At 50.2% G+C, this 71,115-nt stretch overlaps 1 protein-coding gene across 2 annotated transcripts; it reads left to right on the top strand.

Annotated features, from left to right (window-relative positions):
* Window positions 1-10,562: 10,562 nt before the first annotated feature.
* On the top strand, window positions 10,563-53,169 carry SCARA3 (scavenger receptor class A member 3). 2 transcript variants are annotated; one of them, XM_002709303.5, is made up of 6 exons: window positions 10,563-10,906; window positions 30,003-30,101; window positions 31,282-31,401; window positions 37,188-37,286; window positions 38,202-39,245; window positions 51,450-53,169. In XM_002709303.5, exons 1-6 carry the CDS (start codon window positions 10,900-10,902, stop codon window positions 51,899-51,901), a joined length of 1,821 nt encoding a protein of 606 aa, XP_002709349.3. In that variant the 5' UTR covers window positions 10,563-10,899; the 3' UTR covers window positions 51,902-53,169. The 2 variants fall into 2 exon arrangements, with proteins under 2 accessions (XP_002709349.3, XP_069924371.1); XM_070068270.1 differs by lacking the exons at window positions 10,563-10,906; window positions 30,003-30,101 and having other exon boundaries at window positions 31,281-31,401; window positions 37,012-37,286.
* The last annotated feature ends 17,946 nt before the right edge of the window (window positions 53,170-71,115 follow it).

Raw genomic sequence — 71,115 nt, 5'->3', positions numbered from 1 at the left:
ATATAATTAGGTACTGATTCATATCGTCAATTTGAAACCCCTTGAGGATTTCCCCACCTGCAAACATCCATATTTTATAGCATCACCCACTGGTAAAGATTGGTACTGCAACAGTGTGAAAAAAGTGGAAACAATGCAGTCTCAGGGAAGAATTAGGGAGAAAACAGCAGAGAAAACTGTACACAAATTGGAGGCACACAGTGGACCCATGTGGAGGGCGAGGATGCATACAACTTAGGACCCTAGCAGCCAAGAGCCTCCACACCAGCATTGTAGAGTGAGGTGAGATCAGACTGCAGCAGCGCAAGCCATGAGCAAAAAGGACAGGAAGAACATAGAAGGAATCTGGCTTGGAACCCCACAGGGGATAGTGTACCTGCCAAAGCAGAGGAGAAAAAGCAAAGTCGGGGAAATGTTTTCTCTCTCCCCAATCACCCTGCAAAGGCGTCCTGTAACAAGCTGACAGAGAGCAGGGGCAATTTTGGTCATACATAACACCTGCACCAGCTCATGTCTCAGCCCATCAACCAGCCAAGTGGAGACTCTTAAGTCTGGTGAGGAGAACAGACAGGGGACTGAGTGCTCATGACTGTGGGAGGCTTGTGTGCCAGGACAGTGAAAACACTGCAGCTGCATGGGAGGACTCAGGGTGTGGCTAGGACATTGGGCAGTCCCTGTGGGATATTCCACATGCTCAGGGGCTTCCTGGTTACCTGCTGAGGGACATTGCTGGGGAATCTGAGCTTACACTGAGGACTGCACAGATCCTTTGTGTGGTCCTTGTGGCAGAGCAGAGAATAATATATTCACTGGGGCTAACACCCAGAAACTGGTTTACTTTGAGGAGAGGAGCTCAGCAGAGTCTACACCAACAGACAAGAAAAACCTCCCCTCTGACTGGAAAAAAAAAAGGAGATTTACTACACCAAACCTGAATGTGTCACCTTAGACACACCCTCTACCCTGGAGCACTGCATGAGCTCCCTGGCCACACCCACCACACACCTCTAGGTATTCCCTGAAAGCAGACACTCCACTAATCCACTCAGACATAGTCCAAAGATACAAGATGCCACAATGAAAAAAAGAAGAAACCAATGAGTATCTCCACAAATGCTGAAAAAACAAAACCCACCAATTCAAGAAACAATAAGGAAGATAGAATGACGCCCCCAAAAGAACACAATACTTCAATACTATATTGTGAAGATGATGAAGTTAAAGAAATGCTAGAAATGGAATTCAAAAAATTGATCATAGGATTACTTAGAAGTAATCAGAAGCAAATACATGAACTAATGAAATCCACACATGACATGAAAGAAATTACAAAATTACAAAATTAGGATCTTAAAGAGAAGTCAAAATGGTATACAGAAGAATCCAATAGAACAAATAAAAAATACAATGGAAAGCCTTAACAACAGAATTGGTGAAGCAGTAGAAAGAATATCCAACTTAGAAGACAAAGCACAGGAATTTATACAGTCAGACCAAACATAAGAAGAAGAAATTAGAAAACTAAAAAACACTATTGGGAATATACAGGATACTATCAAACATCCCAACATATGGGTTCTATGAGTTCCTGAAGGCGTGGAAAGAGAGAAAGGATTGGAAGGCCTTTTTAGTGAAATAATAACAGAAAATTTCCCCAATTTGGAGAATGAAAGGGACATCCAAATACAGGAAGCATATAGAACTCTTAATAGACATGACCAGAAAACATCTTCACCACAACACATTGTAGTCAAACTCACCACAGTAAAACATAAAGAAAAGATTCTAAAATGTGCATGAGAGAAATACCAAATTACTCTCAGAGGCTCTCCAATTTGACTCATCAGAAACCTTACAGGCTAGGAGAGAATGGCAAGATATATTCCAAAAATCCTAAGAGAAAAAAAAAAAAACTGTCAACCCAGAATACTATGTCCTGAAAAGCTCTCATTTATGAACAAAGGTAAAATAAAGACCTTCCATAACAAATAGAAATTGAAAGAAAATGCTTAAGGATATGCTGCACACAGAAACAAAGAAACATAGCACTATGAAAGAAGGTAAAGGAAAGAAATCTCCAAGTAATAGTACAAAGGAAGTCCAAAGTAAAAAATTGAAATATTTATGGAAAAATGGCAGGGCAAAGTCAATACTTATCAATAGTCACCTTGAAGGCAAATGCCTTAACTCTCCAGTTAAAAAATACAGACTGGCTGAATGGATTAAAAAAACAAAACTAATTTATTTCCTGCCTACAAGCAACACATCTCACTAACAAAGATGCACACAGACTGAAAGTGAAAGGATAGAAAAAGATATTCCATGCTAATAGAAACCAAAAAAGAGCTGGTGTGGCCATCCTAATTTCAGACAAAATAGACTTTAACACAAAAACTGTTAAAAGAAACAAAGAAAAGGACTATGTAGTGATTAAGGGATCAATTCAACAGGAAGATATAACTATAATAAACGTATATGCACCTAATTACAGGGCACCTGGTTATTTAAAAGAAATGTTAAGGGATCTAAAGGGAGACATAGACTCAAATACAATAGTAATGGGGGATTTCAATACCCCACTTTGAGCAATGGACAGATTAACCATCAGAAAATCAGCAAGGAAACAGCAGTTAACTGACACTATAGACCAAATGTACCTAACAGATATCTACGGAACTTTTCATCCTACAGTTCCAGAATACACATTCTTCTCACCAGTGCATAGAACTTTCTCTAGGATTGACCACATGTTAGGCCATAAAGCAGTCTCAGCAAATTCAAAAAAATCAGAATCGTACCATGCATCTTCTAAGACCACAGTGCAATGAAGCAGGAAATCAGAAATTCAGAAATCTCTAGAATATATACAAACACATGGAGACTGAACAATAGAAGAAACGAAAAGAGAAATGAAAAAAAATTCTGGAAGCAATGAAGATGACAACACAACATATCAAAACTTATGGGATACAGCAAAAGCAGTGTTAAGAGGAAAGTTTATAGCAATTGGTGCCTACATCAAGAAATTGGAAAGGTACCAAATAAATGAGCTATTAATGCATCTCAAGGATCTATAAAAACAACAGCAAACCAAACCCAAAACTAGTAAGAGAAAAGAAGTAATTAAAATTAGAGAAAAAACAACAAAATTGAAAAAAAAATACAAAAGATCAGCAGAACAAAGAGCTGTTTTTTGAAAAAATAAACAAAATTGACACACCATTGGCCCAAATAACCAAATAAAGGAGAGAGAAGACCCAAATCTATAAAATTAGAGATGAAAAAGGATATGTAACAACAGACACCACAGAAATAAAAAGAATCATCAGAAATTACTACAAAGAGCTCTGTGCCAACACACTAGGAAACCTAGAAGAGATGAATAGATTCCTAGACACATACAACCTATCTAAATTGAGCCATGAAGACATAGAAAACCTAAACAGATCCATTACCAAGATAGAAATTGAATCGGCAACAAAGTAAAGCCCAGGACTGGATGTCTTCACCACTGAATTCTACCAGACATTTAAAAATGAACTAACTCTAATTCTTCTCAAGTTATTCAAGACAATTGAAAGGAAGGGAATCCTCCCAAATTCTTTCTGTGAAGCCTGCATCTCACCTTAATTCCTATACTTGGAAAAGATGGAACAGAGAAAGAGAACTACAGACCAATTTTCCTGATGAACATAGACTCAAAAATCCTCAACAAAATTCTGACCAATCGAATCCAACAACACATCAGAAAGATCATTCCCCTGGACCAAGTGGCATTTATCCCTGGTATGCAAGGATGGTTCAACATTCGCAAATCAATCAATGTGATACATCATATTAACAAATTGCAGCACAAAAATCATGTGATTATTTCAATAGGTGCAGAGAAAGCATAAATGCAGCACCCTTTCATGATGAAAACTCTTAGCAAACTGGATATAGAAGGAACATTCCTCAACACAATCAAGTTAATTTATGACAAACCCACAGCCAGCGTCCTATTGAGTGAGGAAAAGTTGGAAAGCATTCCCACTAAGATCCAGAACCAGAAAGGATGCCCACTTTTGCCATTGTTATTCAATATAGTCCTAGAAGTTTTAACCAGAGCCATTAGACAAAAAAAGAAAGCAAAGGGATTCAATTTGGGAAGAAGGAAGTCAAACTATCTGTATTTGCAGATGACATGATACAGGGGATCCAAAAGACTCCACCAAGAGACTATTGGAATTCATTGAAGAGTTTAGTAAAGCAGCAGGCTATAAAGTCAATACACAAAAATCAACAGCCTTTGTATATACAGACAATGCCACAGCTGAGAAAGAACTTCTAAGATTAATCCGATTCACAATAGCTACAAAAAAATCAAATACATTGAAATAAATTTAACCAACTATGTCAAAGATCTCTACAACGAGAATTACAAAGCATTAAAGAAAGAAATAGAAGATACCAAAAAAAAAAAAATGGAAAAATCTTCCATGTTAATGGATTGGAAGAATCAGTATCATCAAAATGTCCATTTTTCCAAAAGCAATTTACAGATTCAATGTGATACCAATTAAAATACCAGACATTCTTCTCAGATCTAGAAAAAATTCTGCTGAAATTCATATAGAAACACAGAAGACCTTGAATAGTTAAAGCAATCTTACACAACAAAAACAAAGCTGGAGGTATCACAATATTAGATTTCAAGACATACTACAAGGCAGTTATAATCAAAACAGTTTGGTATTGGTACAAAGACAGATGAATAGACTAATGGAACAGAATAGAATCACTAGAAATCAATCCAAGCATCTAAAACCAACTTATATTTGACCAAGAAGCAAAAACCAATCCCTGGAGCAAGGACAGTCTCTTCAACAAATGGCGCTGGGAAAACTGGATTTCCAAATGCAGGAGTATTAAGCAGGACCCCTAGCTTATACCTTACACAAAAATTCATTCGAAATGGATTAAAGACCTACATCTATGACCTGATACCATCAAATTACTAGAGAACATTTGGGAAACCCTGCAAGACATTGGCACAGGAAAAGAGTTCTTGGGAAAGACCCCAGAGGCACAGGCAATTAAAGCCAAATTATCAAATGGGATTACATCAAATTGAGAAACTTTTGTACTGCGAAAGAAACAGGAAAGTGAAGAGCCAACTGACAGAATGGAGAAATTATTTGCAAACAATGCAACTGATAAAGGATTAATAGCCAGAATATATAAAGAGATCAAAAAATTCCACAACAACAAAATAAACAACCCAGTGAAGAAATAGGTAAAGGACTTAAACAGACATTTTTCAAAACAGGAAATCCAAATGGCCAATAGACACATGAAAAAATGCTTAGGGAAATGCAAATCAAAACCACAATGAGATTTCACCTTATCCCCTTTAGAATGGCTTTCATACAGAAATCAACAAACAACAAATGCTGGTGAAGATGTGGGGCAAAAGGTAAACTAATCCACTGTTGGTGGGAATGTAAACTGGTAAAACCACTGTGGAGATCAATTTGGAGATACCTCAGAAATCTGAATATAGACCTACCATATGACCCAGCCATCCCACTCCTGGGAATTTACCCAAGGGAAATGAAATCAGTAAATAAGAGAGTTATCTGTACCCCCACATTTATTGTAGCTCAATTTACAAAAGCCAAGATATGGAATCAACCTAAATGTCCATCAATTGAAGACTGGATAAAGAAATTATAGGATATGTGCTCTATGGAATAATACACAGCGGTAAAAAAAGAAAATGAAATCCAGTCATTTGCAGCAACAACATGAATCTAGAAAACATCATACTTAATGAAATAAGCTAGTCCCAAAGGGACAAATACCATTTGTTTTGCCTGATCTGTGATAAATAATAGAACACCTAAAAGGACATCTGTAGAAGTGAAATTGACACTTTGAGAAGCAATGACTTGAGCAGCCCTTGTCTTGACTGTCAAGGAACTTTTTTTTTTCTTAATGGAGAATAGGACTGGGAATGTGAGAGGGAGGAAGAAGTGGGCTGGGAGTCAGGGTGGGAGGGAGGGTACGATGGGAAGAATCACTATATCCCTAAAGTTGTACATATGACATTTGTATTCATTAAATAAAAGGTTTCTTTGGGGAAATAAAAAAAGAGTGGTATTGCAAGTAACCTCTCAACTGTTGCTAATACTCAAAAATGCCAGTATTGATAACTGCAAAAATGTGAGTCAAGAAATCATTAGACATGAGAGAAAGCTTTGGGTAATTTCTAGAAGTAAGCAACAAAAGGCAGGAGACTTTAGAATTATGACAATATCACACAGTTCCTAAAATGGGTTAAAAATGACCAACTTAACACTTCTTTGGACAAGAATGTTGAGAATTGAGAATATTTCTGGATTCCCCCCACCCAGGGTTTGTATTTCTTATTTTAAATTAAAATCATTAGTAGAATGTGATTTGGGTTTTCACATGGCCAACTTTGCTGGAACACTGTTATGAAATATCATGGATTGGCCCTATGTGTCCTCTCAAAAGTATTTTGCTCTTTATCTCCCAAAGGAATGATTATTTGGGAGAAACCAACATAGCAACACTGCATGGAGCATGAATCCATGGCCTTAGGGAGCTCATTGAGGAGAAAAAGGTGAAAATTGCCAGAAAGGTTTCGATTAGGGAGTTGCTTAATGCCTGTTGGGGTTCACCAGCATCCTCACTCCTCTCTTTCTTCATGGTGGCCCAGCTAAGAGATATTTCCTAACCTCTCGCCCATTAGTTGGAGTCATGTGACTAACTTCTGGTCAATACAACATGCATGATAGCCATCATCCTTATCGTATGGTCCCCTGATCTGTTTCCCTTCCACAACAACGTTGTTGAAGATAGGAACATCACAGGACGGGAGGGACCTAGATTCCTGAGTCAACACTTGTAAGAGAGCCACCCAATCTGCGATGGATTGTGATGTGAATGAGAAACAGACAATTATTGTGCTGTCATTAAAATCTTGCTGTTATTTGTTAAAGCAAGTACTATATGCTCCAGGAATTGGTGCCTTGAAATGGGATGCTGCTATAAAAAAAAAAAAAAAAGGCCAGTATGTAAATACTGCATATCTGGAGATGAGGACCTGGATATTAAGAGACTGAAAAGATGGAAATTGATGCTATGCAGTGGCAAAATACTTGGTTAACTGGGCACCATGGTAACTACTACTGAACTGGCACACTGGGGCATTTGTTAGAATCAAAGTGAGGGCCGGCGCTTTGGCGCAGCAGGTTAACGCCCTGGCTTGAAGTGCCGGCATCCCATATGGCCGCCAGTTCTAGTTCCGGCTGCTCCTCTTCCAATCCAGCTCTCTGCTATGGCCCGGGAAAGCAGTAGAAGATGGCCCAAATACTTGGGCAAATGCACCCGCATGGGAGACCCAGAAGAAGCTCCTGGCTCCTGGCTTCAGATCAGCGCAGCTCTGGCCATTGTGGCCATCTGGGGAGTGAACCAGTGGATTGGAAAACCTCTCGCTCTCTCTCTCTACCTCTCTCTGTGACTCTGCCTTTCAAGTAAATAAAATAAATCTTAAAAAAAAAAAAAAGAAGCAAAGTGGTAATGTGTGTGTTCTCTTTAATTGCCCATATCTGGCCAAGCAACACAAGGAAGACATGAGCTTGGGAGAAGTGGCTGGTTTGCAAAGAGAAATAGTAGGGAACAGGGAGAACCCAGAAATTTAATCCTGAAAGAGAGGAAAGCACCAGCTGCCTCAAAGAGCAGGGAGTAGACTGGAGAGCTTTGCAGCAGTAAAGGCCCATTCAGACCAACCCTTGGTGAACTGACCACGGTGAGGGTATGGCCTGGTCTTGCAGCTTCAAGGCAGTCAGCCTCCCTCAGAGAGAGAGAGGCACAGGGGAAGGGGAACACGGAAGTCAGGCAGGTTTGGGGAAATCTCTGGACGTGGTCACAGGACCCGTGAACCTGACTGGGAGCAAATAGAAAAGACTGCTGAAAATCGGAAGGACTTTAACTGCCAAAGAAACCACGCAGGCCCAGATTTTTATCTTGTACCTGATGGCCAGAACTGAGAGCAGCCTTGCTCCGGGATCAAATGAGCAGTGAGAGTTGAGCAGCCCTCAGGAATGGCCCACTCCACAGCATCTACTTCAGATGTCTCAAATAGGCTAGAAGGTAGGAAGAACCTTCCAGAGGGCATAGCTTATAGTACAATGGGCAAGAAAGCTCTTCCAGAGATATTAATCAGAGCCTGAGCAAAGAATCCCCCCTATCCCAGAGTCCGCGGTCTTTACAACACCTGAGGGCGCTCCGCTTTTCTGTAGGCTACACTAGTCTTTCCTTCTTCGCATTCATGGATGGACATTTTTATTATGATCCTCTCATCCACACGCCTCTGTTTTACCTGGGAACCACAGGGGGAGCTGATGGAAAAGCCTGAGACTCACTCAGAGACCCTGGACTTGGAGCTCAAGGCACTGACTGCTAACTCCACCTTCCTATTAACGCACACCCTGGGAGACAGCCAGCTAACGGCTCCAGTACATAGGTCCCTGCCACCAAGGTGACAGATCTGGACAACGCTGCAACCAGATAGCGTTTTGCTGCTAGCTCTGCATGATCAGGGCAACACCCAGGACACAAACCTGGAGACCCACAGAGGCAGGCGTTGGGAATGGTACCCCTCACACCAGGGCTCTGCCCTCTCCCCACCAGCCAAAGAAAGCGTGAGCAAAACCAAGGGGCATTTTCTGTTCTTTCTATCAACAAATGTCTGTATGATCACCAGCGTCTGTGGAGTTCCGTGGCTGAGCACACAAGCCATGAGTTGGGCCTGCTCAGGTTCAGAGCCCCAGCTCTCCTCTTGCTGTGAGGCATCTTCCGTGCCTCAGTTTCCTTGTCTGAAAAACAGGACCATAATGGCGCTCACCGCGCAGGGCTGCTGTGAGGATTAAACAGGCAGAGTGGACAGTGAGAGAGAGAGAGAGACAGAGAGAAAGGTCTTCCTTTGCCGTTGGTTCACCCTCTAATGGCCGCCGCGGCTAGCGCGCTGCGGCCGGCGCACCGCGCTGATCCGATGGCAGGAGCCAGGTGCTTCTCCTGGTCTCCCATGGGGTGCAGGGCCCAAGCACTTGGGCCATCCTCCACTGCACTCCCTGGCCACAGCAGAGAGCTGCTCTGCTGGAAGAGGGGCAACCGGGACAGAATCCGGCGCCCCGACCGGGACTAGAACCCAGTGTGCCGGCGCCGCAAGGCGGAGGATTAGCCTTGTGAGCCGCGGCGCCGGCCACAGGTTGTCTTTTGATGTACATACTCGTTGCCGTTTACAAGCACCTTTCCTGAGCCACAGTGCTGGGAGACTCGGAATCCAGATACAAGGTCTCAGAGCACTGTGACCATGACCAGGCAGCAAAGGTCCTCCCTGAACCTCAGCCTCCTCAGCCGTAGAATGGGCAGAGCATCCGCGCTCGCTCCCTCAAGTTTGCTGCGGGTTTTGCCGAGATGCGGGGAGAATGTCAACTTGACCTGGCAAAGCAGGGCAGGCTACAGAGGCCTGAGCACCGGCCTTTGTGGTCTGCAGGGATTTGGGGATCATCCTGGGGCGGTCTTTTTCTGCTCCGGGTTTAGGAGAAAATTCCCCCCCCCCCCCCAGCGGGTTGGATCGAATCTACCTTGCTTCAGCGTGACATGATATGGTTGTGGGCCGTGGGTGCCAGAGTCAGAGCTGATGCAGCCACGCAAAAAGGCCTGGCTGGGCGGGCCCACCCGTGGTCCCCTCGGCCCCTGCACCTTCTGGTCCCGAGACTCATCCCTCCCTGGTGCTGTTGCTGGTTAACGGTTGGCCTTGCTCACCAGAGGAGCCTGTGACGGGCCGTCCACACTTCCCAGAGCAGAGGGCAGCGCCTGGCACCTGTGGTGCTCAGGGCAAGTTCAGCGCCCGAGGAAGGGCGCTACAGACGGGCTCATGGTGAGAAGCTCGCTCCTTGCGTTTGGACGCAATACTCAGGCACTGTGCACACCAGAGCCCCGCCACCGAATCAGGAGCCCCCCTCCCCCAGGCCTGGAGACGAAAGCCGCACACTAAGTCGCTGGGGGCAGCCACAGGGTGACAATTACCCCGCTCCGCCCACCTGAAGACTTGCGAGGAATTTTCAGGGCTAAAATGAAAAGAAGTTCCCTGGCAAAGCTGGGCTGTAGGAGCTGGACCTAAAACCTAGGAATCCTGCCTTCTTCCCACCCCCTGGACTCCACGGGTGGGTGAGAAAAACGTGCATGGCTGAAATCAAGGTCCGCGCTGCCTGCCTAAACCAGCAGGGGTATCCGATAGTGAGAACCCTGCCCCCCAACCGTGAGCCCCCACCGCAAGGCGGCCCCAGGCGGTGTCGGCCTGGAGGATGCGGGCGGGACCAGGTTCGAGGCCAGACGCTGGGCGCTGGGGTCCCGGGGGGCGGGGGCGGCGAGGCGGACGGGCCGGCCTCGGCACAAAGCGGCCCAGCCGCGGCAGTTTTGAAAATACTAAGGAAGTTGATCTGGGCCGGGGCCCAAGAAGTGACGAGGAGGGCGGGAGGGAGAGGGAGAGGGAGGACGCGCGGGGCGTGGGGCGGCAGCACAGCTCGCGGGGCTCCAGCGAGAAGCGCGCGGCGGCGGGATGCGCGCCCTGGGCGGGGGCGGCGCGCGGCGCTAGGCGCCCGGCGGGGCGTCCCCAGCCTGCGACCCCGCGGGACCCTCCCCCGGGCCCGCCGCCTCGGCAGCACGCAGGCGGGAGCATGACTCCAGGCCCGAGCCCCTGTGCCGCGGGCGCCGCGTAGGAGCGGCCATCGCGTGCCCTGGGACGACCCGCGGCTTTGCCGGCTCCCCCGCAGCTCCAGCCGCCGCCTGCAGCGGGGCCCTGCCGAGGCCCGGCCAGAAGGGACCATGAAAGGTAAGTGGCGCGCAGCGGGTCCGGGAGCAGTCGGCGGGGAAACACCGGCACCAGGAGCCAGGGCGCCGGGGGGTGGAGGGGCGCCTTTCCTCCAGCAGGCGGGGCCGAGAGGAGGGAGGGCGCCTCCGGGAAGGCACCCCGAGGCCGTCTCGCACGCAGCACGTTGGATCTTCCTGAGGAAGGTACTGGGAGGAGCAGGCGGGGAGCCCGCAGTTCCGAGGAGGGGGACGGAGGGAGGACGGCGAACGCAGGCGCCGCTGCCAGTGCTCTTCCCACCCGGCATGGCTCCTGCCCTCAAAAACAGCCCTCAAGTCCCGGAAGGTTCCCGCTAGTGCAGAAAGTTGTCACAGGCCACAGAGAACTTACCCCGGAAGTTCCCGAAGCCCCTTCCCCAAGAGAGCCCTGAGCCTCAGCCCTGACCGTACCCTTCCGACCTTTGACCCTTGCCTGCCCTGCCCTTTGACCTCCTTGGGGCAAAGCCGCTGGGGGACTAAGCCATTGCGAGAAGACAGGACTAGGCATGGTCCCGAGTAGCTGCTCCTGGCCTGGCTCTCTTGAGGACAGGGCGAGGGGGGGCCTGGTCCTCAAACTTCCTTTGAGGCTAGGGGAGCCGCCGGCTTTGGAGGCAAGCTATGGGACAGGGAGACTTTGGAGTTCTTAATGGTGTCTCCGGTGCCTTTCACACTTTCACACGGAAGGCTGTGGCCCCAGCTGTGCCACCTCCACCACCTCATGCAGTTACTGAACGGGGAAATGGAACAGGACCCTTGGATCATCTGCATGGCTTTAACCGTGCCCTCAGAGCGATGCGGGTGGAGGGCAGGGGCCCAGAGCTCACAAGCCTGCTTCTGCCAGAGCTGATCTTTGCCTCTTGGACGGAAGAGTTCAAAGACGCATTTGGAGACAGGGCTCTGCTGACAAACCAGTGGCGCACTGAGCCCCCGCCTGTGTGTGTGGCTGAGCAAACAGGTAGGGTGGGCTTCACGAGTGTGCGGCCACACTTGGTTTCATGTCCTACCTTCAAATTCTTAATGACTGTCTCAAAAGGGACTCGCACACCCCCATGTCCATTGTACACCGAGCCCCACAAATTGCGAGGGTGTCCTGTGTACAGGGGGAGCGACTTGCTGCAGATGTGCAGCCAGTCAGGGGACTCGAGTCCCAGGCTCCTGGCTCCCCGTCCAGGAAACACCCTGCCTCTCCACTGCATCCTTCCCTCTGGCCTCTGCGCCTTTGGCCTGAGCCTCCTGATGGCCTGACCATGTCTTGAACTGCTTGGGGATGAGCCAGGCAAGTTATGATCAACCCCAGTGAGTTCCCTTGGCAGGCAGAGAGGGGCCTCGCCCACTGAGCACTGTCTTCCAGCTGCCACATCTATGGGGCTCTGCCCTCCCTGGTCAGAGAGGGCTGGGGCACGCATTCCAAGGAGCCTCCAGAAAGCATTCAGCCCACGTCTTACCCCGGGCTTCAGCCCACACTGCCCCTGTGCCTGATGATGAGGGTATGATGCGGCACATTCTCACAGCGGTTTGGTTCCACCAACATTCCAGACCAACAGTGCAAGAGAAAGGCAGGCGGGACCGAAATCCTGCGAAATGGAGGAGTGAAGAGCGGGCATGCATGAATATTTGGGAGGTGGGCCTGCCGACACATGCCGCTGGGTTCCAGGGGCCTTGTGGGCTGCTGGAGTGGGGCCTGGGGGCTCCCAGAAAGAAGCCCCAGCCCTGCCTCTCCCCCGCTTCCCCTGCTCTGAACAGCACCCTTGCCATGAGCAGGGCAGAATTCCTGCTACCTCTATGGCAGCGCCCACGAACTTGTCCCTCAGTGTCCAGAAACCCTCAGGTATCTCTCGGAACAACGCAGGGAGCCACGGGCGCAGGCCAGGACTGGTTCTCAGCCCACCTCCCTCCCCGGCCACCACCTCCACCTAGGAAGGGAACAGCAAGGCAGACAGCAAATATTTGGCCTTTGGGATCTGTGGAGTGTGAAGAACCAGGCATTTTCTCACCCGAGTGGAAAAAGTCAAGAGCCCCGCAGAGCAGGGCGGCTGCCGCTTCCAGAGGGGGGGAAGCTGGCCTCTGTGCTCCTCTGGAGAGCCCCCACCCTGATCTTCAGATTACACCCCCTGGCACGGGATCCTCAGCCTCTGCTCAAAGCAAACACAGTGATGTGATGTTTGCTCCGGGAGAAACGTTGGTGGCGATGGCACTTAAACATGCTTGCTGAGCGGCTCAGCTTCCCCCCACCCCCGCCATGGCCAGGCGCCAGAGCCCACTCTGCCAGCTGAGCTGTTTCTACCCCGAGGCCTCTCCAGCCCAAGCCGCATCCAGCTGGGCCTCCCAGGCAGCTGTGTCCTTTGATGCAAGCTGACACCTGGCTCGTCTCACCTGTGATCCTAAGGGGCCCGCAGCTGCCACCAGGGCATTGCATTGCTGATGGGCCCTCCTCAGAGCTCCCCACTGGCTTGTTGGAGTGAGCCACAAACACCTGTGTCACTGTTGCCACCCCCCCCCCACCCCCAGTGGGAGGAGCTCTCGCAGATGCTCGGGAAGCAGCCTGGTGCCTGTGATGATGACTGCCTGAAGACGCACAGACGCGGGCTCTCCTCTGCCCCTGGGGAGGATGTACCCCTCCTGTACCACCTGGGCAAAGTGTGGGCAGGGAGAGGAGGGGGTTGGGAAGATTCAGCCATGTGATGCCGGGAGACGTCCACCTCACAGCGTGGCTGGTTCTGTCCATGCATGAGAGGGCAGGCAAGGTCCCCCAGACCTTGGGGCACAGGAGGGAGCCTGGGCTAGAAGAAAAGGAACTGATGTGGCAAAGGTAAATAGAGTCACCAATCAGCCAGTCCCGGGGCACCAGGGGCTTAGATGTTGGAGGTTGGCTCCATGCCCTCAGGCACACACATCCCCATAAAACAGTCACCTGGCAGTCTCCATGGAGGACAGGCAGCTGTTCTGGGTGTTAGAATTGGCAGGCAGGACAGCACCACTCATCTGTACACCACTCATGTCTGGTCATGTTGCAGTTAGTGTGTTTGTTGGAGCACAAGAGGCCCAAGGACAGGCCCAGCCCTGTCACAGAGCAGCTTTATCATGCTGTCCTTTCTCTCAGGGGCTTACCCCTTTCTAAAACACTTAAAATTCATGCCCAAATCATTTAGACGAAACTAAAAGTCGTCAAGTGTCATGGAAGAGGCCCCCAGGGAGTCGCCATGGTGGCACAGCGGGTTAAGCTGTGGCGCCTGCGACGCCAGCATACCATATGAGCAGCAGTTCAGTTCTGGCTGCTCCCTTTCCAGTCCAGCTTCCTACTAATGCACCTGGGAAACCAATGGAAAACAGCCCAAATGTTTGGGCCCCTGGCCACCCACGTGGGAGACCTGGATGGAGTTCCTGGTTTCCACCTGGCCCAGTCCCAGCCGTTGCAGTCAATTGGAGAGTGAATCAGTCTCTCTCTCTCTCTCTAACTGTGCCTTTCAAATAAATAAAATAAACCTTTGAAAGAAGGAAGGAAGAAAGGGAGGGAAAGAGGAAGGAGGGAAGGAGAAAGAGAGAGAGAGAAAGTCCCCAGGAGGGAGTTCAGGGGTTGCTTGGTTTTGTTCCTGGCACTCTTTCTTTGCTGCTCCTCTTAATGAATCTTTCAGCTGTTGGGTCCTGGGTTCTTTCTGGGCACCCGTCTCAAAGACTGGACACATGGGAAGAGTCGGATGGTGCCAGGTTTATTTCTCTAAGCTCCCAACACAAACTTCCGCAAGTGTCTTCAGCATCTCTAGATGGAGACAGGCAGACATCTGCTTCCTGGTTCAGATGAGATAGCTGTACCTCCACTTGGATCTAAGTGAACAACTGGTTATTCTGGGATATTGTGCCACAGTGTGCTGTCAGCTATTATGTGTGGAGCACCTGCTTTTGAGCAGGAATCATCTAGCTGAAAGGGAAGCAAAGATGCTTCCTGCCCTAACGGCAGAGACAAGACATGCAGACCTAAGAAGCAAACTGAATCGTCAGGGTAGATGATGCAAAAGCACAAATGAATGGCAGGTGCACTGGAGTCCCCAGGGAGAAATAGAGCAGCTCAGAAAGGCTTCAGGGAAGAATTGATCATGTCAAGGCAGGCCGGAAGAGGTGATGGCAAAAGCTGGACATTAGGTCCTCGGGATGCTGTGTTTAGTGGTGGTGGATGGAGAGATTTGCTGAGATCCACCAGGAAGCAGGGGCCAGCCCAGCCGTGAGTGCCAAGTTAAGGACTTCCGATTGTGCTTGTTGACACTAAAGAGCCAATAGACAGCGTTTTCCAGAAGGGTGTGCCGGGAGAAGGCCTGTTTGCCACTTCTCCCTTGAGGCATTCTCTTGTGGCTTCAGCCCACATTGGGAAATCTCTAGTTTTAGAGTGGCAGGAAGAAAATGAGCTTGTGAAGGAGCCAAGAGAAGTGAGCAGGGACACAGGCAGAAAACCAGGACAGCCGTGTCACGGAAATTGAGAGGAGCGAGTTCCGAGTTCCGAGTTCTGAGCCGGAGGAAGCCATGCGCAGTGTTGTTGATCACCAGAGGTAGCAGAGGTAGCTGATGAGGCGGCCGGGCTACACCCGGCAAGGGGCAGGTGTAAATGCCAAGGAGCAGGAGGCCTGGGGCAGAGGAGTTTCAGAAAACAAGGATTAGGTAGAGTGAGAAACTGGTGGGGCAGGAAGGGGTTTTCAAGGCGGGTGTGGCCTGGGAGAGGGACAGAGGAGAGGTGGTAGGAGTGTGGGGATGGAGGTGATGGCAGTGGGAGACTTGCATTGGCAAGAAAGAAGGTTCTCTGTTGGGACCTGAAGGGAGGGAGAAATAATGGATATAGACGTAGACTTGCATTGCATCCTGTATTTGATTTTTTAAAGTAGTCAAGCTATTTAGTTAGTTAGTTAGTTTGAAAGGTAGAGAGATAGAGACGGAGAGAGGCAGATCTTCTATCCACTGGTTCACTCCCCAACTGCCTGCAATTGCCAGAGCTGGACCAAGCTGAAACCAGGAGCCCAATCCGAGTTTCTTGTGTGGGCGCCAAGGACCCAAGTACTTGAGCCATCACCCACTGCCTCCCAGGATGCACCTTAGGAGGAAGCTGGAAATGAGAGCAGAGTCAGGACTTGGACTCAGTACTCTGATGTGGAACACCGCCGTCCCAACTTATAGCTTAACAGCTGCACCAAATGCCCACCTACGTTTGACTTTTGTATGACACAAACTCATTATTTTATTGCTATTTTTTAAAGATTTATTTACTTATTTGAAAGGCAGAGTTAGAGAGACGCAGAGGCAGAGAGAGAGAGGTCTTCCATGTACTGGTTCACTCCCCAAATGGCCACAATGGCCAGAGCTGGGCAGATCTGAAGCCAGGAGCCTGGGGCTTCTTCCAGGTCTCCCACATGGGTGCAGGGTACCAAGGACTTGGGCCATCTTCCTCTGCTTTCCCAGGCCATAGCAGAGAGCTGGAAGTAGAGCAGCCAGGGCTCGAACCGGCACCCATATTGAATGCCAGCACTGCAGGCAGAGGCTTTACCCACTATGCCATGGTGCCAGCTCTGTCATAGGTTTTTTTTTTTTTTTTTTTTGGACAGGCAGAGTGGACAGTGAGAGAGAGAGAGAGAGAGAAAGGTCTTCCTTTTGCCGTTGGTTCACCCTCCAATGGCCGCCGCGGCCGGCGCGCTGCGGCCGGCGCACCGCGCTGATCTGATGGCAGGAGCCTGGAGCCAGGTGCTTTTCCTGGTCTCCCATGGGTGCAGGGCCCAAGCACCTGGGCCATCCTCCACTGCACTCCGTGGCCACAGCAGAGAGCTGGCCTGGAAGAGGGGCAACCGGGACAGAATCCGGCGCCCCGACCAGGACTAGAACCTGGTGTGCCGGCGCCGCTAGGCGGAGGATTAGCCTATTGAGCCGCGGCGCCGGCCTGTCATAGGTATTTTTAAAACTCAGTAATAGGACATAGATATCCTTCCCCCAGGCAATTAATGTAGATCTACATTATTTTTTAAATGGTCGCAAAACTTCCTTTAGTATGATTCTATTATTTATTTGACCAATCCCTTGTTGATGGGCCTGTAGGCTCTTTTTCCTCCAGTTTATCATAACATGAAGTGATCTTTACATGCACATCTTTGCTTGGTTGTATAATTGTCCCCTTTCAGAAGGTCCTAGCAAGGGGATTGCTGAGTCAAAGAGCGCATTCATTCGAAGCATTGATACAGAGCATCAAGCTGCGGCAAATGCATGAGAGCGCCTCACCACCCGCTCCCCTACACACACCTACAGTGGGTGTGCAGTGTAGGCATCTTGAGGGAGCTAGCAGAGGATCTGTAACTGGAGCTAATAGTTTTTATCTTGTCAGAAAAGAAAGGGGAGAGGTGAACTCATCTTTGGAGGATGGGGTGGGTTGGAAGGAGGAGGAACACGAGGACCTGGATGGCTGGACTTTGTTGGAGCCAAATCCACACCATACCCTGATGTGCTCTCGTTGTGCCGGGTTTGCCTGGCCCAGTGCTTCGCAAGCACAATGAGGACTGAATGAGGTGCCCTGGCTGGGAGACAGTTCCAGGCTCCAGGGGCTGAAACTGACCCTAAGGGCAAGGCTGGTCTCGAAGGTCAGGGCGTGCGTGATGAGCCTCGTGATGGAGAACATGTAGAGGTTTACTGCAGTGGGAGTAGGAAGAGCAGTGAGAGGGGATGCAAAGAAAGGAGCTTGAGATCGCGCAGACAGAACATTCATGAGCTTTAACCTCTGAAGGGTGGGCAGCCTGAGCTGTGGTCAACATGGAAATGAGAGCTGTAGATTCCAGGGAACCCCAAGTTGCAGCATAAATGTTGGCTCCATTCAAGTTGATGGCAGGAAGCAGACTGAAGAAATAATCCAAAGCAGGTGATGTTTCCAGAGCAGTGTTCCCCAAAGCAAGGATATTCTGAATACCAATTCCATGGTGGGGGGAGTATTATGGGGGCAGGAAGTTTTGTGGTCAAATTTGAGAAATGCAGAATTAAACACAGATTTAAATGAGAATTTTTTTGCAAGACTTTTCTAAATGTTCACTCTGCTAATCATTTTCCCAGCTTCCTTGACCAAAGAATCTTTTCCCACAAAAAATACTTTGGAACTAGTGTCCTGTAGGACAAGACATATTTTGAAAAAATGGATTTCTTGAAAGTTGGAAATGGATCCTTAGAGTGACAGGCATAGGGATTTGGCCACACAGGACAGCAATAATTGAGGTAGGATAGAAAAATACTCCCAATGACATAATTCTTACTACCATAGATCAAGCCTGTACTACCATCATGTGCCTGTACTTTTTTTTTTAAGATTTATTTTATTTTATTTATTTATTTTTTATTATTTGACAGATAGAGTTAGAAAGTGAGAGAGACAGAGATAAAGATCTTCCTTCTGTTGGTTAAAGATTTATTTTATTTATCTGAAAGAGTTAGAGAGGTAGAGCCAGAGAGAGAGTGAGGTCTTTCTTTCCACTGGTTCATTCCACAAATGACTGCAACAGCCAGAGCTAAGCTGATCTGAAGCCAGGAGCCAGGAGCTTCTTCCGGTTCTCCCATGTGGGTGCAGGGGCCCAAGGACTTGGGCCATCTTCTACTGCTTTCCCAGACCATAGCAGAGAGCTGGATTGGAAGAGGAGCAGCCGGGTCTCGAACCAGCGCCCATATGGGATGCCAGCACTGCAGGCTGGGGCTTTAACCCGCTGTGCCACAGTGCCAGTCCTGTGCCTGTACTTTTCATACATCATCTCTGCATTGTCACAGCAGCTCTGTGGAGTGGGTCCATCCCCCTATTTAATACGTAAGGAGAAGCAGCTCAGAGACAGGAAGGGAAGCACCCATGCGATGCAAATGATGAAAAGCAGAGAATGTGGGGTTCGAAGGACCAGAGGTGACAACAGGGATAGACAAAACTGGTGACCCGCATGTCTCCCACTGCACTGGATTTGTTGGGGTCCCAAGGAGTGGCGAAGGTGCTGCATAGAGTGGGAAACCAGTGGGTATGTGATGGGGGCAATCTGCTGTATTAAGTGAACAGCCCGGGAGCTGCTCTCATCTAGACATCACCGTCCTTTAAAGGGGATATTTAGAAATGAGATGGGCGTCTGGGGTTGTCACCATGACTGCCAATTGCTCTTGGCAGTCGTGGGCAAGGCCAGAACCCTAAATGTCTGCACAGAGTGGGTAAATCCCATCTCGGGAAGAATTGTGCCCCTCCAAAATGCCAACAGGGAAGATCTGAGAGCCAGAAAAGAAGGGAAGCCATTTAGGAGAAGTTTAGGATGAAGGGGAGATTTACCCACAACTTCTGTAGTGACCAAGAAGGCAACAGAATGTAGCAGAGGGCGAATTCAGATGCAGGCAGCAGGATAGGGGGAGAGAAAGCACCTGTCCCAGGGTAGCAGATGTGGATTTCAGGGATGAAGGAGCTTAAGGATGGGGACCGGAAGCAGGGCAAGTGCTGGGGGGGCCAAGGAGACAGATAATGAGAACTTGGGGAGCAGGACAATCGGAGCAGAAAGGACCAGATTCTTTGGAGCTGAGCGGGGGCCCCGGAGACGAACAGTTTCCCACCAAATCCGAACAAACCCACAGAGGAAGGCTGTGGAGAGGGGGCAGCGGCAGGAGGGTTCTAATGAAAACAGCTTTTGCAACTTTAATTACAGCATTCTCCTACCTTCAACTATAGCTGTTCTGCGACTTTAAATATAGCATTGGCTTCTGTGAAAACTCTGAAATCACTCTTTTTCCTGACCCAATTGGCTGTTTTGAAAACCCACTCTGTGAACTCCACCAAAGATAAATCATCAAAATATGTTCCTTGAAGTGCCCAAAGAAAGACCTTTTATTCAGTTCCTCGAATCTCTCCCCCTTGCTGACTCGCGTGGAAGAATGCAGTCCCAGGAAGGCAAAAGAGTGAATCAGTTTCACATGTTTGGTCAACCAAAAGAAAGCCAGCATGGGTGACCACAGTCGAGTTAGCGATTGGTTGACAGGTCTCGGCTGTTTTCCACCCCCAGGGGGAGAAATGAACTGAGCTCAACCCCAGTGGAGTCAGCAACCACACACAGCCATGTGCCAAGACATGCACCTTCAATCAAACTTCTCCGTGCCCATGCGGGAGCAGGGGGTTAGGAAAAGAGGGGGGTTTTCCTGCTCTCGTGGCCGTCCTTGTGATGTTTGAGTTGGATATTAGGACCTGGGGTGACAGCAACACAGCCCCTTTCAGCTCTCCAGTGGCTGCCACTGTTTTATGGGTCTGGGCTCGCAGCGCTGGCCTTCAAAGGCTGTTTGGTTTTTCTTGTTCTAAGCACACCGCCCGTGATTGGGTAGTGAGCACTGGAGCCTGGCTGTGCCTTCATTATGTAATCCAAGGGCAGGGACCAGGATGTTCCCTGGTGACAACGTTGGTGCCTCGGGAACAGGGGAGGCAGCAGCTGGCTCGCAGAGCCTTAGATGCTGGCCCTTCCCATGGTTCCCAGAGCAGCTTTGCTGTCCCAAATGTGCTCCCAGGAAGGCTTTCCTGAAGCGTCTTTGGTGCAGGCATTGATTTACCATCTCCAGTGTCCTTTCTCAAGCCTGCGCCATCCTGTGCTGTCTCCTGGAATCAGCAAAATGAAAAAGGAAGGAGAAGAGGAGGAGGAAGAAGAGAGAAATAGGTTGTCTTCTATTTTCTTACAAAACAGCCTCTCTTCCCATACGCATGGCCTATGGTGACACGGCAATTTCTCCAGACTCCCAGCACCTCAGCATGTCACACTCAGGGCCTCCTCGATTTTCAGCATGTCAAAATCCTGAATTTCATGGATTTTTATGCATGACACACCCAAGAACCATAGCCTTATCTTAGAGGGCCAGAGAAAACAAATGGGATCCTAAGGCAATCAACAGGACACCAATGGGAAAAAGTAAAAATTCCCCCTACCCCACACCCAAACAAGAGCCCTTTTAGTTTAGGAGAGGAATAACATTCCCTCCCACCACCTTTTTTAAGATTTATTTTATTTATTTGAAATAAAATAGAGTTACAGAGAGAGAGCTGGTTCACTCCCCAAATGGTCACAATTGCCAGGCTTGGATCAGGCCAAGAGCCTGGGTCTCCCACATGGATGGCAGGGGCACAAAGACCTAGGCCATCCTCCTCTGCTTTCCCAGGCTCATTAGCAGGAAGCGGGATTGGAAATGGCACAGCTGGGACTCCAACGCTGATATGGGATGCAGGCATTGCAGGCAACAGCTTAACCATCTATAGTACCATGATGCCAACCCTACCCCTTGTTCTAGTGCTGAGAAGGGGAGGGGAAGTAGAGCCTTAATCTTCCTTCCTCCCCTCCCCTCGCTACACGCACACACTCCCTGTCTCCCTCCAGTTCATTCCTTTGCAGTTCAAACCTCAGGGCTCTGTATGTTACCATGGTCTCTGCTTTTTCAAGCGTTTGCAACCTCCATGCTTCAGTACCCCCAACACTCCCTCACCATGGAGTACTCTAAGAATAAACTAAACTTAAACCATATATTAGTCATTCATCTTCACTTTTTTAATAAAAGCAAGCTCATGATTAGAACAGCAGAGGGTAACAGTTAACTGAACACACAGGCCTTCTCAGGGGCCAGTATGCTGTCTCATGCGGGAGGGAGGCTGCAGGTTTCCCAAGCTGTAAACAGACGGCATTCTGGGTGGTAAGATGGCCCCAGCTCAGTGGCCTTTCAGAACTGAGCATGTGCCACTGCGCAGACCTTGTGTGCATATTTGGGACTGGCTTCGGATTCCTGGACATTTAGGAGCTGCTAAGCAGCTGGTTGGTCACTTATTGTCTCCCAGCCTCTAACGTGACCGAGGTGGACTCCGACTTAGACATTCCCATCCCACGCTGTCAGTCTGTGGTTTCCTGTCTCTGAACATACTTCTGAAAGCCGGTGCACCCAACACTGAGTAAGATGGCTCCAGAAGCCCGGGGAGATGGGAAGAGGAAGACGATTCTCTTATCTCTGCTGACCGGCTCGGCCCAGTACAAAGGGAGGAGCAGAGATTCCTGTCTGATCAAGCATCCTACAGTCAATGAGTGCTCAGCCAAGCCTTTCTCATTCTTGTGTCTGCTTCTGCTCTCACCGGAACTATCCACTGTAATGCAATTATAATGAGCCCGTGCTTGCAAAGGATTTGGCTTAAAGAGCCTCGGAAGTGATTTACGTCCGGTAAAGTCAACGAGGCTGCAGCGGTGAGTGGCTGCAGCGTTCCGGACATAGGTAAATCAGGGGCCCCCATGGCTGGGCGCCCCTCCAGAAAGCAGGAAAGCCAAGGGATTAGGCCGAGAAGCCCTCTTTGGGGTTCGTGGAGAGCTCGGAGTTATGGAGCTGAGATGTCAGTGAAGGGAAAGTGGCCAAATGCTCGTGATTTGCGTGAACTCCGAATCTGGAGAGCTGAGATCTGCTCTGGCAGCTGTCATGTCCCTCCCCACGGGGCCACCCCGAGCAGTACCGGAAAACGCCATGATTAATTCCCACTTGCTAAGGATTGCCAGGTGAGGGGGCTCCCGAGGCGAGCAAGGTTATGATAAAGCTGACAGGGTGTTTGCTGAAGGCCGGTGTCAGCCTTGCTTGATTTAAGTCATCCCGAGTGCCTGCGAAGGCTATAAACAGGGAAGTGATGAAATTGGCTCTGGAGCCAGAACAGGGAGGAGGCCGGTCATGAGGGAGGGCAGAGGAGCACCGTGCAGAGGTGGGAAGGAAGACGGAACGGGGCCAGGGAGGCGGCCGCTGCGCGGAGTGGAAGGAATACCTCCCCGAGGGGCTCCGAGGCCGCAGTGCGGCGGCATCCGCGGCCAACCGCTTGCAGAGCGCTTCTGGCCGTGCTCACTGGGGGGGCGAGAGGCTGTGGTTGGTTGGATGAGGTTTTGGTCGGAGGAGCTCAGAAAGCAGGAAGGAATTCTGGTCTGCTTTGCCTGAGGCATTTACTTATGGGAAAGAGATCGTAATCCTGGCGACTGCCAGGCAAAGCCATCCTTGTAAACTGTTGGCAGATGGATGGTGCAGAGCAGCTGAGTGGCAAAACAGAGCTGAAAGGCTGATTTCTTAGGACACAGTTAGAGATCAGCAGTGCCCTCCTCATCGTACTTCGTGTCCTTCCATCCTTCCTTCTTCCACTTCCCCCAGCCCCCTCCAAAGCACTTGACCAAACATGTGCACACACACACACACACACACATACAGGCACCATCAGAAAGAGGCTACCTGAATCTGCTACAGTGGAACGAAAACTAATTTAGGAAGCTTTGCCTCTAGCTGGCCCTTTGACTTTAGCCAGGCTGTAAACCTCAGCACACACACGTACACACAACCACATGCACACACAGCTTGGTTTCCTCACCTGTCACTCATCTCTCTGCTGGGCTAGTTGTAGGAATCCCACGGAAAAATAGGTGTCGAGTGCTTTCAAAGTGCTAAAGCCCAGCTCGCCACCTCCCCACCAAGTAACTCCAAATCTCTGGCAGTAGGGCACTGATCCTGTTCTCTTGAAAAATCCCTACATGACTCCAGGCCTAGAACCACCACCAGAAAGCAGAATACAAAGCCATTCATAGATGCATTAGAAATTGCATTTGTTGGGCCCTTCTGTGTGCTTGGGGCTTTGGAGAAAGCAAACAACAAGACAAGTACAGTCCCTGCCGGCAGAACTTAAACACCAGGGGAGAGAGCTGTTGCACTGCCTCCTACAAAGGGAGACCACAGAGCAGGTGGAAGTACACATGACAGGGAACCCACTCGAGGCTGGAGCTCCAGGTAGACTCAGCTGAGGAAGTGACGTTGAAGCCCTGTAGGCTGAGCAGAGGGCAGCGATGGCGGCATCTATAGTTTGAGGTCACTGGTGCTTCTCTGCTGAGTGCGTTCAAGGCGGCCTGGGCTTTCCAGGTGCTCCTTGCTGACTCTGCATCCTGGCTGTCAGGTTGATCCCAGTGGCCATGGCCCGAGCGTTTGGGAAATGAGGTCTCAGCGATAACAGGCCTAGGATGCTCCTCAGGCTCCTTCTCAGTGCTGTTCGACTCTGTTTCTACCATGACCTTGTAGCTGCAGGGGCAGGATTTCTCAGCACTTTGTAGAACCTTTGCTTCTTACTTTGAAGTGGTCATAGGTATGGTAGAAAAGATTTCCGGGGACTGGCACTGTGGTGTAGTGGGTAAAGCCATCACCTGCAGTGCTGGCACCCCATATGGGTGCCTGTTCAAGTCCCAGCTGCTCCATTTCCCATCCAGCTCTCTGCTATGGCCTGGGAAAGCAACAGAAGATGGCCCAAGTCCTTGGGCCCCTGCACCTGTGTGGGAGACCTGGAAGAAGCTCCTGGCTCCTGGCTCCTGGCTCCTGGCCCAGATCAGCCCAGCTCCAGCCGTTGCAACCATTTGGGGAGTGAACCAGCAGATAGAAGACTTTCTCCCTCTCTCTCCCTCTCTCTGCCTCTGTGTAACTCTGTCTTTCAAACAAATAAATAAATCTTTAAAAAAAAAAAAAAAGAAAAGAGTTCCAAGTTTAGATCTTGACTTCACCACTTACATTTTCTGTGCTGGTAAGCAATGTTCTTAACTTCTCTGAACCTTGGTCTTTTTGTCCATGAAAGTGATGCTTTCGCCTGTAAGGTCTACACGGTTGTCATGAAGACTGTCTTGAGGCAAGACCCAGGACTTCATCTCATTAAGACAAAATGGAGAAAAGCAAAACTTGGAACTTCTACTTCTGGCATTATGGACTTAAAACTTTCTCCAGCTTAAAAAAATTCATGGGGCAGGGATGGTGGCACAGCTGGTTAAGTTGATGCTTGCAACTCCAGGCTAGTTCCAGTTCCAGTTCTGGCTACTCCACTTCCCAATCCAGCCCCCTTCTAATGCACCTTGGAAATCAGCGGTCAATGGTCCAAGTGCTTTCATTTTGCCGCCTACATGGGAGATCCCAATGGAGTTCTGGGCTTCTGGATTCATTCTGGCCTAGACCCAGCCATTGTAGCCATTTGGGGAATATACCAACGAAAGGAAGATTCTCTCTCTGTCTCTCTCTCTCTCTTTCTCTCTCTCATTCTCACTCATGCCCCCCCCCCCATCACTCCACCTTTAAAATAAATAAATAAATAAATATTGTAGAAATATTCTGGGGGTGATAAAACTTAGGTAGTAGATGAACTGCAAACTTAGTGCTAAAAGCCTAGCTAAATTTGAAAGCAGACAGGGGCAATCCTCAAATGATACAAGCAAAACAAATTCAAGTTAGATGTTGAAACAAAACAGGTTAACAAGTACAGAAGCTGGGAATCAGGAGCGGAGGGTCATGGGTACACGAGGACATGGGCAGGAGACACAGCCATGCGTGGCAGGAGAGAAGGGGGAAAGCTGGACCAAAGACCTGTAGCGAAAAGCCCAGACCCAAGAAGAGACCTCTCCCAGCTGCTGTTACACGGCACACCTCTGGAAGGTCCCAGTCCTTTCAGGTTGGCCAGGGTCGTGCCATGTGTGTCAATAAAGCTTTTACCTCTCACCTGAGTGAGTCTGCTCTTTGAAAAAAAGGAGATGAAGGGGTCACAGTAGATTAAGGGGGAAAAAATCTACCTGCCAGAAAGCTGACAAGGAAATCTGCTATGTCCAGAGACACCAGGCCAGAGAAAAGGCTGTGCTGGGTGAGGACAGGCCGGCCCCACATGGTCCGCAGTCCTGGCGTCCAGTTTGTATACTACGTGCACATGTGGGCAGTCCATCTAAGAAACCAAGCTGCAGCTCTGGATTGGTAACTCCTGTAGCAATGGCAGAAGTCAAGGAAAGAGCCTCTGGTAGAAATCTGGAGCACAGATGCCCTCAGGATTCGTCTGCAAGACATGTGAAGAAAGGTTATGTTCTTAGAAAAAACTCTTGCGGAAAAAGAAAAATCAACAGCTCAACTGAAAAATGGGCAAAGGCTACAGAGATGATTCATGGAAAGGCAGGGCTTGCAGGCCCCTGAAATGCTCAGTCTTACTAATAATTTTTAAATGTGCAAAAAAAAAAAAAAAAAAGGCAGTCTGTTGACTTAAAGTCCAAAACTTCTGTTTTTAAGACAAGAATCATTGATAAATCAGTGTATATGTTTTGTGGGTACAAGTGTCATTTGTATATCCTCTCTAAATGGTAACTTACTTGTTAAATCATTAAAGTGTTCTTATAATCTAATCCAGTAAATGCACTGTTGGGAAATTGCCTTGAGCAAATCTTGGGTGCGTAGCATTGTATATAAACAGATTTTCACGCAGTACTGTACACACACGCATACACATGCGTATGCACATACATACACATTCAGAATTTTTTTTTTTTTTGACAGGCTGAGTGGACAGTGAGAGAGAAAGAGACAGAGAGAAAGGTCTTCCTTTGCCGTTGGTTCACCCTCCAATGGCCGCCGCGGCCGGCGCCCTGCGGCCTGCACACCGCGCTGATCCGATGGCAGGAGCCAGGTACTTATCCTGGTCTCCCATGGGGTGCAGGGCCCAAGCACTTGGGCCATCCTCCACTGCACTCCCTGGCCACAGCAGAGAGCTGGCCTGGAAGAGGGGCAACCGGGACAGAATCCGGCGCCCCGACCGGGACTAGAACCCGGTGTGCCGACGCCGCAAGGCGGAGGATTAGCCTGTTGAGCCGCGGCACTGGCCCACATTCAGAATTTTTTCTGAAGCATTTATGTATGAGTTATATACATCATAGTCTTTTATCTGTAAATGCTTATAGAAACATAATCAAAATATAGTTATGAACTCCATGAATTTACTTTAGTACTTAATCTACTGTTCATAATGCACATTTGTCAGCTGACCAGGTAATACCTTCTATAGAGTTCCTTTCCCTCCAGTGCACGGGTAAGCACTGCATCTGGTGGTTCTGTCTCTCTCCTGTTTTGTTGTCTTTGATGACCCTCTTTAACAAAATGCTCTTCACTTTGCGTTTTCTTCCTGTTTCCTCATGACTATATTGGGAGCATGTGTTCTTGGCCAGCACATTATATGGGCAATGGTAGGTGCTTCTCACAGTGCCCATTTGTCCCTCCAAGGTGATGGTCATTTTGACCACCAGTCAGGGTGTTTCCTGATTTCCCCAGTGTATATTAAAACTTCAAAAAGTTCGTAGGAAAGTACAGTTAAAAGATATGTTGCCGGCGCCGTGGCTCAATAGGCTAATCCTCCACCTTGCGGCGCCGGCACACCGGGTTCTAGTCCCGGTTGGGGCGCCGGATTCTGTCCCGGTTGCCCCTCTTCCAGGCCAGCTCTCTGCTGTGGCCAGGGAGTGCAGTGGAGGATGGCCCAGGTGCTTGGGCCCTGCACCCCATGGGAGACCAGGAAAAGCACCTGGCTCCTGGCTCCTGCCAGGATCAGCGCGGTGCGCCGGCTGCAGCGGCGGCCATTGGAGGGTGAACCAACGGCAAAGGAAGACCTTTCTCTCTCTGTCTCTCTCTCTCACTGTCCACTCTGCCTGTCAAAAAAAAAAAAAAGATATGTTTATTTCAGTGAATTTTTTTAAAATCCATGGGTAGCTTTTTCATAACTTTCATAGCTTCTTCTGTGAACTCTTTGTAGACCCCTTGTATGCATGGGTTTTAAAGTATTTTGTACCCCAGTCCGCCCTTCTCTTATTACATTTTGCATTGATCGTGTGAAGTCCCCTGATATCATTACTGGCTTTTACTACTTCCTTTTCCACCACAGAGGAGTCTGAGGAGATACTCTGAGAACCTGCATGCATTCTGCTGCACATCAAAACAACCCTAACGTCGGCACCCGCTGACAGTTCTTGCCTGATCCAGTCTTTACTGTCATGGTTGCAAAATGCAGATTTTTCAACTTCAGCACCACTCTAATGAGCTCCCTTTGCTTTCTTCCTATTTAATCTGTCTGCCTGTCAATCTCTCCTTGTCATGGGCTCATGAATTCCTGATTTTTTTTAAAGATTTATTTATTTATTTATTTGACAGATAGAGTTAGACAGTGAGAGAGAGAGACAGAGAGAAAGGTCTTCCCTCCGTTGGTTCACTCCCCTAATGGCCGCTACGGCCGGAGCTACGCCGATCCGAAGCCAAGAGCCAGGTGCTTCTTCCTGGTCTCCCATGTGGGTGCAGGGTCCAAGCGCTTGGGCCATCCTCCACTGCACTCCTGGGCCACAGCAGAGAGCTGGACTGGAAGAGGAGCAACCGGGACTAGAACCCTGCGCCCATATGGGATTCCGGCTCCACAGGCAGAGGATTAGCCAAGTGAGCCACAGCACCGGCCTATGAATATCTGATTTTTCAGTGACTTGTCATAGCAGCATTATACCTGATTGAGCATTCAGATTGGCCCAGATGTCACCAGTGGAGGTGTCTGCAAACTGATTTCTCTATCCTTGTGATATGCCTGTTTCATTTTTGTTTGTTTTGTGCTTCCTTGCTTGCTGTATTAACAAGATGTTCCACGTTCTTCTGTCTACCCTGTCCCTACCCTAGAGTCATCCATTTCTCCAAGGGGTCCTGGTTCTGTTTTTAGTGGAAAATGAAAGCAATGAAGCAGTAGAGATCATGATCTGAGTGGCTAGAGGTCCTCAGTGCTGTTGTATTATCTTTGTTTACTGGACCTGTCAGCAAACAAATACAAATACAAATATACACATGCTGATATACATGCAAATATACAAATATACACATGCTGATATACATGCAAATATACAAATATACAAATATACACATGCTGATATACATGCAAACATGATTATTTTAAGAATCTTGAGTTCATATCTTCTCTTTTCTGTTTTTATTTTATTGTTGAGTAGGCTAATAGGCAAATCTTTTCCTTTAATTGCCTCTGGATTTGGAGGCAAAGCTTAGAAAATCCCCTCAACAGACACTCCCCTAAGAGTTAGGTCCCATCATCAGTTTGCACCCCCACTTCCCAGAACAAAAGCCCTGGTTCCCTCATTCCAGACCATCTCATATTTCTCAAACACCCCTGGAGGGATTTGGCTCATTCTTCCTCATGGTTCATATAAGGCCAGATCTTACCAGAAGGAGGGGGGTGTGGTGTCTGGGGAGCAAGAGCAGTCTTTTGAACGAGAGAATAGATCATTTAGATTTTATTTAGAGGCCGCATGATCTCAGGGAACAACCACTGAATCAGCTTTAGACCTGTGCTTCTCCCTTGGCGTGTTTTTTTTTTTTTTTTTTTTTTTTTTTATCTTTTTGACAGGCAGAGTGGACAGTGAGAGAGAGAGACAGAGAGAAAGGTCTTCCTTTGCCGTTGGTTCACCCCACAATGGCCGCAGCGGCTGGCGTGCTGCGGCCGGCACACCGCGCTGCTCCAAAGGCAGGAGCCAGGTACTTATCCTGGTCTCCCATGCGGGTGCAGGGCCCAAGCACTTGGGCCATCCTCCACTGCACTCCCGGGCCACAGCAGAGAGCTGGCCTGGAAGAGGGGCAACCGGGACAGAATCTGGCGCCCCGACCGGGACTAGAACCCAGTGTGCCAGTGCCGCAAGGCGGAGGATTAGCCTATTGAGCCATGGCGCCGGCCTCCCTTGGCCTTTTGACACCCTGGCAGGTCCTGGGAGAGGCGATGGGAGACAGGGGTCTGTGCACATCCTGTGTGCTTCCCCTAGCTCCTACTTCCTTATCTCCATGGCCTCCCAGCTGTGCTGGACACAGAGTCTTGGTGCAGACTGTGCTGGGCCAGACCCAGCCTTGTGCCTGGAGAGGAGGGAGTCTCCTTCGGATCCCAAGGAAATGGAGGATTGGAGCCAAGTCAGGCAGCCCCAGAGGTCAGAGCAAGGCACAGATCACTTAGGTCACTGAGCTAAGTACCTTCCAGCTTGTGGGAGACAGAGATCCCCTTCCCTGATAAGTGGGACATCCCAGTTCCTCCAGCACCTGATTCCGACCTCCATCCCCCTTTACTCAATGTACAGTCAGGTCACCTGGAGCTCAGGTGGTCTCGCTTGCACGCCGTGGTGGGTGAGGGTTTGGGATGGAGGAACTGATACCCAAGGGGCAGCTGGAGAGGGACATGGCTGGCTCAGGGTCTCAGCCTGGATCTGACAGCACTGACTCCCTCACAGTGAGATCGGCGGGTGGCGACGGAGATGCGTTGTGTGTCACCGAAGAGGAACTGGCAGGTGAAGACGAGGACATGCCATCCTTCCCCTGCACCCAGGAGGGTAAGGGCCCTGGGCACTGCCCCTGGTTTCCAATCTGGCCTGAGAGCTCCCTGCTCCTCTCCCAAACTCATGAGAGAATGTCTCTATGGCTTCAAAATCTGGCTCTCCTTTCTCTACTGTTTCCTTGAAGGCAAAGGGCAGAGGTGCATGGCCCGCCCTCGGCTATACCGTAGACACCATGTCCAAGTTTGACACAAGCCCATCTGTCTCCAGGGCTCCTCCTGAGACCTTCCAGTGTCCTCTGCCCTGTCCCCCAGCCAGGTCCCCTGTCTCCAGGGCCATTTCCTTCCAGCTGGCCCAGACTGTCCCTTGAAGTGTAGCCCATGCACCTGAACTGCTGCTTGGAGTAGGGCTTTCAGTATAGATTACAATGGTTGTTTTCAATCTTGGCCATACGTAACCACCCAGTGGTGCCTGAGACCAGCCTCAGAAATTCCGGCTGCTTTTGGTCTGGAAGCCAGGCATCTGGATTTTTAAATTCTCCTGGTGCTCATAACATTCAGCTGAAATCGAGTTCCCATTAGAAAAATTCCATAGTCAGGCCATCATTGCATTGCCCTTGGGCGTTGGTCACCTGCCCGGGTTTCCAACAACAGCTGGCTCCCTTCTTCCTTCCTACCACTGGACCAGCTGGTGCACCAAAATCATTGACTTGCCTTCCAGAACTGCTTATCCTCCGCGTGGCTGGGAACTGCTGACCAATCTTCTGGTTCCCCGGGGATGTAGGCGGGACTTTTCAGTTTTCAAACTGAGACAGTCTTTGTGAACCTGATGGACTCACCATGACTGGAGAGTTTCAGTGCTAAAACCTGGACAGCTCCTGGGCAAGCTGGGACCAACTGGTCACCCAGTGGTGCAGAAAGGCTGGCCGCCCATGCTGCTGATCACGGAGGGAAGAGGTGTCCCCTGCCCCTGGCCCTGGGCTGAATGGTGGTAGTGATAGGGAGTGACATTGAAGACGCTGACTCTGCCTCTCCCCTCCCTGCTCTATGTCTCTATAGGACATAGAGAAAGTTGATAAGCTAGGAAAAGAATGACGGTGGAGAACAATCCCTCCTGAGCCTGGTTTGAGATGTGATGAGGGAGGTCAGAGCAGGAGTGCAGCTTTGGCCCTTCAGCTCCAGCCTCCCCCTCCCGCAAGCCGTGACCTAAACTACTGCCCTCTCCTGTCCCGCCACAGGCCAGCCCCGGCTCCGCTGCAGCCGCTGCCAGAAGAACCTGTCCCTGCACACATCGGTGCGGATCCTTTACCTCTTCCTGGCCCTGCTCCTTGTGGCCGTGGCTGTGCTGGCCTCTCTGGGTGAGTCCAGGGCCTGCCCATCCTGGATTTCAGGGAAGTGTCTGCTCAGGGCTTTGGCAGAAAAAAAAAAACTCCCCTGCAAAGATCAGCACTTGGTATCTGTAGCCCAAGGCCCAGAACCAGCATCCTCTGGCTAAGGAATCTCACTACCTAATCAAAACTCCTAATTTCTGATGCAGAAAGAGCGGTGTGGCTTTGAGCAAGACACTCTCCCATCCAGGCTCCTTGTTTTCCTAGAGGTGAAAGATATGGAACTAGATTTGCTGTTCTTGGTTTTAGCTCCAAGTTGGAATCACCTGAGACCTTTCAAAAGTGTAAAAAATATTTGGCCGGCGCCGCGGCTCACTAGGCTAATCCTCCGCCTAGCGGCACCAGCACACCGGGTTCTAGTCCCTGTTGGGACGCCGGATTCTGTCCCGGTTGCCCCTCTTCCAGGCCAGCCCTCTGCTGTGGCCCGGGAGTGCAGTGGAGGATGGCCCAGGTGCTTGGGCCCTGCACCCGCATGGGAGACCAGGAAAAGCACCTGGCTCCTGCCTTTGGAGCAGCGCAGTGCGCCGGCCGCAGCGCGCCAGCCGCGGCGGCCATTGGAGGGTGAACCAAGGCAAAGGAAGACCTTTCTCTCTGTCTCTCTCTCTCTCACTGTCCACTCTGCCTGTCAAAAAAAAAAAAAAAGTGTAAAAAATATTGACACTGGGGCCTCACCCTGCATAATTAAATTAACATAAGTATCTTTCAGGTGGTTTTGTTGACCATCGCTGTTGAGATCACTCGATGAGGGGTCTTCTAAGCTCCTTCGATGGTCTATTTGAGAGGTGGTTTTTTTTTTTTTTTTTTTTAACAGGCAGAGTGGACAGTGAGAGAGAGAGACAGAGAGAAAGGTCTTCCTTTTGCCGTTGGTTCACCCTCCAATGGCTGCTGCGGCCGGCGCACTGCGCTGATCCGAAGGCAGGAGCCAGGTGCTTCTCCTGGTCTCCCATGGGGTGCAGGCCCCAAGCACTTAGGCCATCCTCCACTGCCTTCCCTGGCCACAGCAGAGAGCTGGCCTGGAAGAGGGGCAACCGGGACAGAATCCGGCGCCCCAACCGGGACTAGAACCCGGTGTGCCAGCGCCGCAAGGTGGAGGATTAACCTAATGAGCTGCAGCGCCGGCCGAGAGGGTTTCATAGTAAGATTAGATCCCCTCCTGCATTAAGATCCCTCCCAGGATTTCTTAAAATGCGAATTCCTGGGTCTCACCCAGTGCTACTAAAGCAGAGCCTGCAGGTGAGCCCACGGAGCTGCTGAAGGCTGGTGCCTCTCATGCGTGCTGCACTGCACTTTGTACGCTGGAGTAGCTGACCCAGTCACAATTGGGTGGCTTCTACCCTCTGCTGCTCAGCTGATGGTAAACTGACTGGAACAAATGTGCTGGTATCTCACTGCAATGCCATTCAACTCTTAGCTTCCAACCTTGAAAATCCGTGCTCAACTAGGTTTGTTTGTTCTAATCTACTAAAATTAGGGGCCAGGGTAGGAGAAGGGAGAGGCCTGCTCACCCTGAGGACAAGCACCTTGCTAGGAAGGGCACCTGTTCCTGGCCCTGATTGGGGATATCCATTAACTAGCCTTCTTGGCTTGAAGGCAACAGGCCAGCATATTAATGATATGAATCACACTGTAGTCCTCTTCCAGTAATCCTGAAGGCATGAATTAGCTCAGCCCAAGCCAACCACTAGTAAGTGCCAGGTACTGGGAGCACTGAGTTCAATTACGTGTCATCATTGAAGGGACTGTCTCCCTTCCCTATCTGTACACTAGAACCCCTGGAGAGAATTTAACAATCCCAGTGCCAGAGTCTCCCACCCCCACTCCAAACACGCAGAGTCCAGATGAATTAAATCATCTCTGGGTAGCACTCAGGCCCTACTTGTTTATGGGAAGCTCCTCAGGGCATTCTGATGTGCACCTGGATCTGAGGACCACGCGTTTCAGAACTTCCCGAGCTCCTCACCCCTATTCTGCTCGGCTCCACCCATCTCTGCTAAATACTTCTCAGAGCTTGATCTTTCCAAAAAATGACCAAAATCCCCGACCGTGAGAGGAGGAGCCTTAATCCATGATCAATAGCAGCAACCTGGCCCCGGGAGAATTTATCAGATTCCTGGGTAACCCCCCAGGACCTCAGCCCACAGCACCGAGGGACCTGGAACCCTTCCTAAAAGCTCCAGCAGCCCAGACAAGGCGGACAGGGTGAAGGCCCTGAATCCTCTCAGCAGGCCTTCAGTGGGGAGACTCCCCATTCCACCTACGAGGAATCACATCTGGGAAGATGAAATGATTGGAAATGAGGTCCAGGGTGAATGGGCTGAGGAGTGGAAGCGTTAGGGGTGAGGAGTGAATAGGCAATCACAGGAGACCTTTAGGGTTTCAGTGTTTGCCTCTAGCTCGGGTATCTCAAGTCCTGAGAATCATGTGGCACCAACCTGACCCTGACTGGTAGGTACTCAATGATATTTGTTGAATGAATGACTACATATTTGTGTGTGTGTGTGTGTGTATGTATGAATAGTTCTACTCAAAGCTTTGTGATCAGAAGTCCAGAGAGTTGGTCACAATTGGTCTTCCCACAAGTGAACATTGAAAAGCCACTACAGGACGGCACCGTGGCTCAATAGGCTAATCCTCCACCTGCGGCGCCAGCACCCCGGGGTTCTAGTCCCAGTCGGGGTGCCGGATTCTGTCCCGGTTGCCCCTCTTCCAGTCCAGCTCTCTGCTGTGGCCCGGGAGTGCAGTGGAGGATGGCCCGAGTGCTTGGGCCCTGCACCCACATGGGAAACCAGGAGAAACACCTGGCTCCTGGCTTCGGATCAGCGTGGTGCACCAGCCACAGAGCACCAGCTGCAGCGGCCATTGTGGGGTGAACCAACGGTAAAGGAAGACCTTTCTGTCTCTCTCTCTCACTGTCCACTCTGCCTGTCAAAAAAAAAAAAAAAAAAAAGGAAAAGAAAAGAAAAGCCACTACATTCATTCATTTAATCAAGTATTCCTCACATGCACGCTGTGGGCCAACAGCTATAGTAGACCAAGGGCAGTACGCTGCTGGATAAACATAGATTCTGCCTTTACGGAGCTTATCATCTAGAGCAGGATTTGGCAAATATTTTCTTTAAGACTAAATTGTTAGTATTTAGGCTTTTCAGGTCACATGTGATTTTTTTTTTTTACAAACAAATTCTGCCATTGTAGAGCGAAAATTGTAGGCAAAATACAAATGAAAGGAGGTGGTTGTGTTCCAATAAAGCAGACATTGGGCTGGACTATAGTCCACAATTTGCCAACTGCTAGTCTAGAGCAGTGATTTATGAATGTTTTTGGCTACCAGTAAAAAAAATGATTTAAAATATACCAGAAAAAATAGCTGAATTGGTGGATAGATAAAAGGATAAAAGAAATGGGAAATAAAGTCAATATAGAAAATGGTAATTATTAAACCTAGGTGACCATGGGGATTCACCATAGGAGTCTTTTGATTATTCTGTTTGTTTGAGAATGTTTATCATAAAATATTGGCAAGGCAAAAAAAATTCATTGGCTCACATCTCCAAAATATATCTACTTTTCTGTAAGTTACATATGTATACTCCTTGCCTATATTGTATGTATTATAAAACAACTTTAAAAGGATGAGAAAAAAATAGATATAAAGAGTAAGTAAAATGGTTAAACAAATTAATATATTATTACAAATGAATGGAATGAATGAGTCCTTGGAGCCTGACTTGAAGGTGGACGTTTGAAGCATTACAACAGGAAGCAAAGTCATTCAACCTCTGTACCTGTCTTCCTCCTTCTAAACACAGGCTCTTAATAAGAGAGAGACACGTGTGGAATAATAACTACTGTAAGTCGTAAAGTGCTAGTCTAATGGAACAGCATACAACTATTCCTGGGCACTCTCAATGGGTCACTGTTACTGATTAAGTAAATCTCTTGGCAGTTCGGAGAACAGTGTTAACTGGGGGACAGAGGTTCCAAATACTTTGAAGTCATAGGATTTTGGAGCTGAGAAGTGCCTTAGAAGTCATCTAGCTCCTCATTTTCATTTTACAAATGATTAAGTTGTGCTGCAGAAAGGTTAATTGACTTGCCTTGGTCATCGAACATTTTGATGTAAATCTGGGACTATCCAGCCCTCTGCCCCCACCTCGAGCGCCTGCGGAAGATCTCTGGGAAACACTTTGTTGATCCCCAGACCAACCCAAGCCCTCCTCCCCCTGCCAGGCCCAGCCAGGCACCTGTTAGAGAGAGCCAGGAGTCCTGCTGCTGAGATGTGCTGTAACCGTGAGCCCCTTCATGGAGTGTGATACAATGGTATAACCTTCCCTGGGGGACAGTTTGACAACTTGCATCAAGGACTCAAAAATGTCAATTCCCACAGACCCAATAATTCTACTTTTAGCAATTTTTCCAAAGAGAATCATCATACACACAACCATCACATGCAGGTATTATTTCTAGCATCAAGTGTAACACACATTTATATGTCAAGCTTGATTTATAAGCTCAGAAGAGGAGGTACTTCAGATATCCCCAGTGATAGGAGACTTTTACATGATTATTGTATCATTTATATAGAGTATGATGGAGACACTAAAGATAGTTTTAAAGTGATGTAAGCCTCAATGGAAAATGTCCACGATGTGATTCCAATAAAGCAAGATAAAAGAAAACACATGAGATGCCTAGAACATACCAGTATTGCTTTTGTTTCCTTCCTTCCTTCCTTCCTCCCTCCCTCCCTCCCTCCCTCCCTCCCCTCCCCTCCCCTCTCCTCTCCTCTCCTCTCCTCTCCTCTCCTCTCCTCTCCTCTCCTTTCCAGAATTACAGAGAGGGAGAGACAGAGAGAGAGGTCTTCCATCCACTGGTGGATTCCCCAAATGGCTGCAATGGCCAGGGCTGGGCCAGGCTGCAGCCAGGAGCTTCATCTGGTCCCATGTGGGTGACAGGGGCCCAAGATTTGGACCACCTTCCACTGCTTTCCCAGGTGCATTGGCAGGGAGCTGTATCAGAAGTGGAGCAGTGAGGCCAGTTCTGTGGTGTCACGGGTAAAAGCCGCCGCCTCTAGTGCCAGCATCCCATATGGGCGCCGGTTTGAGTCTTGGCTGCTCCACTTCCAATCCAGCTCTCTGCTATGGCCTGGGAAAGCAGTAGAAGATGGCCCAGATCGTTGGGCCCCTGCACCCATGTGGGAGACCTGGAGGAAGCTCCTGGCTCCTGGCTTCAGATCAGTGTACCCCTGGCCATTGTGGCCACTTGGGGAGTGAGCCAGCAGATGTAAGACCTCTCTCTCTCTCTCTCTCTCTCTCTCTGCTTCTGCCTCTCTGTAACTCTCCCTTTCAAATAAATAAATCTTTAAAAAAAATTAAGAAGTGGAGCAGCTGGCCCATATGAGATTCCAGAATTGCAGGCAGTGGCTTAACGTGCTACACCATAATGCTGACCCCATTTCCTTTTTTTTTTCTAAAAAAGTATGTAAAATGACTGTCAATGTGAAAGAGGCTCAAGGAAATACAGGAAGATGTTTGGCACGATGTCTGGATGATACGATTGAGAATTATTATTTTTTTAAAGGGATGTGCAGTGAACTCTGGCTGTCAGAAGCATATCCCTCCTCTGCCATTGGGACGCCTCCTGCAGGAGAGTGAATGGTGTAGGCTGCAGAGGGCCTGATCAAAATGCCTTCCCAACAGATGACCACTGTGTGAACTAAGGCCCTGCCCAGTTTCTTATCCGTATTTCCCCTACAGTTTTCAGGAAAGTGGACTCTCTCTCAGAAGACATCTCCTTGGCACAGTCCATGTATGACAAGAAGCTTGTGTCCATGCAGGAAGATCTCCAGGGGCTGGGTAAGTGTGTGAGTCTAGCTGTGCTGATGACTGTGACATACGCCAGCTTTCACTGGGGCCATGGTGCCCCAGAGCAGGGCGGGCTTCCCCGGCCTTCCAGGCACAAGGACACACTCACAGCTCCCTGCTTCCCTCGCCAGCCAGAGCACCATCCATCCAGGATTGGGGCAGGTGGCTCTGTGAGGGGTGCACATCTACCCAGTGTGCAGATAGAAAAGGAAGCCAAAGATGATCCATTCCCAAAATATCCTCAGCCGTTGCAAATGATTTTTTGAGACCCTCCAAAGCCTCTTAACAGGCCAGCCCTTTAGTCGTCACTGCATGAGGCCACTCTGCAGCCCACGACGCTCGTCTCCTGCTGTACCCAGGAGTGTTCTGAGAGAGGAGACAGAAGGAGCCGTCATCCAAGAGTTTAGAAGTGGTCTGATGCAGATACAAAGTCCTGACCTGCCACTAACTAGCTGAGAAAAGCTTTGCAAGTCTCTTCTCTCTGCCTCATTGCCCATGAGTCACAGCATGAAAATCTTTGTGCCGCCCTCTCCACAAGTTTATTACAGAGAGGGTCAAGTGAGAAAACAGATGTAAAGTATCCAGAGAAATTTTAAAATAAAGAATAAATGGGAGGTGCTTGGCCATCTCAGAAAGGTTATGGAGATATGGCTTCTAGAATTTGGCTGTGGGAATAGCAAAAGTGTCCTAAATCCTACATCTCAGATCACAACAAAGGCATTTGGTAAAATGAGATTTTATAGAGATGGCAAGGCTTTCCCGAGAAGGATTCCATAGCAGGACTTAGGAAAGAACGCAGAGTTGGGAAGCTACTTGCCAATTCATCATGCTCTGACGTGTTTTATTTACACAACCACTATCCCCTGATCCTTCAGCAACTCAAAATGTTTTCCCTCTCTCCGCAAGATCCAAAAGCCCTGAACAACTGCTCCTTCTGCCATGAGGCTGGGCAGCTGGGGAAAGAGATCCGGAAACTGCAGGAGGAGCTAGAGGGCCTTCAGAAGATGCTCCTGGCCCAGGAGGTGCAGCTGGACCAGACCTCCCAGGCCCAGGAACTGCTGTCCACCACCAGCAGTCAGATCTCCCAGGAGATGGGCAGCTGTTCCTTTTCCATCCACCAGGTCAACCAGTCCCTGGGGCTCTTCCTGGCGCAGCTGAGAGGCTGGCAGGCCACCACAGCTGGCCTGGACCTCTCTCTGAAGGACCTCGCCCAGGACTGCTATGACGTCAAGGCTGTAGTGCACCAGATCAACTTCACCGTGGGGCAGACTTCCGAGTGGATCCACGGCATACAGCGGAAGACAGACGAGGAGACCCTGACCCTCCAGAAGATGGTCACAGACTGGCAGAACTACACCCGGCTTTTTAGCAGCCTACGCGCCACCTCCGCCAAGACCGGAGAAGTGGTCAAGAACATCCAAGCCACGCTGGGGGCCTCCTCTCAGCACATCAGCCAGAATGCCGAGAGCATGCACGACCTGGTTCTTCAGGTCATGGGCTTGCAACTGCAGCTGGATAACATCTCGTCCTTCCTGGATGACCACGAGGAGAACATGCATGACCTCCAGTACCACACCCGCTATGCCCAGAACCGCACGGTAGAGAGGTTCGAGTCCCTGGAAGGACGCATGGCGTCTCATGAGATAGAAATCGGCACCATCTTCACCAACATCAATGCCACTGACAACCACGTGCACAGTATGCTCAAGTACCTGGATGACGTGCGGCTCTCCTGCACGCTGGGCTTCCACACCCACGCCGAGGAGCTCTACTACCTGAACAAGTCCGTCTCCCTCATGCTGGGCACCACTGACCTGCTCCGGGAGCGCTTCAGCCTGCTCAGCGCCCGGCTGGACTTCAACGTCCGCAACCTCTCCATGATCGTGGAGGAGATGAAGGCCGTGGACACGAGGCACGGGGAAATCCTGCACAACGTCACCATTGTACGAGGTAAGTGTTGGACCCAGGCAGGGCTGCTGGTGTAAGGTGGGATCCTAGCAGGCTAATACAATCCTGTAGCAAGCGCCTAGGGTAGTGAGCAGAGGGAACAGCCTTACAAGCCTTAGTGTATGGTTTCTAACTTGTCTGGTGTACAAATCTGGATTTTTACATGGAGACTTGCTTCATTGGGCCCACATAGACAGACAGACCTGTGTTTTTGAACTTCTGTCTCCTGCAGCTTTCTCCCTTACCACCCGCTGCTCTCAGCCGTCCAACCACCTGCCCGTCCCAGGCCCATTACTCTGATGCTCTGCTCTCCTCCCAGCCCCCGTGTGGCCCCCTGGGTTCATCATGGTCCTCGAGAGAAACAGAAGCTATGGTGTGTAGACAGATAGACTGACAGAAAGGTATTATAAAGAATCCTCTCGTGTAGTTATAACAGCTGGCAAGTCCACAGTCGGCAGAGCTGGTGTTCCAGTTCAAAGGGCATCAGGCAGGAAGAATTCTCTCGTATTCAGGAGAAGGTCAGACATTTTGTTCTGTAGAGGATTTCACCTGATTGGATCAGTCCCCCCACTATAAGAAGGGCAATCTATTTTACTTAATCTATCAACTTATTTTTTTATTTTTATTTTTTTATTATTTTTTTGACAGTGGACAGTGTGAGAGAGAGAGAGAGAGAGACAGAGAGAAAGGTCTTCCTTTTGTCGTTGGTTCACCCTCCAATGGCCGCTGCGGCCGGCACGCTGTAGCTGGCACATCGCGCTGATCCGATGGCAGGAGCCAGGTGCTTCTCCTGGTCTCCCATGGGGTGCAGGGCCCAAGCACTTGGGCCATCTTCCACTGCACTCCCTGGCCACAGCAGAGAGCTGGCCTGGAAGAGGGGCAACCGGGACAGAATCCGGCGCCCCGACTGGGACTAGAACCCGGTGTGCTGGCACCACAGGTGGAGGATTAGCCTAGTGAGCCATGGCGCCAACCTAATCTGTCAACTTAAATCTTAACTGTATCAAAACACCCTCACAAACATGTTCAGTATAGTGTTTTTCCAACTAGCTGGGTACCCTGTTGTCCAGTCAAGTTGTCACACAAAATTAACCATCACAGCTCCACCCCTTGTCAACTTGGCACCCATACACATCTTCCTAAACCATACTTAATGTCTAAATAGACAATGACCAGCTCACAAGTCCTCCTAACGTGATACAACTACCCTGTGTACAACCGAGAATGCAATAATTCTTTCCCCAGAAGAGGAGTTAAAGTCCTGGAGTGATTTGTATTCTTCCCCTTATATCTCATAACTTAAATATTTTGATGTAAAGTTAACAATATTTAAATACTGTGATATAAAGGCAACACATCTATGTTACACATAAGAGAACAAGAAATGAAAGCAAGCAAAGTTAGTTGCAATATACATAGATATATTCATATCAGAATAAGGAATATATTCACAGTCATGAAATATTTATCACAATTATGGTCCTCATTTCTGTAACCGGGCCCATGCTGGCATTTATAACCACCTCTTCCAGCATCTTTGCCTCCAATAAAAACAGCTCAGTTGGTTGTGTTTCTTTACCTGGTGGGTTGATCCACACCTTTATTCCTTAAGGGTCTGGACCATTATTATTCCTACCTGGATTGAGTTAATGAAGTTTTCCATTGATCTTCATCACCGAGCATGATGATACTAAGAGACAACCTGAGTGAGCTCCTGTATTCCAGACATATTCTCCTCACCTCTTTTGTAGAGTAGCAGCACAATTTGTCCTTGATAATCAGGATCGATCACTCACATCAACACAGTAACTCTTGTGGATTCAGAGGCATGAGGAGCCCAAAGTGGCCAGGCAGCAGTCTTAATTACCAGCCCTTGATTCTTGAACTTGTGAATCTTGGCAGCTGGCGAAAGAATGCCATATGTTGGACACTGATTGAGAGCATTTACAACCTGCTGGAGAAGCTTGCCCCAGCCGCACAAAGTATCGCCAACTAGCTGGTGTTGTAATTGGGTCTTCAAAAGGACATCCCACCATTCTGCTAAATCAGTGGCTTCAGTTTGGGAGAGAGCATAGTAAGACCAGTAAATCATCATGAGTATGGGGCCCTCGCCTCACACCCTTCACTGTGAAGGGAGATCCTTTATCAGACGTTATGCTGTATGAATGCCATGACTGTGGATCAGGGAATCTATCAACTCACAGAGGGTAGTTTTGACAGCAGCATTTCATGCAGGAAAGGCAAACCCATATCCAGAATAAAGTCTATTCCAGCAAGAACAAAATGCTGGCCCTTCCATGATGGAAGCGGTCTGGTGTAATCAACCTGCCACCAGGTAGCTGGCTGTGCTCCCCAGGGAATGGTCTGTATCAGGGACTCAGAATTCATCTTTGCTATTGGCAGATTAGACAATGGCAGTGGCCACAGCCAGGTCAGCCTCGGTGAGTGAAAGTCCCTTTTACCAAGACCATGCATAACCTCCATCCCTGCCACTGGGGTCACTTTATTCGTAAGACCATAGGCAATGACACAGGTGGTTGGGAGACTAGGCTGACTAGTACCCACAGAACTGGCCATCCTAGCCACTTGAATGTTAAAATCCTTCTCTGCTGAGGCCATCCTTGGGTGCGCATTCATATGATACACAAATATCTCCACAATTTTCACCCATTCGTAGAGATCTATCCCTATACTTCTTGCCCAGATTTCCTTGTCACCACTTTTCCAGTCGTGTTCCTTCCAAGTCCCTGACCATCCAAGCCATGGCCACAGTCCATGAGTCAGTATATAATAGCACTAATGATCATTTCTCCTTCCAAAGCAAGTGAAAAGCCAAGTGCATTGCCCAGACTTCTTCCCACTAGCATTTTCCTACACCACTGATGTCGCAGAAATGGGCTGTGGCACTGCAGGTGTCCACTTTGTGTGGTGCCTGCATGTGGTGCCAAACCATCTATAAACCAGATCCAACTTTTCTCTTCCCCTGTCAGCTTTTCATGAGGCTCTAGGTAGAAGCTGGGAAAGAAAAGATAGCATAATAAGAGTGAGGACTATGGACATTTGGGCCACTTCTTCATGTACTTGCGCCTTCAAGGCCTGCTCAGGCCCTATCACATATATACCCACTTTCATTTGATGATGGAGTACTACTGTATAGGCCCAAATTGATGCGCTGTGTGTCAGCTAACATCCAGTTCATAATGGCTGGCTGAGGTCTCTGCTAAGGCCAAGTAACAACCAGGTACTGCGCCTCCTTTCTGGCTGCAGCCACCTGTCCTTCACCTTAGGAAGGACATCTTGATGTGCCTGTGCTGCCTGGGCACATCACTGAGATTGAAGCTCCCTGAGCTTTCATCAGACTTATCTCCCACCTTCTGACAGATACCTTGCTTACCAGTAAGTTCATGGTTGCTACTTCTTGCTCAGCAGGTCCAATCAGCATAGTGTAATCCATGTAATAGCTCAGTGTGATCTCCCGGGGAAGAGGAAAGTGATCAAGAGCTCTGGGGGCGACATTACGACGTAAGGCTCGAGAACGGCCATTCCTCTGAGGAAGGGCAGTCGGTGCATTTCAGCCTTGCCAGCCTGCAGCAGATGGCTCCCAGCAGTCTTTAGTGACAGGTGTGGCAGTAAAAACATTTACTGATCAATAGCTGCAAACCAGGTCCCAGGGAATATCTTAATTTGCCCAAGCAATGAAACAGCAGCTACGGTTGGAGTCACTCCCTCGTTAAGCTTCTAATAATCCACCATCATTCTTCAGGATTCAATCATGTGTCCACCAGCCACATGGGTGACCTGAGTGGGGATGTGGTGGGCATCACCACCCTACATCTTTCAAGTCCCTGATGTGGCACTAATCTCTGCAAGGCCCCTGGCGGTGCAGGATTGCTTTGGTTTACTGTGTTCCTAAGTGTGGCTTCCAGTTGGGCTTTCCCATCATAATAGCCCTCACTCCACAGGTCTGGAAACCAACGTGGAGGTTGTACCAACTGCGAAGGGTATCTGTTCCAATTATGCACTCTGGTACTGGGGGAATAACCCTAACATGGGTTCAGGGACCCACTGGATCTGCTGCAAGTTGTAGCTGAGCTAAGCTCCATTGATCATCTGACCTCCATAAGCCCCTACTGATAACCGGAGGGCCATAGTGATGTTTTAGGTCTCCTAGAATGAGAATCAGTTCAGATCCAGGTGCACTGGTCCCCAAAAGTTCTGATTAATTTCCTTTCTCCAATGTACACTCTAATTAATAAAAGACCATATGTTATTTTGGGTAAGCTGTCAGATTAACGTTATAAATATTAACGCCATTCATTGGAGTCTTCTCTCAGGAGGATTCTGTCTCCCCTTCATTCCGGGGTTCTGGTTCTATAAACTGACTCAGGTTTGGGAATTGACTGAGGGGCATGGTTGTCTTTTTATGATTCAAGTTTAGATTTTTGTTACGTAGAATCTCTGTTTATACAGATCAAGTAAGAATTCTGTAGGTTCCCTATCTTATTTCACGTTGAGGAACACCATGGTAAATCAGCCAGGGCCACAGGCCTTGACAGGCAAACTGTTTTGATTGCTGCTCTCACTCTGCTGTCCCTTATGGTAAGCACACCCACCTGCCGTTGCCACCACTTAGGGCTGCCCCCCGGGGCCCAGCTGCTTTCACTGCGATTTAGTTTCCCCATCAGTGAAAGCAGTCCCCACTGTAAGGTCTGGCCTACAGAGAAGAGCAACCACGAGCCCCCCAACCCAGGATGCCAGGGCTCCCCTCACAAACTTATTCCTCAAAGTCACGGTGAAAGGTGTGTCTTCCGTACCCTGCCAGGGTAGCTGAGGAGGTCTCCAGGGACCAGTCTACTCTGGCATTCCAGTCGCCGTAAGTCTTTGAATCGCTTCCTCTTCATAAACCAAGGCAATTCCCACATTTCTAACTCTCTTACTATGGGTTGCTTTTTGGTCCATGCGTCAGTCACCCAACCGAATTGCTGAGAGCCCTTCCTGATTCCCTGAGCTATGCAGCTGGCAAGGAACAGACACAGCTCATTCAAGGCCATTCAGGTCTAAGGCTCCAAGCTGCCTTGAGAGCTGCCCCAAAGTCACGCACAGCCTCATTGCTCTGAAAGCACGTGGGTGAGTGCGGTGTGCTCCTCAGCGAGGGTGTGGGCTGCCAGGGCGGCTCCTCTAGCCAGACCCCGTGCTCGCCTACTAAATCCCAGCCAGGGACTGACCTCTTCCTCCCCGGGGCAACTCCACTCCCAACTGCGGCTTCAATTCTCTGTCAAAAGTGGGTTTGTTTGACCCACTCTTGTAATCAACATGAAACACTGTGTGGCTTCTGCTTCTTCTTATTTTCTTCTGAGCCACCAGATGGGTCTTCCAGGGCTGCCGCAGCGCAGCACCCAGACTGGGAGGCTTACACAATAGAACTGTATTTCCTGGGAGTCCAGGAGGCTGCAAGTCCAAGGTCAAGGCCTCAGCAGGGTTTGTTTCTCCTGCGGGCGCCGTCTTCTTCCTGTGTCTCTTCACATCGTCCTCCCTGTGTGTGTCTCAGTGTCCAAATTTCCCCTCTTTTTTTTTAACCTTTATTATTATTATTATTATTATTGACAGGCAGAGTGGACAGTGAGAGAGAGAGACAGAGAGAAAGGTCTTCCTTTGCCTTTCCTTTGCCTTCACCCTCCAATGGCCACCGCGGCTGGCGCGCTGTGGCCGGCGCACCGTGCTGATCCGATGGCAGGAGCCAGGTGCCTCTCCTGGTCTCCCATGTGGGTGCAGGGCCCAAGCACTTGGGCCATCCTCCACTGCCTTCCCGGGCCACAGCAGAGAGCTGGCCTGGAAGAGGAGCAACCGGGACAGAATCCGGTGCCCCGACCGGGACTAGAACCCGGTGTGCCGGCGCCGCAAGGCGGAGGATTAGCCTAGTGAGCCGCAGCACCGCAAATTTCCCCTCTTGATGAGGATTCCAGTCCAACTGGATGAGAGTCCGTCCTAATGACCCTATTTTAACTGACTGTCCTTCTCCTAACTAGATATATTCTGAGATACTTGGGGCTAGAACTTCAACAGTTTTGGGGGACAAAACTCAACCCACAACAAACACCATTGCCTTTCCGTCCTAGTCCTCCTTAGCAGTGTATTCCCTGTCTTTCCATAGGCGGCTCTGTGGTTTTACTAGAAAAGGATCCCAAAGTCTCCTAAGCTGGATTTCTTCACCCCAGGAAATTGATGGTTCCCTGTGCTCTTCCCCAACAAAAGTGTGTCTACGTGGGGAGAATGTTAAACCTGAAAACTTAGAGATCTTCATTCTGGAGAATAAGATAAGCAGCCACTGAGATGTGGCAGTTCTAGAACCAGTGTCTCTGTTGGGGGCCCAAACACCTTGGCCCAATCACCCAGGGAGCTCTAAGAGAAAGATCTGAGAGCCCCATGGTCCAGACAACTGTGTTCTCTCCTCAGAATTCAGACTTGGAATCAGCCTCTCTGATTCTCTGGTTCTCTTTGACCCTTCAGCCCCATACCCATGTCAACTGCATTTTAAATCTCACTTTATATCACTGAACTAGGGCTGGTTTTTCTCTTTAATTGGTCACATATATAGGAGGAGATCCTGTTTGCTTGTTGTTATATTTTATTTTTGCAACTAAGCCTTGTCACGAGTATTTCCATGGTAACCAAAATTTTCCTACAGTGTTTCATCTAAAATATGCATCTATGGGAGCTCTATGTTGCAATGTTCCCGTGGTAGATAGTTCTTGTGGTTCATCGTCTGCCCATGTCATGGGTTTCTTGAGTTCAACCTAAGAGCAAGGGAAATCTAAAACTTCCCTGATGGCAAATCCCATTCACACACTTTGTTTCATTTCAGTATTTCCCAACAACCCTTGTACAATAGAAAAGGTAGCATCGTACAGATGTTGATGTCGCTGTTTTATAGGAAGGTGACCTGAGGTGGTGGGGAGGGTGCTTAAGGCATGAGCACAAGGTCACACTATGATTTTTTTTTTTTTTGATAGACAGAGTGGACAGTGAGAGAGACAAAGAGAAAGGTCTTCCTTTTGCTGTTGGTTCACCCTCCAATGGCCGCCACGGCTGGCGTGCTGCGGCCAGCGCACCGCGCTGATCCGAAGCCAGGAGCCAGGTGCTTCTCCTGGTCTCCCATGGGGTGCAGGGCCCAAGCACTTGGGCCATCCTCCACTGCACTCCCGGGCCACAGCAGAGAGCTGGCCTGGAAGGGGGGCAACCAGGACAGAATCCGGTGCCCCGACTGGGACTAGAACCCGGTGTGCTGGCGCCGCTAGGTGGAGGATTAGCCTATTGAGCCGTGGCGCCGGCTCACACTATGATTTAACATCTTAACCCCTCATCGTGACTCTGAAATGCACACATCCAGAGCCTACCAGGAAAGGAGATACTGAGAATAAGAACATGCAGATGACCAAAAGCACATTCTCTGCTGAGGTGTGGGGTGTGAGGCAGATAGAGATATGACCGGAAATGTTGGCTGGAGAACCATGCTAAGTGTTAACAGTCTAAAATTTAAGTTTGCTGTTATCCTAATTGCAATATAGTTCGCAAAGCAAGGTGGGACATCTGTTGGAGGGACATGTGACCCTTGGGTTGGCCTCCACACCTTTTCACATTGTGTCTGTTGTCAACATTCCTCCTGGTCATTAAAGCCACCTTATGTAAAATCTCTCACATTGAAAGAGAGAGCACAATGCATATCCCTTCCTCAGGGACCTTGTCACTCATTCATTCCTCCACAGGCAGGTGCTGGCAGGCTCTGGCGCTGGGGCTGCCAACGAGATCTCCCCCTGGTTGAAGCTGAGCTGAGCTGTCTGGAATAAAGGGAGAAGGACAGAGCAGCCACAGCCAAGTACTGATTGAAGACTTGGAACTCTGAAACTGCACAGGAGAGGAGCCTGGCTTCTAATTTTCTCTGGGTCTTTAGGCAGAATCTCTTCATCTTCCTGGGCCTCTGCTTCCTTTCATCTTTAAATGAGGGGTGAGACTAGCTGCTCTCTGAGCTCTCGTCCAGCTCTGATTAATCCTAAGTCTTCATTTACTCAACAGAAACCCTGTGGTGCTCCCATAGTGTTCTCTTCCCTCATAGCATACTTCTCTCTCGCTACTCTGCACGATAATTTCTGTGTCTATGCTAGACAGTGTTTATGCTAGGACTATCATTTGGGAATGAGATACAAAAACCATCACAACTTTTTAGCTTAGTTACCTGGGGCAGGGTCTTGGCAGCTTTGAACTTCAGTTCCTCACCTGCAAATAGGAATATTAATATCTGCTTTCTTATAGTCCAAGCATAGAGGTGAGGATGAATGGGAACAATGTGGGGAGCAACTCGGACTAGACTAAGTTACTGGAATTAAGACTTATTCTATGCATCTGCTCTCCCACAATATGGCGCTGGGAGAGGAGTAAACAGCTTCTACGCAGCTGCCTCTCGCCAACTTGAGTGATGACCTGCAGGAGCTGATCCTGCTCCTGATTGGAGGAGAGCAGCGTGCTCGGCATGTGGGTAGCAGAGTTGGGATTGGTAGAAGAGGACTATAAAGGAGGAGAGAGACAACATGCACCAGGAACATCTAAGGGGAACACCTGAGCAGCCCCCGAGAAGCCCCCGAGAGAGCCGGCTGGCGGTGTGCCACTCCCCCACGGAAGTGGGGAAAGTGGCAGGGGGCACCGCCCTTCCACGGAGGTGGAAGGGACGGTAGCCAACCCGGGAAGAACCAGCAGCAAACCCAGGAAGGGCCGAGCAGACAAAAGAACAGCGCAGGGCCCTGTGTCATTCCTCCGCGAAGAGGGGGAGTGACATAATGGTGCCGTGACTTGGATAGAAAGCCTAGGCAGGGTTTAGTGTCATTCCTCCATGAAGAGGGGGAGCGACAGAACAATGTGAACAAAAGGTTGTAAACGATAAAGGGGCATCCTGTCCAAGGGATTATCACAAAGCTCAAATGCTTGGTAGGAAAGACTCCTTGTCTTACGCAGCACATACCTAGTAGAGTGTTGCCCCTTAGAAGATACTCAAGAATGTTTGCTCAGTGAATGAATAAGTGAGACTGTGAACAAAGGGGTGGGAGCTGAAGATTGGCAAGAAAGCAAGATATGAAGGGACTCACTTCACATACATGGGGTTCCATAAGGACCCCCTCCATCCTGCTCCTGCATGCAGCATGTTGACAAGTGTATACACTAATACTAGGAAGTACAGGCTGCCCTGCCCTTCTCTCATTCAAGGCAAGAGAACCACCCAGGGAGGTGGCAGGGAAGGGTGTTTTCTCTACCAAGCCCTGCAAAGCTGCTGAGAACTCTGCTCGGTTTCCCAGCCTAAGAGCTGCAGCCTTTGTTTGGCCTCTCAGCTCTCTGCCCAGACCAATTACCAGTCCACAAATGCCTTGAGAGGAAAAGCAGCAGAGGGTGTTGGGCTGCCTTCCATGCGTCCCCTTCTCCCTGGGATCTCGGCCCTTGGTGCCTCTCCAAACCTTCAGAAAGATGTTTTGGTTTTTCTCTAAGGATCCTGGTTGTTCTCAGTGGGAGGTTTAGCCTGCTATAAGGCTGAAGAAGAAACGGAAGTCCTGTGGCATTTTTTCAATGCTCCTCTGGTGACCACAGGCAAGACGGAGAGTCCCTGATCTGGGCCAGATTCTCACGAAACAGAGGGGAGCCTGAGCACACAATACCAGAGCCAGGACTCGAACCCAGGGTCCCTGGTATACAGGTCACTGTGTCTCCCATGGCACCATGCCGGTCCCTCAAGAGGCACCCGTTCCATTTCAGTGTCCTTCTACCCTGGGAAGCTGGCAGGTTGCCTCTGACTGTGAGGTCAACAGAGGTGCCTCCTGCCCATGCACCCTCCCACCTGTACCCTGAGAAAGTGGGCCCATCTGCCCAGCCCACCCCACCCCCAACCTGAGTGCAGGCCCCAGAGCAGACCACCCTCCTCGTCCCAGACATGCAGTCATTTGTGGCCAGCCCTAATGGCCCTGAGAGCCCAATTACAGCCTGTGGCTTCCTCAGTAATTATGAGCCTCCCCGGGGCCAGAGGCTGCTCTGGTCCCCTCTCCCAGCTTGCACCGCGGCCACCACATCTGGCATTTCCTCCTTGGCTGGCAGTGTCCCACCTCTGCTCCGTGCAGCAGCTAGCCCTCCCTGCCTCTCTCTGCCTTCAGCTTGGCCCGATGCCACTGACTCATTGCTGTCTGGGTCCTTGGCACCCTGTCCTGGAGAGGGCCTCGGGCTGCCTCTGTCATGTCCTTTCCTCTTACGCTAACCACTCAACCATCATTGTCAACTTGGCCTTTGGGCAGCCCCAGCCCCGCTGGCTGGCTTCTCCCATGGCATGACTCATGGCTGGTGCAAGGGGCAGCTGGAGGCCCTGCTCCCCTAAGGAAGCCAGCTTTTCCGCTCTCCAGGGCCCCCTCAGCACTCTGCAGACAGCACCCTGACAGTAGGAGGCTGGGGGGCCCTTGGTGTCCGAGGGGCAGAGGCAGCAGGGGCCAGGGGAAGGAGCCTGGATCTCTGAGCGTCTCTGGCCTGGGTTGGAGTCCTGACCCCCACCTCCCTACCCCCCGACTGTTGGTGACCTTGGCAAGTCACCACCCTCTGCATCGTGGTTGGTGGGCTGCAGAGGGCAGGCAGTGACAGTGCTGGGGACGTAGTAGACCCTCAGTTGACAATGGTGACAGGCGTCTCCTGCCCGACCACAGCACCATCAGTGAGGGACTCGGGACTGAGTAGCCGCGGTCCCCAGGCCCTGAAGCGGACGCTGTGACCCAGGCCTCTGTGCGCTCATCCGCGAGCAGGTGGGCGTCTTCCCCACGCAAGGAAAGATGCCCCCAAGCTGTCTGGGAAAGAGGAGCTGGAGGAGCGGGCTGGAATGGGAACGAGCAGACCCTTCTGGCATTCCTCCCTGCCCTCGGGCATGGAGGCCCTTGGCAATGCTCACAGCCGCCTGCTAGGTTCCTTGGGGCCAAGGACGGGAGGTCACCCGCCAAAGATGGTGGCCTAGGAAGGTCTCAGGAAGAGAGAGCAGGGGACGTCAGCCGGCCTGGGGACAGGGAAGGGGCATCCTGGCTAGGATGAGAGTCCTCCATGTCGAGTGAGGCACAGAGGAGCCAGGGCGCCACGGCTCCCAAAGAAGCTGCCAGCAAGGGGCAGGGTGGGGCAGGGGCAGAGTGCCCAGCCAGCCGGGGCGGGAGAGTAGCAGCAGGCCCAGGAGTTTGGGGCCACAGGCCTTTGGAAGCGGTTGTGTGCAGCACCCTCAGTTGTATTAAATGCAACTCACTGATGTGTGTTAAGTGCTATTCGATCGTGTGTCTCCGTTGTGTTAAATGCAACTCTCAGCTGAAACCTGAGTTCTGGGGAGAATTGCCCAGTGTTGCTCCACCACCCACACAGCCTCGCGGGGCCCCTCTGCCTCTGAATGGCTCTCTGCTTTTCTAAACCTCAGCCGGACCCGGGTGCCAGGAGCGAGTCAGGGTGAAGACAGACGCTGGGACTCTGCCAGTTCCCAGCAAGGCGTGCCAGGCCGGGGGAGGCAGCGCCTGCGTGGGCAGCCGCCTGTGCCTGTCATTCTGGCTGCCACCCTGCCAGCGGCCCACTGGGGACCAACGGGTAGGTCCTGCCTCCTGGTTTCTCTGAGGCCAGGCTGCTGCCAACACCTGCTGGCCGCTGCCCCCAGCCCCCACCTCCTCACCACCCCAACCACGAAACCCTAGCCTCTGCTGCTGGTGGGCCACCGAGCCGCTGCAGAGCCACATCCCCGTGGCAGGAGGTGGGCACGGGCTGGCAATGGCAGGGAAGGGACCGGGAGGTTTTCATTGGCTCTGGAGGGCCTGACCGGCTGGGCTCTGGTTTCCAGTTTAGGTCATAATGGAGGATGGTGTCCACTGCCTCTGTTCCACTGTAAGAAACACTCCAGGAAGGGACACAGGAGGAACACAGCAGAAGATGGGGAGCTCGGGAGCAGAGGGTGTCAGTCACCAGCACAAAAGGACCCTGGTGTCGCAGAACTGGAAATGGCAACTTAGAGGGCTGTCAGCTCCTGGCATTCACAACCCCTTCCCCCGAGAAGCCCACCTGGGTTCTTTTGCCTGACGCCCAGGCTGGTGCTGTGCCCGCCGTGTCCATGGGCGAGCCTTGGGAGGGCTGCCCCGTGCTGACTGACTCCTCCCCTCTTCTCTTTCATCCTAGGTGCCCCCGGCCCTCCAGGACCAAGAGGACTCAAAGGAGACGTGGGTGTGAAAGGGCCTGCTGGCAGCAGAGGACCCAAAGGAGACACTGGTGGCTTGGGCCCCCCTGGGCCCCAGGGGCCTCAGGGGCAGCCTGGGGAGGCAGGACCCGTGGGAGAAAGGGGACCAGTTGGTCCTCGAGGTTTTCCAGGCCTCAAAGGCTCAAAAGGCAGCTTTGGGACTGGAGGGCCAAGGGGACAGCCAGGCCCCAAAGGGGATGTGGGGCCCCCAGGGCCAGAGGGACCCCCAGGGTCTCCGGGGCCCTCAGGGCCTCAAGGAAAGCCAGGGATCGCAGGGAAGACAGGGTCACCAGGCCAGCGGGGGGCCACGGGACCCAAGGGTGAGCCGGGGATCCAGGGTCCCCCTGGCCTTCCTGGGCCCCCAGGCCCACCAGGAAGCCAGAGCCCCTACTGAGGAGGTCTGCAGCCCAGACATTGCCACATCAAAGGGGAACAGCTCAGGGCAATGCGAGCTCCCCAGAAAGCCTCACCCCTCACCTACAGACAGCTGGAGGGGTCCCCCAGGGCTGATCCTGCAGCGTTGGGCTCATGCATAGTGATGCTACCATAGGAAAGTGCCCCCTACACATGCACACACACGCACACACACACACGCACATTTCCCTGCTGGCCAGGGGGCCAACTGGGTTTCCCTGGCTGGGCAGGAGGAGAGGGCCGACAACCCCCTGTCCTGTGACTGAGCCTGCCAGGGAGGTGGCTACCTCGGGAATCTGTCTCTGAATGGTGCCAGCATCGCCACACCCATCCCGACCTGGGGCTCCCCAAGGTTGAGAAAACCTTGCAGGGTGGAACCTGAGAGTTATAATTCCAAGGTCAAGGTGAGCTTGGCGTCTGCAAGACCCTCCCCACAGTCGTGGGAACAGAGCCCTCAGGGAGCTGCCCCACTCACACAGGCAGTGGGACTCTGCCGGATCTGGTGTTTTCATCCCGCCCACAGGGCCCTGGACACAGCCAACATTTTCTTTTTCACGTGTCCAGAAAATGTCTCGCTTCCTCCTTGCTTCTGCATCTCAGGAGTGGCCCAAGAAGAATCCATGCAGGAGTGTCATCAACCCAGGGAGACTCTCAGGTTCTGGAACATTCTGCCACAGTGATGCCCGGCACCAGGGAAGGCTGCAGAAGCAGGAAGCAGAGGGGAGCCTGGAGGTTCTCCCTGCAAAGGCCTCCCTTGCCGCCTCCCCAGCAGGAGACCACCAGGCTACAGAAGGGCAGGCCCAGGGACCAGGGCAGCTCTCCTGTTGCCCACAGCCGCCTACGGACCTCACCACACGGCGCCTTCTCTGTAGGAGCAGCGAGCTGGGCTAGGCGTATGAAGGGCCTGCGCAGCCACAGGAAGCTCACTTGGACATCACCCCCCGCCTCTCCCAAGACCTCTGCCGCACACTGGTACTGGGAATGTACTCTGGCAGGATGCAGGCCTCCCGTTGGCCAGCCTCCACGGGAAGCTCACCCCTGGGATGGAGGCACAGAGCCATCTCCTCCCCAACACGGACTCAGAGACCAGCCCTTTCCCTGTTCAAAGCCTCTCTGCCACCTTCCTGTCACGGATGTGCAACTGGTTTGCACTCCCTGCCCCTCCCACTGCGGTGTAATTCTCCAGTCTACACACGATAATATCATGCGACATAGTATTACCAACTCAGTAAAGAGCTGTTTCCAGGAGGGAGGTGTCTTCTAGTCCTTTGTGCCCGGGCTGGTGCCTTCAGGGCTCCACGGGTGTTGCCCTTTAAGGGGAAGCAGTGACCAGGGTCCCCCTGATGTTCAGTCCTGCGTGGAGGCTGGGTCTAAACCCAGAAACACAGAGCTCTGCCAGGAGTCGGCCTGCAGTCACTCACGGCAAGGCCAAGGACCCCAAGGTTCCGAGGGGCTCGCCGACCACGAGCCCCATGAGGCTTCCAGTGTGGCCCTGTAGCTCTTTGACTGAAACGAGATTGGAGAAGGTAATAGGCCTGGGTCCCCCTGAGGGACACCTCCTGCCTCCCTCTGTCTCTGACAGAACAGGAAAGAGGGAAGAGACCTGGCCAGACCCATCTCCCCAAGGGCCTGGCTCAGTGGGTCTACAGGGACAGAGAGCCGGGTCCCCTGGGAATCAGCCTAGGCTCAGACAGACTTTTTTTTGTGGAATGATTTTTTTAAGGATATATTTAGATATTTGAAACACAGAGTTACAGAGAGAGAGAAAGGTCTTCCATCCGCTGGTTCACTCCCTAAATGGCTGCAACAGCTGGAGCTGAGCCAATCCAAAGCCAGTAGCTTCCTCTGGGTCTCCCACATAGGTGGAGGGGCCCTAAGACTTGAGCCATCTTCCACTGCTTTCCCAGGTGCATTAGGGGGAGCTGGATTAGAAGTGGAGCAGCTGGGACTTGAACCGGCACCCATATGGGATGCCAGCACTGTAGGCCGGGGCTTCAACCCTCTAAGCCACAGCACCGGTTCCTCCAGAAAGACTTTTTTTTTTCTTTGACAGGCAGAGTGGACAGTGAGAGAGAGAGACAGAGAGAAAGGTCTTCCTTTTGCTGTTGGTTCACCCTCCAATGGCCGCCGCGGCCGGCGCACTGCGGCCACGCACCGCGCTGATCCGAAGCCAGGAGCCAGGTGCTTCTCCTGGTCTCCCATGGGGTGCAGGGCCCAAACACTTGGGCCATCCTCCACTGCACTCCCGGGCCACAGCAGAGAGCTGGCCTGGAAGAGGGGCAACTGGGACAGAATCCGGTGCCCTGACCGGGACTAGAACCCGGTGTGCCGGCGCCGCAAGGTGGAGGATTAGCCTATTGAGCCACAGCGCCGGCTGAGAAAGACTTTTAAGATATACTTATCTCACTCACTAGTAAAACATAGCCTTGTACAAGCCCTGGGCCCTGGTTTGCTTCATATGGGGAGAGGAGGGAGAGACAAAGTAGAGGAAGAGAGCAAAGCATAGAAGAATGAGGATGGGGCAAATGAGACATTGGTAGAGGGGCCTGACCACTTCCTCAACCATTTAGTGAGTGTCATGAAGTCCCTCCTCCCCCCAGCTGCTGAGATGTGTGGGGCGATGCGTTAGGTGCTGTGGGACTACAGGCCAAATGAGACCTGGAGCCCCCTTTTGGAGACCGACCTCTCCTAGGGGAGAGCAGCACGCAGTAAAAGCTGGGGTTCCGCCCACAGCCAGGCAGGAAGCAGACCCAGGAGGTTGGAGTCCTGGGCAAGTCTGACAGGGGAAGCTGGGCAGGTCAAGGAGGGTGGCCCTTGAGTGGTGGCACAGAGATGATGAACTCTGGAGGAGGCAGGCAGAACGTGCCAGCAGGCTCAGTTCAGAGTCTGGGGCCCCAAACAAATCTGCAGGAAACTGCTCACGGTCCAGGGTGACTGACAGCTAAGCCAGGCCAGCAGAAGGAAAAGCCAAATGTCTGGGAGTCAAAATCCAGAAAAGTGACATCCGGGATCAATTCCAAGGGCTCTCTGGGACTGGAATGTGAGTCAGGGCTACCTGGATCAAAACCAATAGATTTGAGATCATACAAGCAAAAACAAAAACTCGTGTATCGCCCCAAATTGCCACAACTAGCCCCTGGCTGTGTGGACTGGGGGACCCGCTGGATGTAAGGGCGCGGGTGGAAGCAGACACAATGAAGGCCACCCGTGCGATCACAGGAGTCCCATCGAGCTCCAGCAAGGAGACCGGGTGGCGGCATTCATGTAGGGAAGCAGCAGGGGAAAGCAGGGCGACAGGCAGTGACGTCGGCCTCAGGGCTGCGGGGTGTGGAGAGCTGCAGCATCCCGAGGCTGCTCCCCTTCCTCCAGTCCACGGGCAGCTCTCTCTTCCGTGCCTCGGGGGCCACGGAGCTCCCCCCTCCCCCCGCCATGCCTCTTTGTCACTGATCAGCACCCTCTGCTTGTGCAAGGCCTCGGGGCCACCACTCACCGCCTGTGACCTCAGCCAATTCCCAATTGTTAACACAGCGATCTGAGGACGAGACCCTCGGGTCAAGGGTCTACCCCAATCCAATGAGCGGTGACTGTAGAGGGAAGGGAGGATGCGTGGTAACATTGGAGACATGAGAGCGAGAATAACTACAGGTGAAACTGGCAGTGAAATCTGTGGTGGGCAATTTAGGAATGAGAGAATAACAGCAGTACTAGCTGAACCCCCTGGAGGGGCGATGACTGTGTGGCCTGATACCGGCTGTGAGTACTGTTCTTAGAGTAGCTCATTTAATCCGCACCTCAACTTACGCAGCTGCTATTATCATCACCGCTTTACAGATGGGGAAGCTGAGGTTTGGAGAGATTAATCAATTGCCCAAAGTCACAGAGATACTGAGTTTTTAGACAGCCTTGGGCAAACCACCGAACCATTCTGTGGTTTTATTGCCTGCCCACCTGCCCGCCTGCCCTTGAAGTTGCTGAGGGCATGCACTTGGCCGACTCCTGGGCGACCAGTCTGCTCTGTCACCACCGATTGCATGGCTGGTGCAACGCAAGTTTCTTTGCTGACAGCTGTTAGGCCGGAAAGTTCAAGACCAAGGTGCTGGCTCTTCCTGGTTTACCCTTAGCTACCTTCTTGCTGGGTCCTCACATGGCCCAGTCTTATAAGGCCAGGTCTTCTTGCACTAGGGCCACCCGTAGGACATTTAGCCTTAATTACCTCCTAAAGATCTTATCTCCAGATGCAGTTACACTGGAGTTAGGGTGTCAACATAGGAAGTCTTCGGGGATGCTGCTGAGCCCACAGCATGTAGCAATGGCCAACACTCCATAAGCATGAGCCTTGGAACCGCTGCAGGCCCACACCCTATCCTCTACAGTTGAGTGACAGGTCATCAGCCCCTCCCCCGCCCCGCCCCGCACCCCTGTGTCCACACTGTGTGCTTGGAAGAGCCAGGAGAGACCTGCTGAATCATCAGGCTCAACCTTTTCCTTTAAGATTTATTTACTTATTTGAAAGGCAGAGTTACAAGCAAAGAGAGAGAGAGAGAGAGCTTCCATCCACTGGTTCACTCCCCAGATGGCTGCAATGGCCAGGGCTGGCAAGGCCAAAGCCAGGAGCCAGGCACTTCATCTGGGTCTCCCACGTGGGTGGCAGGGACCCACACCTGGGCCATCTTCTACTACTTTGGGGGTTGGTCTGGAAGTGGAGCAGCCAGGACTTGAACTGGTGCCCATATGGGATGCTGGCATTGCAAACAGAAGTTTAACCCACTGTGCCATAGTGCTGGCCCAAACCCTTTTTTTTTTTTTCAGACTTATGTATTATTTTTATTTGAAAGGCAGAGTTAGAGGCAGAGGCAGAAAGAGAGATTTCCCATCACTGTTCACTCCCCAAATGGCCACAATGGCCAGAGCTGGGCTGATCCAAAGCCAGGAGCCACAAGCTTCTTCCCTGTCTCCCACATGGGTGCAGGGGCCCAAGGATTTGGGCCAACTTCCACTGCTTTCCCAGGCCATAGCAGGGTGCTGGATTGGAAATGGAGCAGCCGGGACTTGAACCGGCACCCAAATGGGATACCGGCACTGCAGGCAGTGGCTTTACCTGCTACACCACAGCACCGGCCCCAGCCCAACCCTTTCTTTTTCAAGAGAGAAACCAAAGGTTAAGAGAGGCTAACAGGTTTGTTGCACAGTGAGGACTAGAGCCCAGGTCTAGGTCCCAGGCAAGGACCCCTCTCCTGCCTGTGCTTGTGCAGCCACTTGCAAACTCTCCTGTTGGGTTGGGTCTTTGGGTGGCTCCAGTTCCATGTTCTCCCGGAAGTGCCGCCCCTGCTCAGCCCCGTGTCATCAAATAGAGGACACGTTTAGGCTCTGCTGCAAGAGCTGACCCTGGCACGCACGGTCTGTTCATACATTCTGTGAACTGGATCTGAGGGGGCAGGCTCCATCGTGGAGGTCCCTCAGTGGGTCCGTGGAGCTGAGGCAGGCCACGCTTCCACTGTGCTGGGCCCTTCGTCGTGCAACCTTGCAGCCAGCACTGGTCCTCTCTGACCTTTAGTTTCTTCTTCAGAAAACATCAGGAGTGACTGGTCGTCACTCAGGTCTGCTGTGCTGTGTTCTGGCGTCCTGCGATTCTAACCAAGGGAGTTCTCGCTGCCCTGCTTTCTTGGAACCTGCCAGGTCACAGCGATAAATCAGAACCCAGACTGAGAGGAGACAGCTGGTGGAATTCCAGCCACAGAGCAGAAGCACAGCTTTCACCATCAGGGTGGTTTTAAGCCTCAAGAGATTCACAAAGCCCCGAAGTTGCTCCTGGGCCTCCTTCTGAGGCTTTCTGGAAACTGCAGGCCCAGGCCTTGGCCCCTGAGTGCCTCTAAAAACCCCAGGCGTGCCCACTCGTTTCACCCTGACCACCCCAGTGCCTGTCCAGCAGGGCAGGAGGGGGCTGGGCAAACCTCCCATCCTCTCTCCAGATCCTCTTCTCCGGGGCCAGAGCTGAGCTGGCAACATCTGCCCACGCCAGCCTTGGATACACCTGTCAAAACAGAGACACGGGAGAGGGGATCGAGGAGCCGAAAAACATGGTCTGGCCACACTGAACTTTCCAGCTGGGCAGGGCTGAGCTGGGCTGGGCTGGGCTGGGCTGGGCTGGCAAGGGCCTGTTGTTCCTAAAAGCTTCACTGCATTGCTAGGGGTGGGGAAGTGCAGGTCATCTGTGTTCCTTGCCTTCACCTATCCTTTGTTTTCTTTTGAATGCTTCCAAGGCTTCCATGGTCTGTGCTCCGTGTGACAAGAGGTGCGCCAAGGCTGTAGCGGTGTCTCAGCAGCGATCACCTGCGGGGGTACAGCCAGCCAGGGGCCCAGAAAAATGCACACTGAAGGCCTCTGCCTGACCCCCTGACCCACTGATTCAGAGCTGCAGAGCTGCAGAGCTGCAGTGGACAGAGGGGTGTGCGGGAGGAAGGTGTGCTTTAGCCAAGCCCCCAGAGATTTGAGAACCACAGATAGAGGCAATAAATAAATCAGCATACTGATTTTCGAGTTATAGAACCCTCAACAAGCCAGGTGCATTTGCATTTTATAGGTCTGAAAACAAACCCAGAAAAGTTAAGTAATTCACTCAAGCCCACGTGGATGTTAAGTGGGTTTGAGCCCAGGACTTAGAGGAGCCGGCTACACTGAGCTGCTTCTTACAGGATGGTGGGATTGGATATTCAAGGAAGCCCGTGTTTGCAACTGAGCAAACTGAAATCCACTGAAAAGAACTTGCTCAAGGTCCCGGAGCAACTAATGACAAAGCTGTGGCAAGGCCCTGAGCCAAGGGCTGCTGTATTCCTGGATGCAGCTGTCTCATGGCGTAGCACCACAAGGGACAGCAGGGAGGGGCTAGGAACAGGTGTGCTTCTCACCTGGGAGCCGGCGGTTTCTCCAAGGAAGCCAGCTGCCGACCCTCAGCCAGGCCTCTGCCCTCCCTGCGGTCTTTTTCCTAAGTTAAAGGCACCCATACTGAATGCCCAGCTCAATCCTCTGGGGAAGGCACAAACTGTTGAATATTAGAATGTCTTCCTACTATGTTTCATTGACTTCAGGTCACACCGTTCTCTCATAATCAGCTTTGAGGGGAATTCCACCAAAAAGCTTAGGATCACCAAGAATGTGACTTGAAAATGAATTTCTGTTTTCCATCCTTAATGCATATTATGCCTCACAACATTAGCCAATACTAGTATGTGAAAGTAATTTATAAGTAAATAAATGTTCATATACTGATCTAAATTCATTTTCCTAATGATAAAAACATTTGAAAACCACTGGCTAGGCCAACTCTATTGCTTCTGACATTCCCCCCAGGGGTCAACAGAGTTCCCTTACAGGGAGAGGGAGAACAACTCTCCAATGCTGATTTCACCCAGATATGTAATCTGAACTCACAGATCCTCTGAAAACCCCAGACAAGCCTGGTCCCCAAGTCTACACCTTGGAACTCACTCGCTCCCCATCAGCCACTGCCATCCTTCATTCAGCTTCACAGAGCTCACTTCTTCCAGACACAGAAGCGTTTAAAATCTTCATAGGTACTGTGGAGAAGTTTTTCCCCCTCATTCAACAAGTAATCATCAAGCTGCAACTGCCACACATCACACCGGGTATAGGAAATGCTAGCTCCTACTCCCTACAGCTGGCGGCCCAGGGACACTCCCAAACTGTCATGCCAGGGAAGCAGAGCCCTAGAGCAAAGAGTGACCTCATAGGGGCAAGAAATAGACACTGAGGCTTGGGGCTACCAAGGTAGCTGGAATTGGGTGCTGGACAGAGTGCTGAGGAGAGGAGCTCAGAATTGCACAAACTTCCCCCTGAGTGCTGGGCTCAGATGTGTAGGGCGGGACTTTGAGAAACCACAGGTAGTAAGGACTGCATAGCGCTCGGAGGTTTTGGAGATCCGACCAACTGTGCCTTGCTAAACACATCAAGTTGTTCAGCTGAGGCACGAGAAAAGCTAAGACGGAAAAGTCAAACCAGCACGGAGAGGAAGAGCTGCCTTAGACCCACCAAGCCTAACACCATGCCACATTCTCACTAACTGACAGACGAGGTCAAGGGGAAAGCAGCAGGGGTCAGACCACTACACCTATCAACCAAGGTGACCCAGTGATGAGGGAAAACACTGCCCCAGCCACAGAGAATATTCGATCTTTTCAACAGTGGGAGAATGCTTACCAAGATATAACCTTGTGGGCATAAGATAAGTCTCAATAATTGTAAAAGAATTCAAATCACATAGAGTTTGTTCTCAGGCTACATAGAATTCGATTAGAAATGAAAACAGAGAGCTCTCTGCTGAGTGTTCAAATAAATGGAAATGAAACAACATACTTCTAATTATCCAGGAGTTAAACTAAAAAAAATCACAAAGGAAATTACACAGTATTTTGAACTTTATGCAAATGAAATATAACATATAACATTTATGTAGTACAACTAAAACAGTATGTGGAGGGAAAATTATAACTAGAAATAATATAAATATAGGTAAACATTTATTTAATTATTTTAATATAATTAAACACTTGGGCCATCTGCTGCTGCTTTCCCTACACATTAGCAGGGAGCTGGGTCAGAAGTGGAGTAGCCTGGACACAAACCAGCACCCATATGGGATGCTGGTACTGCAGGCAGAGGCTTTACCCTCTAAGTCACCATGCTGGCCTGTCAAAATCAATCTTAAAAAAAGAAAAAGAGCAAAGTAAGCCAAAATAAACAGAAAAGGGAAAAGGTGGAAAATAAAAGAAAAAGATAATAGAAAAAATTAATGAACCAAAAACTAGTTCATTGAGAAGAACAGTAAATGGGTAAATTTCTAGCCAGATTAATTAGAAACAAATGAAAAAGGACACAAGTTACCAATATCAAAAATGACACTATAGGGCTGGCGCTGTGGCTCACTTGGTTGATCCTCCACCTGCGGTGCTGGCATCCCATATGGGCTCTGGGTTCTAGTCCCGGTTGCTCCTCTTCCAGTCCAGCTCTCTGCTGTGGCCCAGGGTGGGGGCGGGGGGGGGCAGCGGAGGATGACCCAAGTGCTTGGGCCCCTGCACTGCGTGGGAGAGACCAGAAAGAAACACCTGGCTCCTGGCTTCAGATCGGTGTAGTTCCGGCCATGGCAGCCATTTGGGGAGTGAACCAACGGAAGGAAGACCTTTCTTTCTGTCGCTACCTCTCACTGTCTAATTCTGCCTGTCAAATAAAAAAAAAATTACGATATAAATTTACAAAGGATAATAAGAGAATATTATGAACTAATAATATCAACAACTTAGAGGAAATGAACACATTTTTAAAGAACACAGACTACTACAGCTTACTCAAGAAGAAGTAGGTAAGGTGAACAGTCCTATGGCTATTTAAAAATGTAATTGAAAGTTAAAAAACCTTCCCCGCCAGCGCCGCGGCTCACTAGGCTCATTTTCCGCCTTGCAGCGCCGGCACACCGGGTTCTAGTCCCGGTCGGGGCTCCAGATTCTGTCCCAGTTGCCCCTCTTCCAGGCCAGCTCTCTGCTGTGGCCAGGGAGTGCAGTGGAGGATGGCCCAAGTGCTTGGGCCCTGCACCCCATGGGAGACCAGGAGAAGCACCTGGCTCCTGCCATCGGATCAGTGCGGTATGCCGGCCGCAGCGCGCCAGCCGCGATGGCCACTGGAGGGTGAACCAACGGCAAAAAGGAAGACCTTTCTCTCTGTCTCTGTCTCTCTCTCTCTCTCTCACTGTCCACTCTGCCTGTCAAAAAAAAAAAAAAAAAAAAAAAAAAGCTTCCCTAGGGTTGGTGCTGTGGCATAGCAGGTAAAGCCGCTGCCTGCAGTGCGGGCATCCCATATGGACGCTGGTTTGAGTCCTGTCTGCTCCACTTCCAATCCAGCTCTCTGCTGTGGCCTGGGAAAGCAGTAGAAGATGGCACAAGTCCTTGGGCCCCTGCACCCACATGGGAGACCTGGAGGAGGCTCCTGGCTCCTGGCTTTGGATTTGCACAGCTCCAGCCATTGAAGTGAACCAGAAGACTGAGTACTTCTCTCTCTCTCCTCTCTCTCAGCCTCTGCTCTCTGTATCTCTTCCTTTTAAATAAATAAATAAATTGTAAAAACAAAACCTTGCCAGAGCCACGGCTCAATAGGCTAATCCTCCGCCTGCGGCGACGGCACACCGGGTTCTAGTCCCAGTCGGGGCGCCGGATTCTGTCCCGGTTGCCCCTCTTCCAGTCCAGCTCTCTGCTGTGGCCAGGGAGTGCAGTGGAGGATGGCCCAAGTGCTTGGGCCCTGCACCCCATGGGAGACCAGGAGAAGCACCTGGCTCCTGGCTTCGGATCAGCGCAGTGCGCCGGCCACAGCGTGCCGGCCGCGGCGGCCACTGGAGGGTGAACCAACGGCAAAAGGAAGACCTTTCTCTCTGTCTCTCTCTCTCTCACTGTCCACTCTGCCTGTCAAAAAATAAATAAATAAATAAACAAACAAACAAAACCTTCCCATACATACAAAGAACTCCACACCTAAATGGATTCACTGATGAATTCTGCCAAATACATAAGGAAGAAATAATACAAATTCTACACACACTCTCCCAGAAAGTAGAAGAGGAGGGAACACGTCTCAACATTCTGAGTCCAGCATGACCCTGACGACAAAATCTGATACATACTACAAGAAAAGCCACTGCAAGAAAACTGCAGATTAATATCCTTCATAAACATAAAGCAAAATGTTGGCAAATCAAATCCAACAGTATGTAAGAAGAAAATGTAGGGTTCAGGATACAGCTTTTGGTTAACACTTAAAAATCAATGTAATTCATCATATTGATGAGAATAAACCAATATCATTATATCTAAATATGTAGAAAAAACATTCGAAACATTCAAAATTTACATATTTTGAAAGCTCAGAAAAATATGAATAGAAAAAACATGGATCTTTCTCACTCCTATAAATGACATCCCACTCAAAAAACCCAGCAGTTAACATCATACTTGATAGTGAAAGATTTATTGCTTTCTCCAAGAAAAAAGGCAAGAATGTATGTTTATATTCTCTTTTAACAATGCACTGGAGATACCAGCCGTTGTAATACAGCAAGTAAAACAAAACAAGTATCCAGGCTGGAAGGAAGAAAGAAGTACAATTGTCTTTCTGTGGCCATTTAGGAAGTAAACTAGCTGATGGAAAACCTTTCTCTCGGCCGGCACTGTGGCTCAGCTGGTTAATGCCCTAGCCTGAAGCGTCGGCATCCCATATAGGCGCTCCTCCACTTCCAATCCAACTCTCTGCTATGGCCCAAGTCCTTGGTCCCCGCACTCACATGGGAGACCTGGAGGAAGCTCCTGGCTTCAGGTTGGCACAGCTCTGGCTATTGCGGCCAATTGGGGAGTGAAGAGTTACCACATCAAATGTTGGCACGGATGTGGAGCAACTAAAACTCTTATGCATTACTGGCTGAAATAAGCCATACCAAAACTGGGATCTGAGTCCATTCATGTAAAGTTCTAGAACAGGTGAAACCCTTCTAGAGTAATACAAATAGTACTGGTGGTTACCTGGGGTGGAAGTGAGGTGTAATTACCTCTCAGGGGCATGAGGGGATTTTTCTGAGGTGACAAGAACGTTCTATACCTTGACAAGTGTGTGTGTCTAGCAAGATCCACCAATGTATGCACTTCAAAAGTGTGCATTTTATTGTGTTAATCGTCTATCACAAGATCGACTTCTGAAAAGACAGGTAGGATACCATACTCCACTCAGCTGAAAAATAAACAAGTACAGAGACTTTAAAAATGTCCAATGTTAGCGGCGCACTTTCCTGGTAGGAGTGTAAAATGGGAGAACCTCTGGCAAACTGTTTGGCTTCTTACAAAGGCAAGCATACACCGACCGTATGACTCAGCATTTCCACTCCTAGGTATTTGCCCAAGAGAGGGGAGATCGTATTCCACAAGACTTGTATAAAAACATTCATAGCCACTTCTATCGGAGCTGCCCAACCCTGGCAACAGCTCAGACACCCATCGACGGGAGAATGGGTAAATAAACGGTGGTATTTTCAGGCAGTGGAACACCGGGAAGAAGGGAAGGAAGGAGAGGGTGGAGTGTTTTGGAAAAGCGGAGGGAGACGAAAGGGAGAAGGAAGGGAGTGGAGGAGGGAGGGATGGGGATGACAGTAAAAGAGGGAGGAGAGCAACAAAGCACAAGCAGCAACATGGTGGGGGAGAGACATTGAAAGGAAGAGCAGACGCTAGAGAGGAAAGGGTAAAGCCCCCAGGCTAAGCCTCTGCCTGCAGCGCCAGCGTCCCGTATGGGCACCGGTTGCAGTTCCAGCTGCTCCACTTCCAATCCTTCTCCATGCTAACGTGCCAGGGGAAGCAGTGGCAGATGACCCAAGTCCTTGGGCCCCTGCACCCACATGGGAGACCCAGAAGCAGCTCCTGGCTCCTGGCTTTGGCTCAGCCCAGCTCTGGCTGTTGCAGCCATTTGTGAATGAACTGATTGGAGTGAACCAGCGGGTGAAAGACCTCTCTCTGTCTCTCCTCCTCTCTCTAACTCTGCCTCTCAAATAAATAATGAAATATATATTAAAAAAAAAAAAAACAGTAAGCCCGGTGTGATTCTGTTAGCACAAAACAAAGAGACTGCCAGATATTTAGCCCTGAGCAGAAGCTGCACATAGGAAAGCCTTGTTTACCTGCGAGAAGAAAAGGAGACAAGAAGAAGGCATTGTTCCCTAACGAGGCTGCCTCCCTGAACAGCACTGTGCCTGGGCTCTTGTACCTGTCCAGCAGGTAACAGAAGGAGGGGAGGGCCCCTCCTGCCCATACAAAGTAAACAATATGCACTATGCTGTTCACCTTGTGCGGTTAGTACAGGGCAGCCTTCTCCTCCCCTACGAGGAGAATTTAGTATTAGAAGGGGGAAAATGATGCAGCTGAGCTCTCAAAGACCTTACCGGAACCCGTTTCTTGCAGTTTTAACCCTTCCTTGTTTGTGGGGGTCTGGCACTCTCTGAGTATTTGCAAGATAAACTCTTCTGGCATTGTCTGAAAAATAAGCTCAAGAGAATTTGTCCTTACAAACTGCTGCAGGAGAGGCTGGCGCTGTGGCGTAGCGGGGAAAGCCGCCGCCTGCAGTGTCGGCAGCCTATACAGGCGCTGGTTCAAATCCCAGCTGCTCCACTTCCATCCAGCTCTCTGCCATGTCCTGGGAAAGCAGTGGAAGATGGCCCAAGTCCTTAGGCACCTGAGTGGGGTGGAAGAAGCTCCTGGCTCCTGGCTTCAGATCAGCACAGCTCTGGCCACTGCAGCCATCAGGGGAGTGGACCAGTGGATGGAGGACCTCTCTCTCGCTGTCTCTCCTTCTCTGTGTAACTGACAAATAAAATTTAAAAAAAAAAAATCTTTAAAATAAAGAAGAGGAAATATGTCTATGATCAATTAAAAAAAACCTGCTGCTGGAACCCCTCTTTTGCCTAAATCCCGTACTCATGGTTATGATTCCACATATATTACATTTTAGAAGTAATCATCACCTTGGGTTGTGCAGGGGAAGAACAAGGATTGATGGAGAAAGTATGGGCCAAGCTTTCGCTGTCATGGAAACAGTCTCTGTACTGTGAGATGTGCTTTATACAGGGTCTGCCTTTGGTGAAACCCACAAACAGACCTTAGGGAATATTTATTAAGAAAAATAACAGGTGGATGTTTGGAGCGATGGTTAAGATGTCACTTGGGACACCTGCATCCCAGTTCGGCATGCCTGAGTTCAAGTCCTGAGCTCCGCTCCCCAGCCCACCTCCCCGCCAGTGCACATCCTGGGAGGCAGCAGGTGACGGCTCAAGTACCTGGGTCCCGGCCGCCCACATGGGAGATCCAGGTTGAGTTCCTGGTTCCTGACTTTGGCCTGGTCCAGCCCCAGTTACAGCATTTGCAGAGTGAGCAAACACATGGGAGATATTTCTCTCTCTCTCTGTCTCTTTCTCTCTCCCTCAAATAAAATGAAAATACATTTTTTTAAAAAAAAGGAAAAATGAAAGAAGGCATAAGCAGAATATTAGCAATGGAAAAGGTAATATTAAGAGGAAATGTGAAAATTCAATGCCAAAAAAGTTGAAAACTTAGCTGGAACAAACAAATTCATAGGAAAATACAGCTCAACGAATTAACTCAAGAAGTAAAAAGGCTGACTCGTCTGAAACCATTGCCGAAATTGAGTAAGTAGTATAAAATATTTCCACAACAGAAACACCAGGCCACGCAGAAGGACTTACAGGCAAATTCTACCAAAAGACTCAAAGAAGAAAAAATTCCAATCCAACACAAACTCTTCCAGAGAATAAAAAAAAAAAAAAAATAGGGAATATTCTACAAAATGTTCTGTGAGGATGGAAAATCCTGTGACCAATATCAGAAAAGAGAAAAGATAAATAGATGCAAAAGGGGCATTTTTAAAAAGATGTATTTATTTTAAATGCAGAGTTACAGAGAGAGATCTTCCATCCACTGGTTCACCCCGTAAATGGCAGCAATGCTGGGGATGGGCCAGGCCGAAGCCAGGAGTTTCTTCCGCGTCTCCCATGTGGGTTGCAGAGGCCATCCTCTGTTGCTTCCCCAGGTACGTTATGGGGGAGCTGGATCAGAGGTGGAGCAGCCAGGACTCGAGTCAGAGCTCATACGGGATGCTGGCATCACAGGCAGCAGCTTAACCAGCTAGGCCACAACACTGCCCCAAGTAGCAAGAACGTTACAGAGTAAAAGAAACTTGAAAGTTATAAATGTTTATTGACAAGAAAAGAGAGGGATTTCAGAGACACATCAGCCAGATGCAATGTGTGGACAATGGTTGGTTCCAAATTCACCAAAACTACCTTATAAAAATATTTCTGAGGGCGGCGCTGTGGCGTAGCAGGTAAAGCCACAAGCTGCAATGTTGGCATTCCATATGGACACTGGTTTGGGTTCCGGCTGCTCCACTTCTGATCCAGCCCTCTGCTATGGGCTGGGAAAGCAGTGGAAAATGGCCCAAGTGCTTGGGACCCTGCACCCACGTGGGAGACCCGGACAAAGCTCCTGGCTCCTGGCTGCAGATTGGCTCAGTTCCAGCCATTTCGGCCATTTGGGGGACTGAACCAGCGGATAGAAGACCTTTCTCTCTCTCTCTCTCTCTCTCTCTCTCTCTCTTTCTCTCTCTCTCTCTTTCTCTGTCTCTCTGCTTCTGCCTCTGCCTCTCTGTAACTCTCTGCCTTTCAAATAATAAATAAATAAATCTTTTTTTTTAAAAAAGCACCAGGGCCAGCACCATGGCTCACTTGGTTAATCCTCCACCTGTGGCACCAGCATCCCATATGGGTGCCGGTTCAAGTCCCGGCTGCTCTACTTCCAATCCAGCTCTCTGCTATGGACTGGGAAAGCAGTAGAAGATGGCCCAAGTCCTTGGGTCCCTGCATTCGCGTGGGAGACCCAGAAGAAGCTCCTGGCTCCTGGCTTCAGACTGCCACAGCTCCGGCCGTTGCTGCCATCTGGGGAGTGAACCAGCTGTTGGAAGATCTCTCTCTCTCTCTCTCTCTCTCTCTCTCTCTGCCTCTCCTTCTCTCTCTGTGAAACTCTTTCAAGGAAAATAAATAAATCTTTAAAAATAATAATAATTGATTGTGATGGTTACACAACTCTTGGACTCTTGGAACATACTGAGAACACTGAATGGTGTACTTTAAGTGGGTGAACTGTGACATGTGAATTATATCTCAATAAAAGCTGTCAAAAATAAGTAAGATAAGCAAAATATTAATAATTATAAAACCGGCTTATGGTTACGTGGAGAGGGTCACTATCTAGCCTAGCCCCCTTTGTGTACGTTTTAGATGTTGAACACCAAAAACTTCAAAGAAAAAAAAAAGAAAAAGAAAAAAGACAGTAACAACAAATGAGATTTTAAAAAGAAACAAGGAGGTCACGAGGCTTCTTTCCAAATTCACCATCACAGGGTCTCCAGGGAGACTCGGAGGCTAGACTGTCTCCAGCGCCCCCTTCCCCACCCCCCCCCACTTATGCTTGTGCCATTTCTTGCTCCCAGAATTGCCTTCCTCCAGGCTCAGTCCTGTCCATCTCCCAAACCCAGCTCAAAGACTTCTTGCAGCACAAGCTGCCGTATCGGCTTACCAAGCCCACACTCCCTCTTCGCCAGGTAACAATATCCCTGAAGGACAAACACCCGTAATCCTTCACGGTTCACATGGGGCTGACCTCACCACCCACATCCCCCGGAGGTGCGCAAATGACTCAGGTCTGCCCAGTGATAATGCCACGTGGATTACGGGAATGGGCATGTTGCCCGGCCTGGAGCAACCAGTCCGAGTGGCAGCTCCCAGCCATTCGCTGGGAGAACCAGGGAGGAGCCCCTTTCTCTTGGCTGGGTTGCTAACTCAGAAGACTGAAAGCCAGGAATCAGAGAAGACTGTGTGTGAGAAAGAAGCCCCCACGAGGAAGCAGAGGCACAGCCCCAAATCAGAGTCCCTGAGGACAGCCGCGCTCCCCTCAACCTCCCAGAGTACTGGTCCATACAAGGCCCATTTGTTAGAGAGGAGGAAGGCATGAGAAAGAAAAGACGAGAGCAAGAAAGTGTTGATGATGCTGATGCTGATAGAATGAGACAAAGATACAGACAAGCAGACAAAGAGAAGGGAGTGAGGGAGAGGGAGAACGTGTTCCCTTGTAGCCTACAGAGTAAGATAACAAGTCTCTCCTATCAGCTCTGTGCTTAACATGGAATGGAAGAGTCTACAAGTTTCTGCGAAGACAAAGACATGGGAACGCTCCAAAGGGGCTGACTTCCTGGCGTGTGAGATCTTCTTGGCCTCTGATTTTCTACACTGACGTGCTAGTTCAGTCAACATCCTTTACTTTGGCCATTTGCCCTTTGCCATGACCTTGATCTAACCGGTTTCCCTGCAATGAGGAGCCTGACAGCCAGGAATCCTGGCCCTCCCTCTCCTCACCCATCCCCTCCACGATGACTCACAGCAGATTCTCTTGAGCCCCTCTTCCCTCCTGGACCTAGAAGCAGAACAAAGCGGCAGCCTGGTAGAAGGCACAGGAAACGCCTTGCCCCATTGTGTCACTTTCTTCCCCACTCACTGTCCCAGATACAGTGACCTTGATCTTCCGCAAACAGATCAGACGGCTTCCAATCTTAGGGCATAAACGAACATGAAGTTCACAGCCTGGAAGTCTCTTCACCTTAACTTTCATGTGGCTAACTCCTTCTCACCCTGTTCAAATGTCACCTCCTCCAAGGGGGCTTCCCTGACCACTTCTTTTAAAAGAGGGCGAGAAGTGAATAGTGTGGGGATGAATGAGCGGTAGACAGGGAGCATCTCACACTTACTGCTGGCACTGCCATGATCTGCATGGGCTCCTCCACCAGGCAGGGCAGGCACCACACTCCCAGTGTACAGAGAAAGTATTCATTCCCTCTGAGTTAACACAGACGCGACTGAGCCCCAGGCTAGTGATCTCAGGGGTGCTCATCCTGGCCTACCCTTCTGACCCTCGGTGCTGGTCATCAAACTATTGGCTCTCAGCCCAATTCTTTCTTTTAATAATTTATTTTTTTGCTAATATAAAGAGAAAAGATTTCATGTAGTTCATAGATTCTAAGAATATAATGATACTTTTTTCTCTTCCTCCCTCCCTCCCTCCTCCTTCCTTTCTCTCTTTTTAAATTTTTGAGATAACATTTTTAATTTACTTTATACTCACAGGCTTAATACCCCTCTAAATGAAGAGTTCAACAAGTAGAAAGTAGAAAGACTGTTGTCCAGTAGGAATAAAGACAAAGGCTACAAACCATAATCCAATCCCAAGATGGCAATTTCACTTCTATACAATAATTTTTCTATACTCTATATATTAACTACCACAGATCAGGGGAAACATGGTATTTGTCTTTTTTGTGTCTGACTTATTTCACTAAGCTTAACAGTCTCCAGTTGCATCCAATTTGTTACAAAAGACAGGATTTCATTCTTTTTACGGCTGAGTAGTATTCCACTGTTTGTATATCCCACCTTTGCCTTATCCAGTCATCAGCTGATGGACATCTGGATCAGTTCCACATCTTCGTTTTTGTGAACTGAGCTGCTAGAGGCATGGGGGTGCGGGGACCTCCGTCATGCGTTGATGTCATTTCCTTTGTCAGCAGGAGTTTATACTCCACTCTGCATGCTCTATGAAGCTCGGCTTGGACTCTCTTCTCTTGCCCTGTCTTATTTCCCTGACCCACCTGGCTCTGCCCAGAGAAGGAACTCACTTCATCCTGTCTGCTGTGGGCTGCACTTCCTGTGAGCATCACCTGACCTCCTGCTTCCTCCTGGAACTGCAGTGCCCATTGCTTCTAGTAACAACAATTTCTGCTCTGGGGCCTGTGTGGTGGTGCAGTGGGTTAAGCCTCTGTATAAGCACTGGGTTCATGTCCCAGTTGCTCTACTTCTGATCCAGCTCCCTGCTAATTCACCTGGGAAGGCAACAGAAGATGACCCAAGTCCTTGGGCTCCTGCCTCCCACTTGGGAGACCCGAATGGTGTTCCAGACTCCTGGCTTCAGCCTGGGCCAGCCCCACTCCACAGCCATTGTAGCCATTTGGGGAGTAAACCAGCAGATGGAAGATTTCTTTCTCTCTGTCTCTTCCTTTCTCTCTGTAACTCTGCTTTCAGATAAATAAATCTAAAACAGAAAGTTTTAGCCTCACTGCATCTCTGTCTTCCCATGTCGGGAACCCCAACGCTACCCCTTTCCCAGAGGGCTGTGTCCCCTGCTCTGAGCTCAGGGATCCCAGCAATGGGCTGAGCTGAGCACCCTCCTCAGACATCTGACTTTCCACTTGAATGACTCAATTTCTTCCCTTTGCTCCTCCAGCCCTAGAGATGGCAGCTGCCTCTTGCAGCTGGCCTTTCACCTTGGAGTTCTCTGCTTGCCTTGTCTCTGGTGGGCACCACTAGTCCACAGTTCCTTGTTTTTGATTCTCTCTATTTGAACACATGGTGTGGTTGCTGCTCCTGACTGCACCCTGAGTGGTACAACACCCCAGGAGGTCAAGCATAAGGAATCCAACCATATGGCACATCTGGGACCAAGAGCACCCAAGGCCGGTCAACTTGGACCACAAGGAGAAGCA

The sequence above is a fragment of the Oryctolagus cuniculus genome, chromosome 2 (genome assembly GCF_964237555.1).
Source record: "Oryctolagus cuniculus chromosome 2, mOryCun1.1, whole genome shotgun sequence".
In the NCBI taxonomy this organism is placed as follows: domain Eukaryota; kingdom Metazoa; phylum Chordata; class Mammalia; order Lagomorpha; family Leporidae; genus Oryctolagus; species Oryctolagus cuniculus.
This window is presented reverse-complemented; position numbering and strand designations above follow the sequence as displayed.

Excerpts from the sequence above, each read along its gene's own strand:
- SCARA3 (XM_002709303.5), top strand. Across the intron at positions 31,402-37,187 it reads GGCTGTGCTGGCCTCTCTGG|TTTTCAGGAAAGTGGACTCT; the intron begins GTGAGTCCAGGG and ends TTTCCCCTACAG. Across the intron at positions 37,287-38,201 it reads GGAAGATCTCCAGGGGCTGG|ATCCAAAAGCCCTGAACAAC; the intron begins GTAAGTGTGTGA and ends TCTCTCCGCAAG.